This window comes from Giraffa tippelskirchi, chromosome 6, assembly GCF_054371585.1.
Source record: "Giraffa tippelskirchi isolate mGirTip1 chromosome 6, T2T-mGirTip1v1.2.pri, whole genome shotgun sequence".
Classification (NCBI taxonomy): Eukaryota; Metazoa; Chordata; class Mammalia; order Artiodactyla; family Giraffidae; genus Giraffa; species Giraffa tippelskirchi.
The window spans coordinates 29493652-29565740 of record NC_137280.1 but is presented as its reverse complement, the minus strand read 5'-3'; the positions used below and the strand labels follow the sequence as shown (position 1 = coordinate 29565740).

At 36.2% G+C, this 72089-nt stretch overlaps 1 long non-coding RNA gene across 1 annotated transcript; it reads left to right on the top strand.

Annotated features, from left to right (window-relative positions):
• The first annotated feature begins 20135 nt into the window (after positions 1-20135).
• Positions 20136-48784, top strand: LOC145511648 (uncharacterized). Its single transcript, XR_014058023.1, has 2 exons — positions 20136-20355; positions 47242-48784. It is a non-coding gene; the product is annotated as an uncharacterized LOC145511648 (long non-coding RNA).
• The last annotated feature ends 23305 nt before the right edge of the window (positions 48785-72089 follow it).

Sequence of the window (72089 nt, the reverse complement as noted above, 5' to 3'; positions counted from 1 at the left end):
CTGTTCAATAATTTTTTCCAATTTATTTTTTTCCTCTTTCCTCTCTTTCTCTGCTTATTTCTGGACTCCAGATACATGTATATTACCTCACTATTAGTGAAATGAAAGTCGCTCAGTCGTGTTCAACTCTTTGTGACACTGTGGACTATACAGTCCATGAATTCTCCAGGCCAGAAAACTGAAGTGGGTAGCCTTTGCCTTCTCCAGGGGATCTTCCCAACCCAGGGATCAAACTCAACTCTCCCGCATTGCAGGCGGACCCATTACCAGCTAAGTCACAAGGGAAACCCTATTACCTCACTACATACTGTTTATAAGTCACTGAGATCTTTTTTTTTTTTTTCAGTGCTTTTCTGTGTTTTACTTCAGTTAGGTTCTACCAATGTACTCACTGATCTTTTATCCTGCAATGATTAAACTCCTATAATCCCATCTGGTTAATTTAATTTTTAGAAATTATATATTTTTTAATCTATATTAGTTCTTTTAGGTCTCATTTATATTTCCATTTCTTTGCATATTATGTTCATGTTTTTATTTAAATAGAGGCATAATATTGCAAGACATTTTTAAATATCTCCAACTATTATTCTATTATTTCTGTGTTTCTTTCTATTGACTGGTTTTTCTCCTAGATATTCGTTACATTCTCTTGCTTCTTCAATTTGAATATTTTGAAGTCTATGTTTTTATGTGTCTGGATTTTGTTACTTTCCTTGAAAGTGAATTGGAGTTAGTTCTGACAGGCAGTTCAGTTACTTTGGGTCAGTTTTATCTTTTAGAGCGTGCTTTTTAAGCCATATGATGGTATGTGCAGAATAGCCTTTAGAATGAGGGCAGTTTAGCCTTCACGCTAAGGTTTTGCCTTTCTGGGATTTCTATTAAATGTCCTGAGTGATTACTGAGGACTGTCCGCTTTGGTTGATTGATACTTGACTGTTTGAGAACAGGACTGATTGTTCTCAGTCCTGCAATTACTTTGGGGATCACTTAGCTACTAGTACTCTGATCACTCTTGCTCAGACTTCCGGAATTTTATTCTACATATATGCTTCTTGGTATTCAGCAAAGCCTTAAGGGGGCTCCCTAGAGTTGCTGTTATTTCAAAATATTTATTTATATATTGATTTAGCTGCATCAGGTCTTAGTTGCAGAACACGGGATTTTTGTTTAGTTATACGGGATCTATGGTTGCAGTGCACAGGCTTTCTACTTGTGGCCCTCAAGTTTAGCTGTTCCACAGCATGTAGGATCTTAGTTCCCCTGCCAGGGATCAAACCCCTGTCCCTTGCATTGCAGGGCAGATTCCTAACCATTGGACCACCAGGGAAATCCTCCTAGAGTTGTTTTCCTGCATACTCTCTCCTGATACCCCACCACGCAACTTCCATCTGCCGCAGCCTACTTAATTCATGAAAACTACTATGCCTCATATGGTTTTTCCCTCCCTGCATACACAGAAATTGAATCCAGAAAGATAGGGAAATTGCATAATCAGTCTTACTTGTTTCTGATTACTTAGGGATCACAATCCTGCAAATCTCTTGTTCAATGTTTGAAAACTGTAGTTTTATATGTCTGCCTTGTTTCTAGTTTTTTTCTAACTAGAAGGAAACTATTCTGATACCATGTCATGTCCAGAAGCAACATTCTATTATCTATTTATCTATCACATATCTATCTGATATTTATTAATTTCATGCACAATTATTTCACTTACAAGCTCATTGGTATTCATTAAATATTTTCCCCTGTTCTGTTATGTAAATATAAAGATGTTTATGTAATCCTGGGACTTTTATCTTACCTGAGCTTATTTTTTTAGTTCACAACTTAATTTAAAATGTTTGTTTTCAGAAACTTTTTCAGCTCTGTTTTAGTGACTTTTTAAAAAACAGTTTCTCTCTGTTATGGTTCCCCTTTCATCTCCAGATTTAGCACTCTACATGTACACTTTTTGTTAATAAGGTATTTATGGTGTAATTTCTTTGCAAGTTTATAATAATAAAACTTTTCTGCAAGAGAGAATTGAAGACATAATTGAGTTTGTGATTCACATTAACAATCACTAAGTTAGTGTGGTCAAGCTTGAAAGACTTTGACATTTAACATTATTTTAATAAGAAATTCATTTTTCTGGTACTATGCAGATTAAATAAAAATTATATCTTCCTATAGTTTGTCTACCAATTCATGAGAGTTAAATTATATTAAGAAAAGATAAAAATAAATTAAGAAGGTTTTTCTTTCCCTTCAGTAAAACATTTGATTGCTTGGTTTGATGGATAAAATGAGAATAAATTGCTTTCTCTTGTACTCTTCAGAAATTGGTAATCATTGGATGATTAGCTGACAACTTTACATTTGGAATGTGCTGATTAGCTTGTTTTACCTTAATAACCCTATGATAGTGACCACCTTATCTTGCCCTTTAATTTCAAAATTAATGAAGTAATCATTTATCATAGTATTTTCCACTTCTGCCCAATTACTTTAGTGCTGAATGGTACTTTGCATTTTGGCTGGTTCATTAGTCCCATATCATGCTTTTTCTCAACTTCCATATTCAACTACAAGATAATTAAATGCTGTCTTTCAGCATCTTATAACCTTGACACATAAATTCTCTTTTCTCGGTGGTTCAAATTAATGGATAAATGACAGCTTACTGGAAATTGTCATGAAACATCACTATTTATAAAATGTTAATGCACATTAAATATTAAATAAGAATCAATAATATATAACCATGACACAATACAATTGAATGATATGGGGTAATAAGTAAATATTAAACTTTTAAATTCTCATATATATATTATATATATATATGTATAAGCTATACATGGTTAGATGACATCACCTATGTAGTGGACATGAACTTGGGCAAACTCCAAGAGATGGTGAGGGACAGGGAAGCCTGGCGTGCTGCAATACATGGGGTTGCAAAGAGCTGGACAAGGTGGACATGGCTGGGTGACTGAACAATAACAGCATAAGTTATACATATGAGATATATGTATGTATCAATATGACACTTAAGATAAATGCTTTAGAAACTAAAACTTTTTTACTTTACATTTGTTCCCAAAACCCTGTGCTTAAATGCATATGCGTGTATTGTCTATACACATATACATACACATCTTTCTCATACTATGTAGGACACATGGCAAGGGAAAGAATTGATGTTGAATAATTAATGTTATTGATGTTGGAAGAATGGGTCACGATAAGGGTTTCTGAAGAAATGACATATGAACTATGATTTGAATTATGAATAGATGTTAAGGAGAAAATATTCAAGGGAGGAAAGAAAAAAAAAGAAGAACATTTGTGCAGATCTAAAGTAGCTCTTATACAAGATGTTGAAGAAGCCTGCTAGGGGCATTTTATAAACCTAGAATGCCAAAAATAAAGAAAATGTGAAATGTTTATGTATTTAATTATTTATTTAGCAACTGTAGAATGGATATTATGCTCTGCATTTTGAAATTAAAATTAAATAGAGCATGACCCATTACTTCAAAGAAATCATAAGCCTAGTGAAAGAAAAGGCACAAATAGATACTAAAAGACAATGAATTCATAATGCAGTGAAATGTGTCATATGATACAGGGCATTATTCTCCAAACTATCTATTTGTATCCCTAGGAATATACAAAGATTCTTCAGGGATTTTATTCTGTATTCATTCTTTCTTACTGATAATAAATCATACAAAATTGCATATATTTAAACATCTTCAATCTAAAACAATGGCAATTATTCATGGTTCAATCTGATAGAGTTGATTACCTGAGATTATACCACCTATGATTGGTATATCATGTGATTCTTCTTACATATTTTATTAAAATCTAACATATTTTATTAAAATCACTTATTTCATCTTTTTCAAAGAAAGATATATCTATTACTCATCTAGAATCTTGTCATGGCACTTGCCCCAGGTGGGGGAAAAAAAATGAGAGAATCAAGTTTAATTCAAACTCATTTTGCACCAAACTTCCTGATAAGGCTTAATTATTTGCCCTGGTATGGGCACATAATAGTGTTAGGAACAAAATAGTTTAGCCCAAGATAAGATATTCTGAACCTATATATGCTTGTTATTGGGTGATTGACAATTTCATCATTACATACCCTTTGCCTCTAGTAAAAATTTTTGTCAGTCTATTTTGCCTGAAATTGACATCACCATCCTAGGTCTTCACATGTGGTGTGCCTTTTTCTTTACAATATTTATTTATTTATTATGCATTTTGGCTGCACTGGGTCTTAGCTGCAGCTTGTGGGATCTTCATTGTGGCATACAGGCTTCTTAGTTGTGGCATACAAACTCTTAGTTGTGGCATGCATGTGGGATCTAGTTCCCCAGCCAGGGATTAAACCCAGGACCCTGCACTGGGAGCTTGCAGTCTTAGCCACTTGATCACCAGGGAAGTCTCATGGTGTGCCTTTTTCTAACTTCTCACTTTAAATCTATTTATGTAGACCTTCCTTTTTTCCTTTTTTCTCCATTCTGCCAATCTCTGTCTTTTGATTAGTCTGCTTAGTACATTTATTTTTAATGTATTTACTGCTAAAAAAGGATTTAGGATTTATAATTTCTATTTTTCTATGTGTCTTATGTATTTTTGATCCTCTGTTCCTCCATTACTGTCTTTATTTGTGTTAAGTAAATATTTATACTTCTACAATGCTTTGTCTTATGGTTTCACTATATATTTTAAATGGAGACAACCCCTAAAAATGGGAATTTTCTAGGGAATTTTCAAACAAGTCAAATAATGACAATTCTCTGGAGATGGTGCTTTTGGACAACTCCAGATCCATCTTTTCCACACTCCCAAGGGTTACTAGTCTCCTGATTTTCATAACTTTTGTAGTTGTGACAATGTTGGCTGTCAAAGTTACTATGGAACTGAGTGGAGGGGGGGTGATATGATCAGGACAAGATGAAATAAAACAAGACTAGCTGTCTCAAATAATCCTTGGATTTTTGTCATGTTTTTAGCTAATTTTGAGATTTCAGAAAAACTTGAATTTGACAGTATATACAAGTGTTCTCATTATTTTTATGGAAGGACAGATTTTTCAGCAATCCTTAATCCATCACCCCAGAAGTTGCTTCCCTGAATATAATGTAATTCTCTGAATATATATTTAATTCAATTTAATTTGTGCTTGCATTGAAAATGGTACATATGTGTCTACCAATGTAGCTGATTATACATTAGATTGACTTCCTTGTTCACATCCATGCTACAAACCATACTGCAAGAGAAAATTCAGTTTTATTCACAAATGAGCTAAGGTTGCCAGAAAGTTGAGTTGTGATTTGCACAGAGCTTTGAAATTTGCCATAAAATGATGACTATCCTTAATATATCTAGAGAATATACCTAAAGAACTAATGTTGCATCTTTTTAACATTTTATGTAAAAAAATGGAATTATCTAAGTCTCACATTGTGTTTAATAATGCTTTGATTGTTATAGGACTACATTTAATCAATAATTTGAATATAAATGTCTTACTTTTTTTTAACCTGACAAAAAATATGTCTAATTTGGCCTGCTGGATTTCAACAAAAATGGTCTTTTTCAATTATTCACATAATCAGTATTTATAATTGATATCTTTAATTCAAAGTATTGATAGTGAATTTTGGTATACTTTGAAGAAACAGCATATGAATGATTAATAACTGGGAAATATTCTATAAAATCAGGTTGAGTTCCAATTCTTTTCTTTAAACAATGATTGAAGGAAGATCTAATCAACCTAATTCTTTTCCCTGTCACAATCTTCTAGAGTTCAAAGAATTAAATGACAATGACACAATACAACTCTTTATTCCTTGTTATTTTTCAAATAATTTTCCTTAGCCCTTGCATTTATAAAACGAAAAATAGTAATACAGTTGATAAATCTTATCTCCTTGAAGGGATAAATAATTCAAGAGTAAATGAATTAATTGGAAAAAATCCCATTGTTCTATGCTTAATGAGTAGCAATTGTAATAATACTAATATTATTTTTGATCAATTTAATAAATACTAATAGTTAAATATATAAAATTTGACACAAATTCTTTCTGGTAATAAAAAATTTAAACAAATTAATTTTATATTTATTTTCATTGCAAAGAAATATGAAAAGAACCAGTAAAGAACATTAATTATGAAATATTTATTCTGCATGGAATTGGAAACAAAAGATCAGATATTAAACCAATGTATAAATAAAGGTAACCTTATTAAGATTTATAGGGAAAAAGGTAAATGCAATATTGCTATGATATTTAGATCTCATTGAATATATTTATATATTTTATTGAATATATTTAAAATAAATTGATTTTTAAAATATTGATTTCTCAGATATCCTAGAAAATAAATTCTTTGAATTTATTAATATTTCAATTTTCAATAAGAATTTCTAGATGGTCATCTAAATATATGTCAAGTGGTATAAAGTTTCTTGAAATTGTTAGGATACTGAACATAAAATATTTGAAGATCAATAATTTAGAATAAAAGCAAGTCATAATTTCAATTAAAAATTAATTTTTAAGAATGGGCAAAAGAAACAATGCAAAGGATATTTTATAAATCATTATCAGTTGAAAATCTATAAATATAGTGAAATATTCAAGTAAAAAAAATATGAAAAGAAATATCTCCATCCTACATAAGATCCAAGTACTGTTGTAATACTGTAGTGCTTTCTTCAGTATTCTAATAAAAATGTAGATGTGTGTGTGTATTCCTGCTTCTAATTCTTTATTTACTTAACATTTTTTGGTAATATTCCAAACTGTTTAGATTTTTCTCAGTATTTGATTAAGGAAATTGGATTTATAATTAATTTTCAAGGATGGAGAGTAGTTTTTCAATTGGACTCAGTGGTAAAAGACAGAGAAGATAGAACCATCATGGGCACAACACTTTGTTGCTTGTACTTCATGGGAAAATATGGCACCATGGAAATTTAAAACTCCTGGGAATCTGAAGCCTAAAACCCTTATTTTATTAAAAATTGGTTCTCAGGAAGATTTAGCTATCTACCTAAGGTCATACAACATGTTGGCATCAAAATTGAGATTACAATCCAAGATTCTTGTCCAAAGTTGAGATCTTTGAGAAGCTGTAGCAAAATTTTGTTCCTTTTGCTAAATGTCATATAAACCAATGTGGATTTACTAATAAATCTAAAATGCAGATACTTTCATATTTTAACAAAAAACTAAGAGTGATTAATTATTTTGTCTCATGAATCTCTTGTGACCCTCCAATTATTCATTTACTCAGGACTGCTCCAGGACGGAGTTAGTCCTAAAGAGTGGAGTATAACACTGGTATTTAATCCCAGACCCTATGTACTTTGAACTGCATAGATCACATCTCTCTCAGGAAAAAGGAAGCCTAGAAGAACTCTTCCACTTGCTTTTCAGAAGATGAGCATTTATATATTGAATAGGGAGGTAGAGGTTAAATCAGCTATATGTGTTATTGTGATTGTTTAAAAAAAGATTGTTTTATGAGTCACAGCTCTCACCCTTGGCAAGTCTGCCTCCAGAATGCATGGGAGGGCAGAGGAACCAGAAACTTCACAAAGCACACAGTTCTTCTAGATAAACAAGTTCAAGGGAAATAGGTGCAAACAGGGGACTGACTCTCTAAAACAATAGAGGATGAAGATGACGGCATCCGGTCCCATCACTTCATGGCAAATAGATGAGGAAACAATGGAAACAGTGAGAGACTTTATTTTTGAGGGGCCCCAAAATCACTGCAGATGGTGACTGCAGCCATGAAATTAAGACACTTGCTCCTTGGAAGAAAAGCTATGTCCAACCTAAACAGCACATTAAAAAGCAGAAATGTTGCTCTGCCAACAAAGGTCCATCTAGTCACAGCTGTGGTTTTTAGTAGTCATGTATGGATGTGGGAGTTGGACTATAAAGAAAGCTGAGTGCCAAAGAATTGATGCTTTTGAACTGTGGTGTTGGAGAAGACTCTTGAGAGTCCCTTGGACTGCAAGGAGATCCAACCAGTCCATCCTAAAGGAAATCAGTCCTGAATATTCATTAGAAGGACTGATTTTGAAGCTGAAACTCCAATACTTTGGCCACCTGATGCAAAGAGCCTACTCATTGGAAAAGACCCTGATGCCGGGAAAGCGCGAAGGCAGGAGGAGAAGGGGACGACAGAAGATGAGATGGTTGGATGGCATCACTGACTCAATGGACATGAGTTTGAGCAAGCCCCAGGAGTTGGTGATGGACAAGGAAGCGTGGCACGCTTCAGTCCATGGGGTCACAAAGAGTCGGACATGACTGAGCGACTGAACTGAACTGATATTATCAGAAGGGAAATGAATGATAGGTTATCTGATTTTTCCTTAAAGTGACATGTTTATGAATAAAGGGGTAACTTACAAATTTGTGTACTACTTTCTTTTGACTATAACATTCTCCTCTTTTTCAACCACCATCACCACTACCACATTTCTTTTATAGAGGAAGGGAATTTCCCAGGATATCTTTGAAACTCACATTACACACTGGGATATTTGGGGCTCTCTCTCCTGCATCATCTACCTTCTCATCTAAATTCTAGGTCAAGATAGAATTGGTAAAGATTTTATTTTAACCTTGAATGAGAAGGAATCAAAGATAAAGTTGTTGCACATTTTGAGGGCACCTATACACTTACAGTGTACATGTCTCTTAGGCTTTTCTAAAAGGAAGAAATTATAGTAAAATTGACAAATGCAATTTTTCAGTTAAATTTCAAATCCATCATTTTTTTCAAAATAAAAAAAATCACATCCTTAAGTTTTAAAAGCAAGCATGTTGAAACTCAAATTTTGACTGGGAAAAATATGAAACAAAAGCTACTTATGAACACTGTCATAAAATTGCTTTTTCAAAAGCAATACAGCAAAGACAAAGTTTATAAATATTTAACCTTGGCCATATAAAAAAAAATTAATAGAGAAACCTCAGTTAGATAGAGGGATCAGAAGTAGGAGCTCCTATGCCCTGCATTGATAGCAGAGCCCAATAGGAAAAAGAAAGACTCCTCTTCTTTCCAGGAAAGGACTCACTCAATAAAAAGCCATGGACTTTTTGTTTACTAGAGCCTTCCCAACCTCCTTTTCCTCTCCTCCCCTTGTGTGGGGACTTGCACAAGGCTTACCAGTATGCAGACCCTGAACTGCAATTTTCTGCTAATGTTGAATACTCTCATTTTTGCTGGAAAAATGTTTGGCAGCCTATTTGTTTTAGGTGAACATTTTGGTAGCTCAGACAGGAGCCAGAGAAGATGCCCAATGGCTCTGGGCTGGTGAGTAAACAGGTGTGGGACTTACACCTGAGCCCATTGTTAGTCACTGCTTTTCTTGCCAGTCCTGAAGTTTAAAGGTATCTTTCTCCTGGATCTGAGTGCATATCCTCATTGCATTTTAAGCTTCCTAGATTTTATTCAGGATCTATTTTAAGATATTTGTCTTTTTGTATGCAAGAACTCTTTTGGCACTATGGTCTGATTTTGAGATCACACTGTTTCAACCAAAGCTGGCTGAGAAGTCATTGACCCATCCCTTCAAGAACAGGGGCTCCTTCACTGAAACTGTGCCCATTTAGCCATTAACCCATTTCTTTGGAATAGGGACTATTTTCTGAAAACTAGCTAAAAAAACCTTTGGCCTGGTTTCTATAGGATCAAGCTGTTTTCTTAGAAATGGCTGGTATTAGCTAGCACGCTGTTTGAATTGAGTCATTTGAGGTGTGAATTGTTTAAAAATTCTTTTATCATTGAGAAAAACCCAAGAGTGAAATCTCAGTTATCTAAATATTCTCAGAGCATTCCTCTGCCTTCTCTCAACACACACATACTAGGATTCTGGTTAATTTTAAGTTTAAAAACTGAGGTTCTTCCTTATGTGTTTTTCTAACTAAATGAACTGATCAAAGGCAATTAAGAATATCAATGGCCATCATTGGGAAACTTTTGAAATCCTCAGACTTAATTTTCTTAAAGTCAAATTGGACAGTAATAGCTCAAACATTTCCAAAACTGAGTGGAATGCTTATTTTGATTGACATTTTGAGGCTTCCCAATGTTATCAGGAGTCTAAGATTGCTTCTTTGCAAAATAGGATTTTAAGGTTAGTTCAGGCATTAAATGATTAAATAAAGATAAACTGACTTCTGAAGCCTTAGACTCTTCCTTGGCTTCTTCATTTCAAGCTCTGTTTCCAGTGCCATTTTGTCTCTCCCCCACAGTTCTTCGTGGCCAGACTCTGCCTCTGGCACCATTTCCCTCTTTTCCTCTTACACTACTTACGCCTACTTTATAACCTTGGTTCCCTCAATTCTTTCACTGATCTTCCCCTGTTTTCAGAAATTCTCTTTTTTTTCCTTTTCTCCAAACTTATCAGAACCTATTCTTTTAAAATTAAGACTTCCGAGTATCTGGAGGCTAAACTCTTAATTTCCTATATTCCTTAAAGCTGAAGTCGGTGCCTTAGTCAAAGATTTTCCAAAATTAATCATAGATCCTAATAGATTTTCTGAGGAATTTAATATAGTCATCCAAATGTATCAACCTGGTTTCTTTGACTCACATCAGCTAGTTCTTATACTTGTTGGTGAAGGCTAGACCCAACGTTGGATGAAAACCACTGACTGGGAAAATTCTGGAAAGTCTCTAGAAATACAACCTGGAGATCAGCCTGACAATTGATCATATGATCAGACTTGGGTAATTGCTGGGTGATTTTTCAAGCAATTTCTCGGGCTTCTCTAAAGGCTGTTAATGGACAAAACACAGCCATGAACACAAAAATCTGATGAATCTTTTCACAACTATTGTAATTGACTTCAAATTATTTCTAAAGAAAATTTGGATCTTTCTTTAGATGTTGATTTCTACTAGGAAAGGTTTTAACTCTCTATTTTTAAATGGGTTGAACTTAGACCTTTCCTTTCTAGTAAAAAGGATTTGGATGAAATGGGAAATTATGTCTGTTCCAGTTTTAGTTAATCTGGCAAATCACATCTCTCCCATTCTAGTTGAGTCACCTAAATGGATGATCACCAGAATTCTTAATCTTCAACTCTAGCAAATGAAGTCACCTAAATGAAAGCAAAACCCTCCTAGTTTCTGCTGATATTTCAAAAAAGAGACAGGACATTGGAAAAGATTGCTACAAATTTAAGTGCTTCAAGCACCTAATGAAGTATGAAATAAAATTCATATTTTATAGTAAGACAAGAAAAATTTAAACATAAGAATTCTTCTCTGACCATTGATTTCCTCTCTAGCCCCATTGGGCATTGTATATCTGCATTATGCATTGACCAACTCCTGTTGGCAGGAATACTGGCTCAATCCTAAAGATCAATATACTCCTAGCATTAGCACGACAACTCCTTACAAGATAACATTCCTTCTTGATCTTGGCCCACTATGATGGTGCTTAGGTCTAGATAATGTGAAATGTCAATGATACGTCATTTGATGTGCAGCTTTGTTTCAAAAAACTTAACATAAACTGTGTCTTGACTTCTGACAGGTGGAAGAGCTTTCAGAACTTTCTGAGATGTTCTTCCTAGATTATAATCCTTAGATTTGGCTCAAATACAATTTTCTAATTCTATCTTAGACTGACTTATTAATTTCTAATCAACACAGGCTTTCCAACGTCCTTCCAGTTCTCAGTGAGGGAGCTCTGAAGGACTACAGGGGATCTTCCCGATTCTTCCTCTAAGCTTGGAGAAACATTTCTCCAGATTGGGGGTGAATTTCTTCCAGTACTAGTTGACACTAAAGTGATACTCTTGGTACATAATTCCACTACTCTAAAACAGCACCCACCTTGAAGCAATCAGACAGTTCAAATAGTGAGGCTCTCTAATGAATCTTAAAGAGATTCCTATCTTTGAACTCATTCCCTTTTATTTAGGTCCTTAGAGAGGTGCACATACTTTTCTCCATAGTTCCTCTATCCCATCCATTTACTCGGCCTAGACATCTTAGAGAAGTATCATGCTGGAGATATATATATATATTTGCCTTCAAAATAAAGAGATATTTGTAGAATTTGACAGTAGTCATCAAAGTTACCAACTAGGTAAATTAAATGACCCTTTGACCTCTCTGTCATGTCTGATGGTACTAGAGCTGACTCTGAAAACACCAATGCTTTGTCCCTATTGAATCAGCTACCATCCTTCTTATGGGAAAAATCTACAGCTAATATTGGCAAAATTCACAGTGAACTTTCTGTCAAGATTCAAATAAATCTTTTAAAGCATCTCCAAAGAATTAATCATTATCCTTTAAGTAACAAAGCCCTTCGATGCAAAAGGCTCATAGACTACAAGTCTCAAGTCCTTATTATCTCTCATATTGATATCAGCCCTTGTAACACTCCTGTCTACCAAGGAGACAACCTAAGGGCCCGGGTGGAGGCTTGCTCAGAGTCTCTGAGCAATAAACAGCCTACTGTTCCTCACAACCTACATTCCTAGCCCTGTTATGTTTCTAACATCCATTCCCGCTGGAAGTAAATTCTTTACTGTAACTGATTTATGCACTGCAGTCTTTAGTATTCCAATTGATGGAGCTAACCCATACCTTTTTGCCTTCACTTGGGAAGAAAATCAATTCACCTGTACAGTAATGCCTCAGAGTTTACTGAGAGTCCTTGTTATTTCTCACAAATCCTGAAGGCTGATCTGGGTGATATAAATTTCACCCAGCGATACATCCACACTCCTGCTTTGTGGCAATATGTGGATGATTTGCTTCTTTGTTTCCTTCCCAAGCCTCTTCACAGAAAGTCAGTATCCATTTCCTAATCCTTTTAGCCTTAAAGGGGCATAAAATGGCCAAAAAAAAAACTGCAGTTGCCCAAACCTAGGTTTGATGTTTAGAGTGTCTAATATCAGAACAAGGTCTACATCTTAATCCAGCTGGGCTTCAAGGTGTTCTGTTTCCCCAAAGCCAAACCTAAGTATCAAATGTCAGGTTTTCTTGAGCTAGTTGCCAAAATTGGATTCTAAATTTCTCTCTTACAGCCAAATCTCTGTATGTTTTGCTAAACAGTGACAATCGAACCCAAATTTATCAGAAAAGCCAGACAACATAGCTTTCAAGGCCTTAGAGTTTGATGAACTCACCTGCTTTTGGGTATCCTGAATATGAGCTTACCTTTTTCCATTTTGTACAAGAATCTCTTGGAGAAGTAGCAGGCTCGGGACCAGGCCACTGCAATAAAGTGAATATCACAATAAAGTAAGTCACACAAATGTTTTGGTTTCCCAGTACATATAAAAGTTATGTACACATATACTTTAGTCTATCAAGTGTGAGATAGCATTAGGTCTAAAAAAGACAACATATATACCTGAATTTAAAAATACGTTATTGCTAAAACCACTCAGTTGCAACAGTAACACAAAAGATCACTGATTATAGATCACCATAACAAATTTAATGATAATAATAATAAATTCTAGAATATTGAGAGAATTACAAAAATGCTACACAGGGACAAATAGTGAGCAAATGCTATTGGAAAAATGGTACCAATAGATTTGCTTGACACAAGGTTGCCGCGAATCTTCAATTTGTAAAAGAAAAAAAAACAAAAACAAAAACATAGTATCTGTGAAGTGTAATAGAGTGAAGTGGAATATAATGAGGTGTGCTTTTATATGAAAAGGGAGGGAATACCTTCAGCATTCTCACCCAAAAACATGGGGACCACTATTGACCCATATAGTATTATAGCTAGCAACTGGACTCTATGATGTGTGTATAACCCTCTTGCCTTAGAGCCATAATGGTCACTGCCCTTTTGGTTAAGACCACTGAGAAAATCATTGTGGGATCACTTTTAACCATTGTTGTACCTCATGCAGTAGGAACCCTCCCAAATTCTTATCCCATGCAATGTTTCTTGGTCATTACCTCACCTCCTAGGAAGTCCTTTTGTAAACTACTTATCACACAACTGTTTTATTTTGTAATAACCTTAACACTGCTACTTTTTCCCCCTCCATCAATAATGAAGTTTCTCATGACTGCTTAACATTGATGGATCACCTCCTGATTCCTCATGATCATCTGCAGATTATTTGAGTAATGCTGACTTCTCCTGGTTCACTGACAGTTCTTATTTAAAAGGTGGTATTACAAATATTTTACTGACTATGCTACTGCAACTCCTTTTGATGTTGCTTAGGAAGCATTTTAGCTGAGGCTACTTCAGCCCAATAGGCTGAATTTTATACTCTTCCACAAGCTTGTACTTTGCCAAAGATAAAACTGCCAATATGTATACTGATAATAGATATGCTTTTGGAGTAGCTCATGATTTTGGAATATCATAGACTCAAATGGCTTCCTTATTGCCAGTGGAATAAAATGGTCTCTGTGATCAGAAATTTTCACATACAATAGTTTCACTTGCTACTTCAGCTATCCTTAAAATTCTGGGGCACTAAAACTTGGCCCTCTGGAAGCTAAAGCAAACTACTTTGCCTGTATCTCCACAAGGAATGAGGTTGCTGAAGAGACCAACAGTCGCCAAACCTCTGTCAATGGTCTACAGCAATATTTCCCAAAATGACAATTTTAAAGAACTGACTGCTGCTGCTGCTGCTGCTGCTGAGTCGCTTCATTCGTGTCTGACTCTGTGCGACCCCATAGACGGCAGCCCACCAGGCTCCCCCGTCCCTGGGATTCTCCAGGCAAGAACACTGGAGTGGGTTGCCATTTCCCTCTCCAGTGCATGAAAGTGAAAAGTGAAAGTGAAGTAGCTCAGTCGTATCTGACTCTGCGACCCCATGGACTGCAGCCTACCAGTCTCCTCGGTCCATGGGGTTTGCCAGGCAAGAGTACTAGAGAAACCCAAACAATTGGCCTCAGAACAGGAAAAACAAGATTGGAAATTCAGCAATTCTTGGCTTGATAAAAAGATAAAGGTATGGTTTGCACCAAATAACAACCCAGTCCTACCAGAGACTCTAAAATTCCTTCTTCTTACCACTGGACATGTATTAGGACATTGGTCAACTGACAAAATGATAGCCTTCATGAATCAATATTGGTGGAGAACCATTAACAAGGCCATAGAAATTGCCTACCTACTCATCCCTCTTGTTTGAAATACAGCCCAGAAAAACTTGTTTGTACTGCTCCCAGGCATTTTTAACTGCCTAATGAACAATTCAGGCTCTGTCAAATGGATTTGTACAACTTGCTATGTGTCACGGATATAAATATATTTAATCATGGTCTCTGTGTTTTCATACTGGTCTGAAATCTACCCTTGCAGACAGGTTACTGCTTCCTGCTTTTTCTGTGGCTAAAGTTTTTTTTTTTTTTTAGAAAAGAATATTTCTACATGGGAAACTCCTCTCAACTTTCATAGTGATTGAGGAAGCCATTTTACTGGCCTACTTAGACAAGTCTGTGTTGTTTTACTGGTTTTACAACATTTTCACTGTACTGCTGCTCCTGCTGCTGCTAAGTCACGTCAGTCGTGTCCGACTCTGTGCGATCCCATAGGCGGCAGCCCACCAGGTTCCTCCGTCCCTGGGATTCTCCAGGCAAGAACACTGGAGTGGGTTGCCATTTCCTCCTCCAGTGCATGAAAGTGAAAAGTCAAAGTCAGTCGTGTCCGACTCTTAGCGACCCCATGGGCTGCAGCCTACCAGGCTCCTCCGTCCGTGAGGTTTCCCAGGCAAGAGTACTGGAGTGGGGTGCCATTGCCTTCTCCGTTCCACTGCACTAGCAACCCTCAATCCTCTGGTTTAGCTGAATGCATGAATGGCATTAAGACGCTAATGGAAACATTTGTAGCGGTACTCTAAATACCTTGGTCAAAAGCATTGCCATTTTTCCTTCTAAATCTCAAATCCACCATTTTTTTGGAACTTATAAAATCTCACCCTTTGAGGTAGTCACAGGATATCCAAAGGACTTGAATCCTACTTTATTTTTTTTTTGACCTATGACTGATAGATATTTCCATCTCAATACAGCAAAGGTTTAACTTCTATGAAAGACAATTACGTTTTGGCAGAGCAATCTTCTCACAGTGCACTCTTGGGAGACAAAGACCTCATGTATCAGACCTTGCTGGAGATTTTGTCTATTGGAGTGGACACTTCCTGGAGAACTCTCTTCAATGTCACTGGAGAAGCCTCTATCAGATAATGCTAACAAATCACTGCAAAACTTCAAGCAATAAACACTTGGATTCAAATGACGCATCTAAAGCAAGTGCCAGACCCTGACTGAACATAAATATCATCAGGTGACCTAAAAGTAAAAAAAAAAAAAAAAAATCCCAGAATTAAAGCAGGTGACATCTGATGGGACAACTTTCCCAAGGTTTCCAAGCCAGGTTTATTGGAAGTTTGTCATAAAAACTTTGAGGATGACATAACTTTTCAAATGATAGCCAATATCTCTGATCTTGGTAACACAAGAACTTTATCTCCTGAGAGTTCAGCCTCCTATCCTTCCATGTTACTTGAATGTGACCTCCATAGGTTTTTCAGTCTGGATACTTTCCCTTTAATATGAGACACTATACCCAAAAAATGTTCTTCCTGGCTTTGAGGGGCAAAAATCCACTAACACTAGAAAAACATGACTTGATTACTGATCCTTTCAGAGAAAGTGCTTGATCGTAAGGGGGGAATATAAAAAAAACAATTAATAAAGAGAAATTTCAATTAAATAGAGTTAGGTGACCAGAAGGGGACTCTTACACCCTGGGATATTAGCAGAGCCCAAAAGGAAAAAGAGAGACAGTAAGTCCCCTACATATGAACCTTCAAGTTGGGAATTTTTAAAGATGTAAACATGCATTCCATGAACATCAGGAATGCATGAAATTGCAACTTGCCCTCCATCTCTGATTTCCAATGATCCTTCAGCTCTATCATCTGCCACCTCCTTTCCCTCCTCCAGTTAGTAACTCTTCTTGCCTGTTCACTCGATCCGAGCCCCTGCAAGCCAGCCATTGTACTGTACTACTGTGCTTTTCAAGGTATTACACTGTAAGATTAAAAATATTTTCTTTATTTTTTGTGTCAGTTTGATTTTTATGTATTATTTGAAAAGTATTATCAACCTATTACAGTACAGTACTAAATAACCGATTGTGTCAGCTTGGTACCTAGGCTGACTTTGTTAGACTTACAAACAAACTGATATATAGATATGCTCTCAGAATGGAACTTGTTCATATGGAGGGGACTTACTGGACTTCTTTCCTCCAAGGACTCAGTCATGAAAAGCCATGGACTTTTGGTTGACTGTAGCCCTCCCAACTTCCTTTTCCACTCTTTTAAGGCATCCTTCTTCCCTTCTCACATGGGGATTTGCACACTGCTCACCATAATTTCAAACCTCAAATTTCAATTCTCTGCTGATCCCACATAAACTCATCTTCACTGGAGAAATATCTGGCAGCCTATTTGTTTTAGATAAAGAACCACCTGATAGGAAAACATTTTATTGAAAGCATTTTATCCATATGAATTTCCTGATTATTAATCAGATGCATTTGAGTAAAATTGTTTTCTTATGCTTTCTTTAAAATTTTGTCAAACTTGGACAATAAATTTAGTAGCAAATGATATAACTAATAACAGGAAAATGCTTCAAAAGTAAAACCAGCCCCTGGAAAAGCATTACTTTTCAGACAGCATATAAGATTCTTTCTCTGACTTGTGTTTCTGGCTTTTGCTTTGAAATGACTTGATATTGTGTGCTTAATTCCTCCAGCCATCTGCTTTCCCACTACTGATTCTGACGTGTCTCTATATCAGAAATAAAGGATTGGTTAAAAATCTTCCCTTCAATGAACCAAATGAGAAATGAACATTTTGAGGAACTGTTTCACATAAGATATGTTTTTGCATGAAGAAAACACCATCTAGAGTTGAATGTAAGACATGTTGTGGGATTGAGAGAAAGTGCCAGACTCCATTTTCCAAGATATCCATTCTTCAAAAGAGAGGTAATGGAAATGATAAAATGAAAGGCTAAACAAAATTATGTTTACTGTTGTAACCAGCTACTAGTAAATAGCTGAATTGAAAGAGCATGTGTGAAGATGCTTTTAAAGCAGATTTTCTATTTGGTTATGGAAAGTTGGTCACATGGATAAGCTTTGAAATCTGACTGATTAAAATTTGTGTTCTGACTCAACCACCTACTTACTAGCTTTATGGCTTGACCAAATGAATAACATTTTACTGAAGTTACTTTGAAATTTCTCAAATAAAAAATTGGGGGAGAGAGTTACTAACATCAAAATTTTGTTCAAAAAACTTTGTATCTTAGCTTTGTCTTGCTTTATTTTTAGATATTCCTGCAAGAACATGATGTAAGAGGTGAGGAAGACATAAAGAGGAATTGTTTTTCCTGAAATGGGATGTAAGAAATTAATAGCAGGTGCCCTGGCATATGAACAAACAGCCCCTGGAGGCCCAGTACGAAGCAGCTTTTTTATAAAAAGACTAACTTGCCCATTATTGATTTCCTCCAAGGAAGTTAACACATTTTCACTCCACAGGTATTCCCTTGTTCATGTTGCTGTTATTTTCTTATCTATTTTTAATTTATTTTCCTATGATAAAATATAGAGGATCAAGCATCCCTTTGCTCGTAGAAACTCCCTTAGTGAAGTGAAAAGCTTTCTGCAGCTCTAAATATCACATGTTCTCCCACCATGATGTTGTTTATTACTAAATAAAAGTTTGTAGATTATCACCCTAGCACAATGCAAAGGACCACTATTTATCTTTATCCCACCCCATTTAGGCTTCCCTGGTGACTCAGACAGTAAAGAGTCTGCCTTCAACGCATGAGATACAGGCTTGACCCCTGGGTTGGGAAGATCCCCTGGAAGAGAAAATGGCAACCCACTCCAGTATTCTTGCCTGGAGAATTCCATGAATAGAGGAGCCTGGTGGGCTACAGTCCATGGGGTTGCAAAGAGTCGGACATGACTAAGTGACTTTCATGCTTTACATTCCGTTTTTATTCTATGACCATACAAAGTGTATCATTTTAAACAGAAATATTGAAGAATATATTAGCATCTGCCAAGTTTTTTGCAAGTAGTCAGCTTCATAACTCTATTTGTATCTTAAAAGCACATTTACCAGATGTTATTTATAAACATGGCCATCATTAAACTTCATGAGAAATGATTCCGTAGGATAAATAACATGTTGAAACACATTATTACCATTCCTGTGGAAAGCTTGGGGTCCATTTGAGGTTTCTCAATGGAGAAATTTAGTTATATTTCCTCCAGTGCTTTAACTGCTGCTGTTAGTGGCGTTGCCAGCATCCTGGAGGAAAAATAAATATAGCATTTCAATTATCATTAATGTTTTAATATTGGTAAAGGTCATGATGCATTTTTATATGCTATTAATTGAAATGTTGCTAATGTCTTGGCTTAGGGATTCTCTCTAGAGATAAATAGGAGCAAAATATAATTCAACAGTTTTTATAATTTAACATTTTACTGTAAACACAACTGCCAATCCCAATAGATGCAATATTAGAATTCTGACAAGAGCTCATATCTTATCAATCTTATTTGTCTAATCAGCCCAAGTAGTTATCCAATTGTTTGCTTTTAGGAAAGCAGGTGCTTTCATTAACTTTTTTTTTTTTTTTTAAAGAGTTTGGTTTACTGATTTTATTTCACTGATTAGAACATTTTATTTTATTAACAGCCATTTCAGTTTTTCCTCAGAGAAGGAAATGGCAACCCACTCCAGTGTTCTTGCCTGGAGAATCCCAGCGACGGGGGAGCCTGGTGGGCTGCCTTCTATGGGGTCGCACCGAGTCGGACACGACTGAAGCGACTTAGCAGCAGCAGCAGTTTTTCCTCATTTTCAGATTGACTCAATTTGAACAACATATATGAGTATAACATTTTCAAGAATTAAAGACAATTAAACTGAGGCAACTCTCTCAGGTATTCTTGCCTGGAAAATTCCATGGACAGAGAATCCCCACGTGACAGCTAGTCGCACGAACAGAAGCGACACAGCCACGCACGCATGCTCAGTCGCTCAGTCACGTCATGAACTCTAGGCCGTCAGGCTCCTCTGTCCACGGGTGTCTCCAGTCAAGAATACTGGAGTGGGTTGCCATGCCCTCCTCCAGGGGGTGTTCCCGACCCAGGGGTGGAACCCACATCTCTTACGTCTCCTGCACTGCAGGTGGATTTATCGCTGAGCCACCCGGGAAGCCAGAGAGACTGAGTATACGTGCACTCAAATTGAGGTATTGTTTTTAACACATTATTTTGATAAAACATGACAGGGCCTCATAAAGTGACTCATTCTGAATTATATGTCCACATGGCAGTAGAGACTTCAGAATGGAGAGTTAATGAGAGAATTAATAATGTTGTCACTGTCTTTAGATGGCTGATTTTATAATTCACCTCCATGTTTGATATTTTTACTTGTATTTTAAAATATGTTAAATATGATTCTGCTATTCTATGAAAAGGTGGTTTGAGAGCAGTTCTTTCCTGTGAACTTTTTTCTAGTCTATAGCAATATTAATATAAAAATTGAAATTAAATATAAGATGTTATTATAGAAATTAAAAGACCCTGATGCTTGGAAAGATCGAAGACTACAGAAGAAGGGGGTGGCAGAGGATGAGATGGTAGATAGCATCATTGACTCAATAGACGTTAGTTTGGGCAAACTCCGGGAGATAGTGTTAGACAGGGAAGCCTGGCATGCTGCAGAGCACGGGGTCACAAAGAGTTGGACATGACTTAGTGATTGAACAACGGCAACACAGAAATTTCACAGAATAATTTTTGTCTGTTGACTGTAAAATTATGGACTTGTATTTTTACCCTTTATATTATCATTTCTCTTGAGATTAATTTTGTTGTATTTTACAAAGATATTGTTCCATGATAGATTAATGATGATGGAAATAAACTTGGTCTTTTACCACCAATGGTTGAAGAAATACTGTCTAGAAGATACTTGAAATGTGAGCCAACATAGACTTAATTTCAATTTCCTTCTATCTGCTGGAAAAATGTCTTAATATGCCAATTTCCTCAGAAGGGTAACAGTCACATCTTCTCTGCCTTTAAGTAGATTATTACAGCCAAAAAGGAGATCAAGAAGCCTAGGGATTCCAGCAAGTCCCTGGGTCACCCTCAGGCAGCAACGCAAAGTGAATTTCCTTAGTGGTGATACTTGCTTAAAGAGATCCCTGCCCAGACTGTCGAGTTTATGTTCAAAGTGAAATTCAGAAATGATACATGGAGTGTCAACCCAAGGCAGCTGCAGAACAAAGACAGACCTCTCGAATTTAAGGTTTTCCTCATTTTTGTTTTTTTGGGTGCTGATGCTAATACAATATCCCTTGTATTTCTCTGGACTTTCTTTAGTACACAAACATTCGTTCAGTTAAATGACCTGGCAAAAAAAAAAAAAAAAAACAAGGAAAGTACTCTACCAGTTGGCTTTGGTGGAGCAGTCATTCTACTATTTACTGAAGAAAACTTGAAGGAGTCAAATATGACTCAGAATTCCAGATTTGGGACTGAGTTACCCTAGCCGCCTTAAACTGCAAAATATTATTGGTCAGCAGATAAATAAAGGAACGTCAAGAGTAAGGTGACGGGTATGTGAGAGACTGTATCTGGAAAACACAGAATAAAATTATTAAATATCTTCTTATTTAGTTTCAATCTCATTTCCTCTTCAATCTGTTTACCAAAACAGTACTGCTAGAGTTTCACTTCTACGAATCTAATCTGCTCACAAGAGTCTTTCTTTTAAGGACTATGGCTTTTCGAATTAAGCTTAAGTCTTTGATATGAGATATAAGTCCCTTAACTGGGTTCCTGCCAATCTCCCTCACCATCTCCTTCACTCCCCTCCATACAACCTGTCATCGCCTCTCCTTCCCCTTCTCACTATATACACATCTTTGCTTTGAACTTTATTAACTACTTGCACCTCCAGAATAATCCATGCCTTCTGATTGACTGGGGTTTAGTACCTTACCAGTTCTTATTTTTTGCTCATGTGCATGTCCCTTGTGAGTAGGCATGTCCTGCTTCATATCCTCTGTATTCTATAATCTAGGCATGAGAAATTACTTTTTTTCTAGCATATTTTGGGTCCCACAACAAGCAGGAAAAGACAAGGTGGAATTACACGGTGATTTATAAAACTTTGCCTGTCATTCTTATTCACATTTTATTGCAAAATTTAGCCACATAGCCAAGGTTATTGGGTTAAGAAGGGGTCTCAAGAAAGGGCCAGTATGGGAGGCAACAGCTATTTGTAAACAATACTACAATCTATCATATCATCCTTCAAGATTTAATGTTCTGCTTTAACACTGTCTGCTTGCCTCTGTCATATCCTCTGAGTCTGTAATGGACATATCAGTGTCTGTTTCTTTCCTATTAGCTTGGAGATGATTACAAATCTGACTGTATTTTGATAATTGGTATACATTCAACCCTCAAAATATCTGTAAGTGAAAATAGAGAAGTAAAGAAGGAAGGGAGGAGGAAAGATAGGTTAGGAATAGAAATAACTATAATATATTTGTAGCATGTAACCCATTTAAGGGAAAAGTCAAACTTCTACAAATCAACAGCTTATTTATTGATTATTTGGGGAACCAGAACATATAAATATCTGAAAATATATGTTGAATTTAAATATTAGACTTAGGATGTTTTTATCATGTAATTTTTAAAAGACTCAATTTCCTTTGAGGACCAGTGGAGTCTTTCTTTTCTCTCTCAATCTCTCCCTCTCTCTCTCTCCTGCTCTCTCTCCATGGGTAACATAATATATTTAAAAGTATTGTCTTTGGAATGAATTGGCCCTGATTTTATATATATATATATATATATATATATATACACACACACACATATATAGATATACATATATGTATATATACTTATCTACTATATTCACCTGTTATTCTCTTTAATATTAAGGCAATTAGCAAATAGTTCTTTATCCTGCTTTCTGAAATTCTGTGGCTATTTGACTAAATTTCCTCTTTTTTTTTTTTTCCCTTCTGCACCAGAAATTGCTTATTATGTCCAAGCTTCTTCTTTCATCCCCTCCGTTTCAAAAACGCATCTCTGCTTCAGAAAGCTAACTCCTCTATTAAGTCAACTGAAAAAAAAAAAAAATTCCTCTGCAACTTCCCACCATCAATTATTGTCTCTGTTTTCTGTCTTTAATTTTATGCTTTCTGCTCTGTCATCTATGAACAACATACACACTTTTCCATTTAAGTAACAAACAAATAGATCAAGCTCTCTCAGATTTTGCATCCAATGAAACTAAAGTTTATCTCACATATTATGAAAGCAAAATGTATGTGAATCCCCTCCATAGTCAAAATATCCACTTATTTATGTGCTCCTTCTCTCACTAACTAGGTTTTTTTCTACTTCTCTAAGATACTAACAAAATTAGCAAGCTTAATAACAATTAAATTTTTTTACTTCCATTTTTAACCTCCTTAAATTCTAGAGTGTAAGGCTAATTTCTTCTGTCCCCTCTATGAAAAACTTATGATGGAAAAAATTAACAGAATGTTTTTTTTTTTAATTTTGGAGAATCTTTAAAAAATATAGGAACTGGAAAACTGACTTGGTATCTCATTTATGTTCCAGTAGTGACCCTATGTTGATCATTTTTATTCTCAGATATGAACTGGTAATAGTAATACTCTTATCTCAATATTTGCTCAAATTGTATTCCTGTACTTCTATGGTACTTTGTGTAATGATAAAATTTTATAGTATGTGCTAAGTCACTTCAGTCGTGTCTGACTCTTTGTGACTCTATACTGTACCCTGCCAGGCTCCTCTGTCCATGGGCTTCTCCGGGCAAGAATGGGTTGCCATTTCCTTCTCCAGGGAAACTTCCCACCCAAGGATTGAACCCGGATCTCTTATGTCTCCTGCATTGGCAGTCATGTTCTTTACGTCTAGTGCCATCTGGGAAGCCCCAAATTTAATAGAGTTTATAATTTAAATGATGTCTTTCATTTTGGTACTCTGAGAATAACTTGCAATGGGATGGTCCTATTTTTATTTCTCATATATTAAGGAAAAATATAGTAAATATGAATAAACTCTAAGTATATTTAAGTAATGCTTATTTCAAATTTCATTCTTTTTTGTTAGAATTAGGATCTAGTACTAATATACTAATAAGTTGCATAACGTTGAGCCTTTAGTTTTGTTTGGCATCTTCTAAACTCTTTTTATTTTCTATGTATATACCACTTACACACAAAGTATGCTGCATATGTAGAAAGGTGGAGGAAGAGATAAATTGGTAGAGATTAATGATAGATGCATACAATTGGAAGGAATAATGAGTGAATAAATGGATAGATTTACAGTAATACAGTACAATGGCATTTGTTGATGCATCCGCATATCCCATTTCTTTTCTACACAAAACTAGTTAGATTTTCCTTTGGAGAGGCAAGTCACACTGTCTGCTTTAGCTATTGAGTTTTGATTCTATTTCAGGCTCCAAGGGAAGGCCGTCATTGGCTTAAACTAATCATAGTAATCCTATTGTTACTGTTGTTCTTAATGCTTGTCACTGTGATTATTCCAGGGTTGGCAATGATTTAAAACTAAGACAAGCTAACAGATGGCATTCCGTCAGCCCCAGTGTTTGGTTCAGGGGACCTAAGTTACTCCAACTGGAAGCAAGCCAAAATTTCTCTTAAATAATTGCAAACTTGATACAATGCCCTTCTCTTATACATATATACATATATATATAAAATAAATGCTTGTAGTCCAAATGGAGAGCCATCTGGCCAAGATGAGGAAAAATAAGCTAAGCATGAAACCAACATAGTGAGGAAAATAGAGCTGAAAGAATCACAAACAAGTGGATATGCACCCTTAAATATATCATTAACCTGTGGATCAAAGCATTTATTAGCTAGCTCTAGATTTTTCAGTTAGTGAGCCAATTAAGTCTCTTTATTACTTAAATGAGTTAGTTGAATTTTATGTTATTTTTCTCTAATTTGTATTCTAAATATTCTAAATAATATTGATAGATGAAGACAGATAAATAGATAAAGAAATAGATATATACATAGGTGATAGATTGATAGATAGGTAGAAGATAGATGGGGTACACATATCATGACAAAGGATAAAGAAATAGATGTATTTGCCCTTAGAATAAAATGGGATAGCTCACTGGAATGAAATTTATATGTGTGATCTATTAAAAATCTATATTACTTATTGGTAGCCAGAATACTTTAGTTTTAAAATGTTGAAAACAACTAAATTTTTATAAATGACCATTTTGATTATCAAACAGTTTATATAGGTAACAGTTGATGATCAACCTTTCAATGCAATACTTAAAAGAAAACAATGATCATATGTTAGTTGATCTACTTCAGTTGCATATAAATGGTTACATTTATTCTGAAATTTTACTTTTTATGAAGCAAAAAAAAGTTTTTAATTTTGTGACCTCTAAAGAGAGCAAAAGGAAATGTTTACTTTGTACAGGTTAAACTAAGAGTAGTCTCTAAGTTCATTGTTAAGCTGGCAAATTGTTAATTGAATTAGAATGCCTAAAGAATAAAATTAAATTCCTAAAATTTTCCAACCAAAATTTGAGTAAGATTTTTTGTTTTTTCACCAATATAATAATGGCATTATTCATGGTATAGTAAAACAATTTATACACATTCAAAAGAATAGGGTTGAGTTCTTACTCTACCATTTAACCACAGTCTTATGCAAGAGACACGGATTCAGTCCCTCAGTGGAGAACATCCCCTGGGCTAGGAAATGGCAACACAGTCCAGGATTCTTGCCTGGAAAATTCCATGGACAGAGGAGCCTGGAGGGCCACAGTTCATGGAGTCACACTGAGTCAGAAATGAATGAACGAGTAAGCATACACGCAATCTTAAGCAAGTGATTGATGCTGCTGCTGCTAAGTCAGCTTCAGTCCTGTCAGACTCTGTGCAAACCTATGGACTGCTACTGCACAATGGGACTCATCTCACACACTAGCAAAGTAATGCTCAGAATTCTCCAAGCTAGGCTTCAACAGTACCTTAACCGAGAATTCCCAGATGTTCAAGCTGGATTTAGAAAAGGCAGAGGAAACAGAGATCAAACTGCCAACATCCACTGGATCAAAGAAAAAGCAAGAGAATTCCAGAAAAAACATCTACTTCTGCTTTATTGACTATGCTAAAGCCTCTGACTGTGTGGATCACACAAACTGTGGAAAATTTTTCAAGAGATGGGAATACCAGACCACCTTACCTGCCTCCTGAGAAACCTGTATGCAGGTCAAGAAGCAACAGTTAGAACTGGACATGGAACAACATACTGTTTCCAGATTGGGAAAGGAGTACATCAAGGCTGTATATTGTCACCTTGCTTATTTAACTTATATGCAGGGTACATCATGCAAAATGCCATACTGGATGAAGCACAAGCTGGAATTAAGACTGCAAGGAGAAATATCAATAACCTCAGATATGCAGATGACACCACCCTTATGACAGAAAGCGAAGAAGAACTAAAGAGCCTCTTGATGAAAGTGAAAGAGGAGAGTGAAAAAGTTGGCTTAAAACTCAACATTCAAAAAATGAAGATCATGGCTTCTGGTTTCATCACTCATGGCAAATAGATGGGGAAACAATGGAAACAGTGAGAGACCTTATTTTCTTTGGCTCCAAAATCACTGCAGATGGTGACTGCAGCCATGAAATTAAAAGATGCTTACTCCGTGGAAGAAAAACTATGACAACCCTAGGCAGCATATTAAAAAACAAAGACATTACTTTACCGACAAAGTTCCGTGTAGTCAAAGCTATGGTTTTTCCAGTAGTCATGTATGGATGTGAGAGTTGGACCATAAAGAAAGCTGAGCGCCAAAGAATTGATGGCTTTGAACTGTGATGTTGGAGAAGACTCTTGAGAGTCCCTTGGACTGCAAGGAGATCAAACCAGTCAATCCTAAAGGAAATAAGTCCTGAATATTCATGAAAGAACTGATGTTGAAGCTGAAGCTCCTATACTTTGGCTACCTGATGCAAAAAACTGACTCATTGGAAACGACCCTGATGCTGGGAGAGACTGAAGGCAGAAGGAGAAGGGGACAACAGAGGATGAGATGGTTGGATGGCATCCCTGACTTGATGGACATGAGTTTGAGCATGCTCTGGGAATTGGTGATGGACAGGGAAGCCTGGCTTGTTGCAGTCCATGGGGTCGAAAAGAGTCAAATATGACTAAGTGACTGAACTGAACTGACTGATGGACTGCAGCACTCCAGGCTCCTCTGTCCATGGAATTCTCTAGGCAAGAGTACTAGAGTGGGTTGCCATGCCCTCCTCCAGGGGATCTTCCTGACCCAGGGATTGAACCTGTGTCTCCTGCATTGCAGGCAGATTCTTTACCACTGAGCCACCAGGGAAGCACAAGCAAGCTATTAAATGTCTGTAAATTCCATAGATATTATTGTTAATCAGCATTGAACAGTTGATTGTACAGTGTATATATGTGATTATACATATGCATATAAACTAATGTTAACCAACATTGAGTCCTGATATAAAGATATATATTGTGCATACATATTTATTAAATAAACATTATACATTATGTAAAATAATTTAATAGATAAGCCTTTCATTATTTAGATAAATTCCCTTTGATATAATAATTATCTTGCCAAATTGTTTATGTACCTTATATCTGGAGATTGTGGCTTTATTTCTACAAGTGACATGCCTAAAGTGAGCCAGTCACCTTGCAAATAAATTCACTGATGAAAAGTAAAACTTAACTTAAAAAAATTAAATATATATTTATTTATTTTGCTGCATCAGGTCTTAGTTGCAGCATGCAGGAGTTTTAGTTGCAGCATGTGAGCTCCAAGTTGTGGCATGTGGATTTAGTTCCCTGATCAGGGATTGAACCCAGGCTCCCTACGCTGGAAATATGAAGTCTTAGCCACTGGACCACCAGGGGAGTTGGAAAAGTAAAACTTTGTGATAGGGAATAGAAAAATCAGGATTTCTCTAGTGTTCCAGTGATTAAGACTCTGCACTCCCAATTCAGGGGGCCCAGGATTGATCTCTGGGATCAAGGAACTAAGATCCTGCATGCCACATGGTACAGACAAAAAAAAAAGAATAAAGGAATTTGAGTGAAATATTTGGTTTAGCTCCTTCTCAATTCACAAATGACTTTTGTTATCCTTTTCAAACTGTATAACCTTATGGAGTGTCATTTATCTTATCTATAAAATAGGTATGTGTTCAGTCGGTCAGTTCCATCTGACTCTTTGCGACCCTATGGACTGTAGCCTGCCTGTCCATGGGATTTTCTAAGCAAGAATACTGGAGTGGATCGCCATTTCCTTCTCCAGGAGATCTTTCCAGCTCAGGGATAGAACTCAGGTTTCCCACATTGCAGGCAGATTCTTTACTGTCCGAGCCACCAGGGAAGCCCATATAATAGGGATAGTAAGCCCATATAACTCGGAGATGTTCATAATAAATTATTTTACACATGTTTTAGAAGCACTTTTGAATTTCAAAGGCAGCACATAAAAGATTATTACCAGGAACTGTGTACATCTGTGATGGAAAAGATCCTAATTAGTGAAAAAGTAACTGGAGTATTCGATGTAGTATTGGTACACATTAGTTTAAATTTAGAGGGTTTTTCTTTTTTTTGTAAATATGCCTACAGTGTTCCTGTTGCATATAATATTTTCTCATAGTAAGAGGATGTACTCTAATACAAATAGAACTTGAGAAAGTCCAAAATAAGGGAAAATAAAGTTTTTCTTAATGCCTAAAAACAGATTGTTAAGAAACCATGTGCACATAAAACTTTTCATGTAAAAATTAAAGACTCTATTATGTAATTTCATTTGAGAAGCTACAGTATCGATATATTTAAAGAACATCCAGCAATCTGTTGCAATTCCAGTGTACCCCATCTTCAATATTTTCTCTAAGTATATGACTGAGGAACTTATTTCAAGAATTAAGTAAGCCATAAAAGGTTTTGTTGTTCAGTCACTAAATCGTGTCTCACTCTTTGCTACTATATCAACTGCAGCACACCAGACTTCCCTGTTCTTCACTGTCTCCTGGAGTGTGCTGAAACTCAGGTCCATTGAGTCGGTGATGCCATCCAACCATCTCATCCTCTGTCACTCCCTTCTCCTCCTGCCCTCAATCTTTCCCAGCATCAGGGTCATTTACACTGAGTTGGCTTTTCGTATCAGGTCGCCAAAGTATTGGAGCTTCAACATCAGTCCTTCTAGTGAATAGTCAGAGTTGATTTTCTTCAGGATTGACTGGTTTGGTCTCCTTGCTGTCCAAGGGACTCTCAAGAGCCTTCTGCAGCACCACAGTTCAAAAGCATCAATTCTTCAGCCCTCAGCCCTCTTTATGGTTCAACTCTCACATCTATACATCTATACTACTGGAAAAACCATAGCTTTGACTATACAGACCTTTGTCAGCAAAGTGATGTCTCTGCTTTTTGATATGCTATCTAGGCTAGGCTTGTCATAGATTATTTTCCAAGGAGCAAGTATCTTTTAATTTCATGGCTTCAGTCACAGGCCAACGTGATTGGAGCCCAAGAAAATAAAATGTGTCCCTGTTTCTGAAACCATTTACCTCTGATTGGGACTTAAAACCATGTGCTGGGACTCAAACCCCGCCAAAACCCACAGTCTTCTAACTGAGATCTCAGACCTGGTTTCAGGACCCAGTGAAACTCAGGTTTGTGATATCTCATTGCAGAAAGAATACAGTGAGTGACAAAGTGATAGGTAAGTAATGGATTTATTCAGAGAAACACATTCCACAGATACAGTGTGGGCCATCACATCGGGCGAGTACAATGGCTGTGAAATGTAGGCTGGTTAGTTTTTATGGGCTGGGTAATTTCATAACTAATAAATGGGAGGGTTATTTTAATTATTTTGGGAAGAGGTAGAGATTTCCATGAATTGGGTTAGGGTTTAGTCTTCCGACCATGGTGCCTTGGAACTATCATGATGCCTCTGGATGTTTCATTTAGCTTGCTGATTGAGGATCAAGGTCTAGTGGAAGTTGACTTGTCTGCAATCTTAGATCCATTTGATTCTAATCGATTTATGTTGTATTCTTGGGGTATGTCATTCTTTCCAAAGTTGTGCCCTCCTCTTCCCCTCCTGTTTCATTTCCACTTTTCCCCATCTATTCGCCATGAAGTGATGGGACCAGGTGCCATGATCGTACTATTTTGAATGTTAGGTTTTAAGCCAGCTTTTTCACTCTACTCCTTCACGCTCATCAAGAGGCTCTTTAGTTCCTCCTTGCTTTCTACCATCAGAGCGGTATCATCTGCATATCTGAGGTTGTTGATATTTCTCCCAGCAATTTTGATTCCAGCTTAGGATTCATCCAGCCTGGCATTTTGCATTTGCATATAAGTTAAATAAGCAAGGTGAAAATATACAGCCTTAATGATGGGAAATATGTGTATCACATTGAATCAAGAATGCAAGAACATAGACCAATAATATTTCCTACCCCAGTAAGATTCAGTTGGAAAAAAAAATGATGTAGGTAGGATGAAAATCAATTTTATGAACTCTATAATTTCCAAGTTTTTTTCTTAACTCCAAATTCAGGCTCATTTACCCAGCTCTCGAATAGACATCTTCCCATTGATATTTCAAAGCTACTGAAAATGAAACTTCCTAACTTAAATTCACCATGTTTCAGATCCATTCTTGCTCCATAGAACTGGCATTTCCTTGATCTCTCTCTCAGTAAATGTGTCAATTATGTAAGAAGCCTGAATATTAGTTTCTTCCTTCTTACTCTGGCTTCCAAGGTTTTGCTAGTGGTAAAGAACCTGCCTGCCAATGCAGAAGATGTAAGAGATACGGGTTCAATATGTGGGTCAGGAAGATACCCTGGGGAAGAGAATGGCAACCCACTCCATTATTCTTTTTTTTTTCTTTTTATTTATTTTTTAAAATTTATTTATTTTTTATTGAGGGATAATTGCTTTACAGAACTTTGCTGTTTTCTATCAAACCTCAACATGAATCAGCCATAGGTATACACATATCCGCTCCCTTTTGAAACTCCCTCCCATCGCCCTCCCCATCCCACCCCTCTAGGTTGATACAGAGTCCCTGTTTGAGCTTCCTGAGCCATACAGGGAATTCTCGTTGGCTATCTATTTTACATATGGTAATATAAGTTTCCATGTTACTCTTTCCATACATCTCACCCTCTCCTCCCCTCTCCCCATGTCCATAAGTCTATTCTCTATGTCTGTTTCTCCATTGCTGCCCTGTAAATTCTTCAGTACCATTTTTCTAGATCCCATATATATGCATTAGAATATGGCATTTATCTTTCTCTTTCTGATTCACTTCACTCCGTATAATAGGTTCTAGATTCATCCACCTCGTTAGAACTGACTCAAAGCTGTTCCTTTTGATGGCTGAGTAATATTACATTGTGTATATGTACCACAACTTCTTTATCTATTCATCTGTTGATGGACATCTAGGTTGCTTCATGTTCTAGCTATTGTAAATAGTGCTGCAATGAACAATGGGATACATGTGTCTCTTTCAGTTTTGGTTTCCTCAGGGTATATGCCTATGAGAGGGATTGCTGGGTCATATGGTGGTTTTATTCCTGGTTTTTTTAAGGAATCTCCATACTGTCTTCCATAGTGGCTGTATCAGTTTATATTCCCACCAACACTGCAAGAGCATTCCCTTTTCTCCACACCCTCTCCAGCATTTATTGTTTGTAAACTTTTTGATGAGGGCCATTCTGACCATTGTGAGGTGATATCTCATTGTAGTTTTGATTTGAATTTCTTTAATAATGAGTGATGTTGAGCATCTTTTCATGTGTTTATTAGCCATCTGTATGTATTCTTTGGAGAAATGTCTGTTTAAGTCTTTTTTCCACTTTTTGGTTGGGTTGTTTTTCTGGTATTGAGTTCTATGAGCTGCTTGTATATTTTGGAAATTAATCCTTTGTCAGTTGTTTCATTTGCTATTATTTTCTCCCATTCTGAGGGTTGTCTTTTCACCTTGCTTATAGTTTCCTTTGCTGTGCAAAAGCTTTTAATTTTAATCAGATCCCACTTGTCTACTTTTGTTTTTATTTCCATTACTTTAGGAGGTGGGTCATAGAGGATCTTGCTTTGATTTATGTCATCGAGTGTTCTGCCTGTGTTATCCTCTAAGAGTTTTATAGTTTTCTGGTCTTACATTTAGGCCTTTAATCCATTTTGAGTTTATCTTTGTGTATGGTGTTAGGAAGTGTTCTAATTTCATTCTTTTACATGTAGCTGTCCAGTTTTCCCAGCCCCATTTATTGAAGAGGCTGTCTTTGCCCTATTGTATATTCTTGCCTCCAGTGTTGCTGCCTGGAGAATCCCATGGACAGAGGAGCCTGGAGGATTACAGTCCGTGGGGTTGTAAATAGTCAGACATGACTGAACACACGCACACTCTTATTCCAACCTAATCAGCACCAAATTGCACTAATTCTGCCACCTTAATATTTCTCAAAATCTGATGTCCACTACTCTCAACCTTCACTGCCAAGTCCCTAAATCAGACCTCTTTCATTCCTTCCCTATTTTCCTTCAATAGTGTTTCTCTTCAGTTCTGTGGCCCTATATGCATTAAAATGGTCTTCTTAAAATGTAAATCTCATCCCATCCTTCTCCTTCCCATCATTAGTTCCTATTGTTTCTAAGAAAAGTGCAAACAAGGGACTTCCCTATGTGACAGTCAAATACTATCACATATTTTTCTCTTCAGTTATGTTGAGTTGAAACCCACATGGAATGAAATCCTTACAGCTGAACGTAAAGGTTGTGACTGAGTCTTAGTAAGGCTGATTCCCAGGATAGCCTTTCAACACCTACAGTTTTGGCTTCCAAAAAAGAGTTTTATCTTGCAGAAAATCTAAGAGAGTTCCTAAACTCTATACCATAGCAGAAGCAGAAATTCTGTTTGAAAAGCATATGTAAAAGAAATATTTCCTGAGAATTCTTCTGAGCTTCCAGTTCTAAACTATGGGCCTGTTTCATTTAACACTTCTGACTAAGCAGACTATTTAGTTACAGAGGAATGTCATAAAAAAAAGCATTAAATCTTTGTTTGCTGCATATCCATATAGTATAACCCAAGAACACTAACTGTTCAGGAAAAAATAATGGAGAAAGAATTGAAGCAACTAATTAGCATAAATTATTAAACTACTATCATCTAAAGTAGCAGTTATTACCAAAATTTTTATTTATTAATTGAATAAACATATTTCCCTGAAGATGCATAAACAGTCTAAATAATTATATTCTGCTCATATTTATAAAATTCAATGTTTTATGCTTTTCCTAAAATTGAAAGCATATTAACTACTTCTGTCACTTTATTTTTGGTATCTTTAGTAAAGATTGGTTGAAGAATAAGAGATACTGCAAGAAAAGTTTTAAGAAGTAAAGCATTTCAGAAAATATTAGTGACTAGCATGGACATACTCTCTGTTAAAGAAAATTTGCATTAAAAAATATTTTTTAAATCTTCAGACTTGGTAATGCACACCAAAGAAATTATGAAGTCTAAAGAATAAAAAATCAGAAACGTTAATTAGAGCTAATTTAAATCTATGAGAGAAAATTAGTTTGTCTTGAATAAATAAGAAGAAAAATGGCTCAAATTGACTTTTATATTACTGATTGGTTCTCTAAACTTTGAAATTCAATTTTGAAAGGATGGCCTGGCAATTCTTCTGCATACCAGATACTATACTACTGAGGGACTCTCCTCTTGCTTCATGCCCCTTAATAAACTGTCTGCTTATAGCATACACAAGAAAATTGTTTACCTTCTCTCTCCATTTCTTCTTTTTTTTCTCCAGAGAGTATGGTGGTAAAGTACTTACGGTATAGTGCCATATAGTAACAGGTGTCACAAAAAAGAAGGCTAGTATTTTAGCCTTTTTTTCTTTTTTTCTATAAGCTCTGGAAGACTAACTCTGCTAAAAATAATACCTATTCAATGAAGAGATCCTTACACACTGGCAACAGAAGGTAACTCTGTTTAAGACTCAAATTGAGTCTTAAAATACATGCATATTCCAAATGGTGCGAATTTTGAGTAACTGCAATTGTATGGCTTCAGGCAAAGTACTTACAGGCTTAAAGCCAGACTAACTGGCAGACCATGGTGAAAATTAAATTTGTATTAAATTAAATCTACTTTCTTTTAATTTCAGTTGATCGTAAGGCATACAACAAGAAGAAGTTGAAAAATAGCTGAAGGGTTTATGACTGCAAAAAAGAAAAACAACTTCACTGTTTCAAATTTACTAGCAATTAAGATGGCTGTGAATAATGAAATAGACAAGTCAATTTTCCACTACCACCATAGATTGAGGAAATTTGCGACCTGAGTTTATAAAAAAATCATGAAGTTGCACAAAATGTTTGGTATTTTTAATTTAAGAAAAATACCATTGTAATTTCTGGTTTATAGCTCTATTTGTTAATTACAGAGAAATTAAATAATGTGGCATTTTTAAAGAAGAAAATTAAAGTTGCCCAGTATCTAACAAACCCAGAAGTTACTATCTTTAAAGTTTGGATTTTTTTGTATACAAATTGACTCAAAATTGCATTCCAATTTGCTTCTATACTAATGGATTCAAATTAAAAGTGGGTTATGATATATGTACTGTTTTATTAACTCTTTAAGTTGCAAACACAAGCTTAGCATTTGTATGTTAAGAACATTAAGTCTCAAATTATGAATTTAAGGTATGTATAATATCCCATATTACGATTATTCATTATTGAAATGTTTGTTTTTAATGTTTTACTAAACAATACTCTATTTTGAACATGTTCATTTTTATAAATCTATGATGATTGCTTTTGAATATATTCCTAGAACATATACAACTCAGACTATATATATAAATATATGTATCTAAAATTATATAGATTCTTAAAACTCTGTATATACTTAAAACTAAAGTACCTAAAACTACATATCATATATACAGTGTTATACATGTATAAGGTTCTCTATATAACAAAATGTAACAGATTATATACAGTCGTCCGTCAATAAAGTGGCACATTTGCTCCAGGAGCCCCTGTGCATATCAAAATGTGTGGATGCCCAGTTCAGTTCAGTTCAGTTCAGTCGCTCAGTTGTGTCCGACTCTATGCGACCCCATGGACTGCAGCAAGCCAGGCCTCCCTGTCCATCATCAACTCCAGAGTTTAATCAAACTCAAGCCCATTGAGTCGGTGATGCCATGAAACCATCTCATCCTCTGTCGTCCCCTTCTCCTCTTGGCTTCAATCTTTCTCAGCATCAGGGTCTTTTCCAGTGAGTCAGCTCCTTGCATCAGGTGGCCAAAGTACTGGAGTTTCAGCTTCAACATCAGTCCTTCCAATGAATATTCACGACTGATTTCCTTTAGGATGAACTGGTTGGATCTCCTTGCAGTCCAAGGGACCCTCAAGAGTCTTCTCCAACACCACAGTTCAAAAGGATCAATTCTTTGGTGCTCAGCTTTCTTTATAGTCCAACTCTCATGTCCATACTTGACCACTGGAAAAACCATAGCCTTGACTAGATAGACCTTTGTTCACAAAGTAATATCTCTGCTTTTTAACATGCTGTCTAGGTTGGTCATAACTTTTCTTCCAAGGAGTTAAGCGTCTTTTAATTTCATGGCTGCAGTCACCATCTGCAGTGGTTTGGAGCCCAAAAAACTAAAGTCTGCCACTGTTTCCACTGTTTCTCCATCTATTTGCCATGAAGTGATGGGACCAGATGCCATGATCTTAGTTTTCTGAATGTTGAGTTTTAAGCCAACTTTTTCACTCTCCTCTTTCACTTTCATCAAGAGGCTCTTTAGTTCTTCTTCACCTTCTGCCATAAGGGTGGTGCCATCTGCATATCTGAGGTTATTGATATTTCTTCCAGCAATCTTGATTCCAGCTTGTGCTTCCTCCAGCCTAGCATTTCTCATGATGTACTCTGCATGTAAGTTAAATAAGTAGGGTGACAATGTACAGCCTTGACGTACTTCTTTTCTTCTTTGGAACCAGTCTGTTGTTCCATGTCCAGTTCAAACTGTTGCTTCCTGACCTGCAGCCAGATTTCTCAAGAGGTAGGTCAGGTGGTCTGGTATTCCCATCTCTTTCAGAATTTTCTGCAGCTTATTGTGATCCAAACAGTCAAAGGCTTTGGCATAGTCAGTAGAGCAGAAATAGATGTTTTTCTGGAACTCTCTTCCTTTTTTTGATGATCCAGCAGATGTTGGCAATTTGATCTCTGGTTTCTCTGCCTTTTCTAAAACCACCTTGAACATCTGGAAGTTTACAGTTCACATATTGCTGAAGCCTGACTTGGAGAATTTTGAGCATTACTTTGCTAGCATGTGAGATGAGTGCAATTATGCAGTAGTTTGAGCATTCTTTGGCATTGCCTTTCTTAGGGATTGGAATGAAAACTGACCTTTTCCAGTCCTGTGGCCACTGCTGAGTTTTCTAAATTTGCTGGCATATTGACTGTAGCACTTTCACAGCATCATCCTTTAGGATTTGAAATAGCTCAACTGGAATTCCATCACCTCCTCTAGCTTCATTCGTAGTGATGCTTTCTAAGGCCCACTTGACTTCACATTCCAGGATGTCTGGCTCTAGGTGAGTGATCACACCATCGTGATTATCTGGGCCATGAATATCTTTTCTGTACAGTTCTTCTGTGTATTCTTGCCATCTCTTCTTAACATCTTCTGCTTCTGTTAGGTCCATACCATTTCTGTCCTTTATCAAGTCCATCTTTGCATGAAATGTTCCTTTGGTATCTCTAATTTTATTTTTTCTAACTTTTTTTTAATTCTCTTATATAAAATGGTATAGATGACTTGGTCCAATGAATAAGTCTGCCCTCTATACATGCATATTTTGAACCCACGAATTCAATAAACTGCATGGACATTTCCAACTGCAATTGAATAAGTTTCTGAATGTGAAATTCAAGAATTTGGAGGACCCGCTGTATATTTATTAAAAAAAATGTATACATGGATTCATGTAATTCAAACCTGTGTTGTTCAAGAGCCAACTGTATAAATACACACACACATATAAATTATAAGGCACAACTCATTTTTGTTGAGCTTCACTTTGTTATGCTTCAAAGATACTGCATTTTTTACAAATTGAAAGTTTGTAGCTATCTGCTTCCAGCAAGTTTGTCAGCACCATTTTTCCAGCAGCATTTGCTTACTTCATGTTTCTGTGACACATTTTGGTAATCCTTGTAATATTTTAAACCTTTTCATTATTATTTTATGTGTTAAGGTGATCTGTGATCAGTGATCTTTGATGTTTCCATAGTAATTTCCTGGGTGCACTACAGAATGTGCCCATATAAGGTGCTGAACTTAACTGATAAATGTTGTGTATGTTCTGACAGCTCTACTGACCTGCAGAGCTCTCCTCCCCTTTGTCCTCGGTATGCTCTGAGACACAAAAATATAGAAATTAGGCAATTATAACCCTGAAGTGGCCCCTAAGTGTTCAAATGAAAAGAGGAGTCACGTATCTCTCACTTTAAATCAAAATCTAGAAATAATAAAGCTTAGTGAAGAATAAGTATCAAAAGCCAAGACAGGCTGGAAGCTAGGCCTTTTGCACCAAACAGTTAGTCAAGCTGTGAGTGAAAAGGGAATGTTCTTGAAGAAAATTAAAAATGCTACCCCAGGAAACACACGAATAAGAGGAAAGAAAGCAGTTTCATTGTAGATGTGGGGAAGGTATTAGTGTGTGGACAGAAGATCAGACTATCCACAGCATTCCTTTAGGAGCTACAACTGCCATAGACAGTGAACCGTCTGATGAATCAAAGCAAAATAAATGAAAACCTTCTAGAAAAAATTCACCATTCTAGATGACATTAAGAATGTGTGTGGTTCATTGAAGAGGTCAAAATATCAACATTAACAGGAGTTCAGAAGTTCATATGAACCTTCATGGATGACTTTGAGGAGTTTGAACTTCAGTGGAGGAAGTAAATGCAGATTTGGTAGATATAGCAAGAGAATTAGAAGTGGAGCCTGAAGATAGAACTGAATCACTTCAATCTTATAATAAAACTTTAGCAGAAGAGGAGTTGCTTCTTATGGATGAGTTAAGAAAGTGGTTTCTTGAGATGGAATTTCTAACAGTGCTATGAAGATTGTTGAAATAACAACAAAAGATTTAGAATACGATACCAGCTGATAAAGCACAAGTTTGAGAGAACTAACTCCAATTTTGAAAGAAGTTGTACTGTGGGCAAATTGCTATCAAACAGCAGTGTGTGCTACAGAGAAATAGATCATGAAAGGAAGAATCAATCATTGCAGCAAACTTCAATCAGACTTCCCAGGTGGCTCTGTGGTAAAGAATCCGACTGCTAATGCAGAAGATGCAAAAGATGCGGATTTGATCCCTGGGTTGGGTAGATCCTCTGAAGTAGGAAATGGCAACCCACTCCAGTATGCTTTCCTGGAAAATTCCATGGACAGAGGAGCCTGATGGGCTAAAGTCCATTGGGTCCTAAAGAGTTGGACACAACTGAGCAAGTGGGCACAGACTTCTTTATCTTATTTTAAAATAATTTCTACAGCCACCCCAACCTTTAGGGACTACCACACTAATCAGTCAGCAGCCATCAACAGCAAAGCAAGACCTACACTAGCAAAAGGATTAGGACTTGATCAGATAACGAATCGAATTTTTTAGTATTAAAGTATTATTTTAGGCATAATTCTATTCTAGGCGTAATTCTATCAATAGACACTAAATAGGCAGACTTAAACAGGCAATTAAGAATATTCAATAATATTATAAATTTTGGCTAAAGATTAATTGCAGTAAGTGAGAGAGACTTAACTCTGTTGAAACAAAAGATGGGAGATTGTTTAAGCACTGGGTGGACATGAATTTAAGCAAACTCCAGGAGATAGGGGAGGGCAGAGGAGTCCAGGCAGTAGCAAAGAGTTGAGCATAATTTAGTGACTGAACAACGAGCTAGTAGAAAAACCCTGTGGACATTAAAGGAAAAGTGTGCTACTGTGGTTCTGTATGCTCGTGCTTGGCCGCTCAGTCACTTCTGACTTTTGTGACCTGTGGAATGTAACCTGCCAGGCTCCTCTGTCCAAGGGATTCTCCAGGCAAGAATACTGGAGTGGGTTGCCATGCCCTTCTGCACGGGATCTTTCTGACCCAGGGATTGAACCAGGGTCTCCTCCATTGCAGGTGGATTCTTTACTGTCTGAGCCACCAGGAAAGCCTGCTGAAAGGCACTTATCAAAGATAGGCTCCTAACCTCCCACAGAGATTGGGAGGTCAGGTTATCTTTCTTGAAGATTACATTTCAAAGGGATGGCTTCCAGTTCCTTAGGAAAGACATTCCTGGGTTGCAACACTGGCAAGAGGCTATGAGAAGATTGCATCTCAAAGGGGCAGAGAAAAATTTATAATTGCAAGTTTACTAAAGCAAATGCTGTAAATAAAGAGAGGTCAGGGGCTTGTTCAGGAAGAAATCTCTCTAAAATGTATTCAAGCCAAGAACATTAAGGTCTTCTTGGAATGTAAATAAACAAATAAACAAACCAAGCTTGTGCTGATACAATTTATATTTTCATATAGTATGCCAGCATCATCACTAGCCTACATACTTTCTACTAACTTTGTGAATTTCAGGGTTATAATTTGGGAACTAATGTATATATGACATGTCTTCTCATGCAATACTTATTTATAATACATTACTTGGTCTGTCATCACATTTATTATAAAACTTCAGTCTCTCTAGCTTCAGATATACAACTTAAAATTTAAAGATTCCTGTGTAACTGGAACTAATTGGTTGATTTGTGTAAACTCTTTGATATAACATTTAATAAAAATAAAAATATTTCCATGGAAAGCAGAAATGTTAAAGACTCTTTGCAGAACTAAGTAACAAACACATGTTTTTAATAGATTGCATGACAAATAATAGTCCTTAGATTTCATCAATGTAGTACAATACAAATAAACAAATCTGCTTTCACGGGAGAAAGATTGACAACAAATACAAAATTAATAGAAAAGCATTTACATAATACTAGTATGACAGCTGATACTCATTTAATAGGGTAGTATCCAGAAATTATGGTTCTTTATACTATAGTTGGGTTTCTCAGGTGGCATTAGTGATAGAAAAAAAAAAACAACAAAAAACTGCCTGCCAATGCAGGATATGTGGGTTCAATCCCTGGGTCAGGAAGATCCCCTGGAGGAAGAAATGGAAACCCACTCCAGTATTCTCGCCTGGAAAATCCCATGGACAGAGGAGCCTGGTGGGCTACAGTCCATAGGGTCGCAAAGAGTCAGGACTGAAGCGAGTTAGTACACATGCGCATAATACAGTTATAGTTCTCATGGAGGAAAGTGAAATTGTCAGTACTTGGTGTAAATTCTTACAAATTCATGCTTCTGCATTTCTATCTCTGCCAGTGTCTCTACTGTTGTGGTGTTAAGTGACTTTAGATGAGCTAATTAATCTTTCCTCTTTGCCTTGGCCTTTCATCCATTACAAGTGCCTATAGGGAGATTTGTCAGACTAGCACATAAAATAGTTCCATCAAAGCATCAAACTTCAAGCCAGAGGAAGAATACAAAATAACAGTGATGCCCAACAGCTTAGCTTTCAGGAACACTTTTATTTTTAACACTTGCACTTTACATCAAATTGTAACATACAGTTGCCTTTGGGACTATCAGGGGAGTGCACGTGTTGATGTCAACTCTTCAGCCTTTTGGGATCATAATGTGGACAAAATTCATTGTGATTATTATTGTAACATCACTTTAAATAGTCATGCTCCAACAAATTGTCACTAGTGGGGTATGGAGTGGCATGGAATAATATGAGGAATATCACATAAAAGAGTGGAAACCCATAAATAAGGAAGAGCAACTCCCATTATTGTCTACTTAAAAGAGAAAGGAAGCAAGACATGGTAATGTGTAGAAAAAATAAATACTGGCATGCATAGAAATTGCTATTTTTTCTTATTCCCTCCTTTTAGTCTATGAGATGTGATTGCCAGATGTCAAATTACCTTATTGGGACAACTACATAGACAAGCACATGCTCCAGACCTTTGATAATAACAGCATAGCTGCTAACTTTATATGTCTACTTTGCACTTGAAATGTGGCTAATCTAGATTGAAAAGCAGTGTTATGAAATACACATGAAATTAGAAGACTTGAAGAGAATATAAATGATTTGTCTTGTTTGTTGGGTTGTTATAACAGAATACCATAGTCTGGGTTGCTTATGTGCTGTGCTGTGCTAAGTAACCCTTACTTTATTTGGTAAGAAAGGGTCTTTGCTGATGGAATTAATAATCTTGAGATGAGATCATCGTGGGTAGACCCTATAGCAAACAACAATGACCTTGTTAGAGGTACAAGAGAAGCAGCTAGAGATTAGAGGAGAAGGCCATGTAAAGACAGATAGAGTTTAAATTTATGCAGCCACTCACCAAAGAAGATGTGGAGTGACCAGAAGTTGGAAGAGCCAACATACATTCCAGAGCCTTCAGAAGAAGTGTGGCCCATCCAATACCTTGGCATTGGACTTCCGTCCTCCAGAATCATAAAGCAATAAGTTTCTGTTTTTTCAAACAACCAATGTTGTGGAAGTTTGTTATAGCAGCCATAGAAAACTGACCAAATCACCAAATTCTATTCATGCTGCTAATGAAGTAGTCTCTCCCTCAAAAAGTAATGCCTTCCATAGGATTTTTTACTCATTTCCTGTCATATCTATTATTTTCTTCTGTATAGAACATACTCACTAATCTTTTGTATTTACTTCCGAGAATATTTGTGCATTGAGGAAAGTGATAATATTCTGTTCCATAGTACCTATGAGAGTGCCTCATATATGATACAAAATGCTAATAAATATTTTGCAAATATTTTACAGACAAAATTGTAAAATCTGCTTTGAAACATTTTTTGATTCTTCTAAGTTCTTAGTGTTTCAACAAGAAGTACAGTGATTTTAATATAAAGAATACTTATGAAATGCAAGATTTAAACATGTATGTTTCATTTCTCTCTCTTATATATATACACATATATACATACATACATGTGTCCTCCAGATGAAGTGCATTGAAAAATTTATTTGATTATTTGTTTTTTTAAATGAAATACTTCAGTGGGAATTTTTAAAATCTTGGTTCTGTATAATAATGATCTCAAAGCTAGCAAGGGCTTGAAATTAAAGTATTATATCTTGAAGTATAATCATAATTTTTATGCACATTCTATCTGAAATATGAGCTGTTGAGACAACCTCTGTGTTAAGAAGGTAAACTGTATAATGTAGGTGAGGTAAATTTTTGTAAGACTATTTAAAGGAAAGGTGTAGGTTGTGTATTTTCCTTAAATAATACTGTATACTGCTATCTTTTTGCAAAGCTGCATAAGTACAGTAGAACATCTCTTATGAAATATATTTTTGAGTTGCCTAGTTGCTAACAGAATATTGGAGACAGCATAATTACATAATGTATCAGACAATATCTTAGTAAATGTTTATATAATGGATGATTGCTGAGATAAGAAAACACAAAGTGAAAACAGAACTCTCACCTCACTTTAAAAAATACATGTCAACTAGTTTAATGTAATTTCAAAAATTTCAGGTTATATAACTCAACATGGTATGTGTACGAAGTAGGAGGTACCATTTCTATCAATATACAGTTCTCCCCCAAAAAGTGTTTTGTTCTTTCCTCAAAGTAAATATATTTTGTCACTGAAGTTCCTACACAATCCCTCCACTTGAGGGAATTAAATGTTATTAAAAAAATACTGGCACTAGAGTAAAAAACAAAACAACAACAAAAAATTAAATTATCAACCATTTTATTTTTATTCAATTAACGTATTATATTGTGTATCTGGCATATAGTAGGGTCCTTCATAAATGTTTATTAAATAAATCAATCTTGCATATGATAGTTTCTTTTTTTACAGTTGATTTCTATTTTAGAAGACAAAGTTGTATGTTTCTTTTTTTGAAACAATTGTAAGGTGATTTTATAAAATAAATTTGCCAGCACATTACTCTTGTAATAATTACCTTTTATAACAGTATCTGAGTGACTACATGTTTTTCAATATGCTTCAATAGCACAAATATATTACTGTTATTTATTGATACTCTATCTTCTTACCTTCTGTCACAAAGGAAGTTTTGCTCTTATGTTTTCTGGTTCTCTCTCCTCCCATTTGAAAAGGATTGCCTGCTAAGTCGCTTCAGTCATATCCAGCTCTTTGTGACTCTATGGACTGTAGCCCGCCAGGCTCCTCTGCCCATGGGATTCTCCAGGCAAGAATACTGGAGTGGGTTGCCATGCCCTCCACCAGGAGATCTTCCCAACCTGGGAATGAACCCAGGTCTCTTATGTCTCCTGCATTGGCTGGCACGTTCTTTACCAGTAGCACCACCTGGAAAGCCCTGAAAAGGATTATCACTCCATTACTGAGTTGCTGTCAGCTCACCTGTATACTTAGCTGTTTCCTATTTATAACACAAATTCTATGTCTTTGTATAGATGGACATCTATTCCATATTCCTAAAGCTTCCTTAAAATTCTATTTTGGTTCCCATTCTTTGTTCAGTCTACTCCATTTTAGACTTATTTCTGTCTTTTCCGTGGTCTTTAGAGATAAGAGTCTCAGGGTTATGGAACAGTTTGATAGTAATTCTTCATCTTGAAGATTCGCATGCTATGTCAATTGTGTGAATTAGCCTCCCTCTGCTTTATGTGTCTGAGCCCTGTGGTTTCAGTTTCTCATTGGTGAATTATTTATTTTCAAGTCATTGTCTTGAAATGCAGTCAGGCTTCCTCTGTCTCACTCAGTCTTGTGGAAGAAATCTTACCAGCTCTCTTTCAATAGAGGCACAACCTCTCAAGACTTTGTTTCCTGCAAGAATATCAGACCCAGCTCCTTATACTATGTAACCTACTGCCTCAAATCTCTCACCATTACTCTCAAAACCTCAAACCTCCATGTTACAATCTGGGCTGGTTGCTCTGCCATTCTGTTTCAAATTGGGTATTTGGGGATTTTTATTCTCTACCCACTCCAGTACTCTTGCCTGGAAAATACCATGGATGGAGAATCCTGGTGGGCTACAGTCCATGTGGTCACAAAGAGTTGGACTCGACTGAGCGACTTCACTTTCACTTTTCATAGAGACACTTCTTCACTTATCTCTCATGGATCCTCTATTGCTTGGCTCCTTTTTCTTTTTGTTTTTTGGTTTACTCTTATTTTAGTGCCACACATTTTGCATTAGCTCCCTTAGGAAGAAAAGGTGAATAAAAGGTGAATTTTTGAGACCTTGGATATTTGGTAATATCCTTATCCAATAGGAATATTTGATGAAATAGTTGTCTTGGCATGGAATATTGGATATTTCCCTATAAATACTTAAGGCTTTCCTTAATTTCTACTTTACATATGGCTCTAGAAGATTCTTACATCATTCTTATTTGTGAACTTCTGAATCAAAAGGAAGTTAAGAAACTGAGAGATGAATATTTTAGCAGAATCATCTGGCCTGGACTGAACTAACCAGTGCTCAGTCACTAAGTTGTGGTCCTACTCTTTGTGAATCCATGGACTGTAGTCCTCCAGGCTTCTTTGTCCTTTGAATTTTCCAAGCAATAATATTGGAGCCAGTTTCTATTTCCTATGCCAGGGGATCTTCCCGAAACCAGGGGTTGAACCTGTGCCTCTTGTGTCTCCTGATTGGCAGGTAGATTCTTTACCCATTCTTTACCCTTGTATAAGGCTATACTCTACAATATTAAACTGAAAAATAAATCTTAGCTAGTAACAAACTCATAAACTACCACTATCCTCATACACTTCCCTACCCTATTTCCTCTTCACTGTCAATGAGCAGAAGAGCAAAATAAAATCTCCCCTGTGAATTAGTAAAGTTATCAAGAAGATTTGCAGACAAAACTCATAACACTGATATAGCTCAATTTTGTTTTGTCTAAGGTGGCCCTTTTTTTTTAATGTTATTTTAACACATTATAATTTTGTCATCAAGTGTGAATGGTGACCTGTGTAGAATCATGGTACATTCATGTTTTTAGAGTCATCAGAAGTTAGAAATTATCTCTTTATTCTACTGATAAGAAATTCAAAGTGCAGAAAAGGAAGCATAGTTATGGAATTTTGAACTGTTGGTAACCTTGTTGTGAATATTATTTGTTTAACGAAATATCTTGCTTGCTATGGAAAGTAGAATTTTGAAAGCATATTGTTCAATTTCTAACACAATTGCTTGCTAGCTTTGTGACCTTATTTATCTAAGTTAATTGACATCACTGAGCATTGGTTTCTTCCTGTGAAAAATGAGACTATCACTAGCTAGTGTGCAATTTTGTGCTAGGAGAAAATAACACATGTGAAAGCTTTATTAGAAGCTAATCCAACCAGTCCATCCTAAAGGAGCTCAGTCCTGGGTGTTCATTGGAAGGACTGATGTTGAAGCTGAAACTCCAATACTTTGGCCACCTTATGTGAAGAGTTGACTCATTGGAAAAGACCCTAATGCTGGGAAGGATTGGGGGCAGGAGGAGAAGGGGACGACAGAGGATGAGATGGTTGGATGGCATCACCGACTCGATGGACATGGGTTTGGGTAAACTCCGAGAGTTGGTGATGGACAGGGAAGCCTGGCGTGCTGCAATTCATGGGGTCACAAAGAGTCGGACACGACTGAGCGACTGATCTGAACTGAACTCAATAAATATATTACTATTAGTATTATTATTAATAATCAAAATTAAAGCAAAATATTTCAAGTTTTAAGCATTCATAAAGTGAGTTCCTTAAAACATTGGATCACTGTGTGAGTTGGGAAATGAATTTCAGCATTTTACTTTTTCAGAGGAAACATATAGCTATGAACTCCAGGAATTAATTTTCCAAAGTCAGCATAGACACAAATAAGAACACATGATATAATTAAAAAGGAAAGCACCATGCTGCTACATCAGAAGCAGAGTGCGAACAAAAAAGAAGTAGGGATGTCATTTCCTAATAGGAATCAGGAGGAAACAACTTTTTAAAAAATTAAGAAAAAATGAAGACACTGAAATAGCACTCAGCTTGCAGTGCTTGAGCACTTCAAAAATTTTACGTTACTGTTGAACCAGCAGAAGAGTCACCAAAGAGCACAGACTTTAAAGACAATATTTTCCACTCTTCACTTTTGAAAAACATACACTTTCTAATTTCCAGAATTTAAACTTACCTGTGCAATAATTGGGCTTCCCCAGTAGCTCAGTGGTAAAGAACCTGCCTGCCAATTCAGGAGACAAGAGATGTGGTTCAAATTCTAGGTTGGGAAGATCCCCTGGAGAGGGCACAGCAACCCACTCCAGTATTCTTGCCTGGAGAATCCCATGGACAGAGGAGCCCAGCAAGCTATGATCCATAGCATCACAAAGAGTTGGACACAACTGAAGTGACTTAGCATGCATGTACAGTAATTAATAGGAACAGAGATAATCAGCATACCTTTCATGATACTTAGCTTCATTTTTACCACTACCTTTGTCAGAGGGAGGATCAGTAGTAAATCTCCATTAAACAGTATTTATATCATTTTATGTGCAGTTGTTGATATATATGTAGATGTACTAGTTAGCTTTTGCTGGATAACAAATTCTTTCAAAATGGAATGGCCTGAAACAGCCATCTATTTTATCATACACTTTGGCGGCTGAGAAAGTCAGCCACATCTTGGCTGGGTTCTCTCATGGCTTAAAAGACTGCAATCAAGGTGACAGCCAAAGCTGTGATCTCAGTTAAAGGCTCAACAGACTTGGCAGGTTTGGAAGCAGGGAAGGATCAGCTTTCCAGCTCAGTCATTGTCATTGACACGATTCATTTCCTCTCTCCTTCAGTTCTTTGACACATAGGCCTCTCTAAAGGGCAGTTCACAGTGTGGAAGCTGGCTTCAGTCAAGCAAGTGAGAGAGCAAAAGAAGATGAGCAAGAAAGAAACCAATCTCGTTGTCTAATCTGTGAGTTTTTCGCTGCAGTCTGTCCATTAGAAGTAAATCCCTAGATCCGGCCCTCATGCTGGAGCATGGATCATGTACAGTCCTAGAATACTTAGAAGGTGAAGGTCATTGAGAGCTTTCATAGAAACTGACTGCCACAACAGACCGCAAATAGATACGTAAATATGTACATATATGCACATACGCAAAAACATACAAATAGAAACTTGTTCATGTTAAATACTTGGTAACCTATCCATTTTAAAGTAGCTTATTTCTTCTAATCAGTCCTTTTGGTTGCATGAAAAATGTTTAGATTTAGATAACTACAACTGTTATTGAAGTGTTCTTGAAAATTTATTTTTCCTAATTTCACTTTTATGAATGATGTCATTTCTAAAATTTGTAGAGAAAATAAAGAGTAATGTTTGCCTAAAGAATGGTGGCTAGACAAAGTGTAATCCAGTTTCAGTTGGCTATAGATTATGTCTTTGTTACATTTATTTTCAATTGCTTATATTTTTCTAAAAATATGATTTCAAATTTTCAAGTATTTGGATAAAGTATTTTAAAAACATTAGTTACTTCACATATTCTACAAACATTATTTCCAAGTTATGAGGTTCTAGTAACTTGCTTGTTGTTGTTGTTTAGTCGCTAAACCATGTCCAACTCTTTTGCAATCCCATGGACTATACCCTTCCAGGCTCCTCTGTCCTTAGAATTACCCAGGCACAACTAATTAATTTCTTAAAAAGTACGTGTAGAACTCCTTGTTTCATATGAATATGAAAATAAGAAAAAAGAGTAATAAGCTTAAATTATTATCAAAGGCAACAGAGGAAAAAAGTTTAAAAAAGTATATTGGCTATTTTACAAAAAAAGAAGTTTAAGGTCAACATTACTATGATTAATATATTTCAAAGAAAACATATAGCTGTGTTTTAACATTAAAAATATCTAACTGCCATTGAATGTTGAATAATAATCTCATATTCCTCTGAGGGAATTCTAATAGCAGAGGTGTCTTACATTTCTTCTACTAAAGGAATTCACATTTTCTGGCTCATGGCTAATGATACCCATAATAAGAGCAAGTTTCACATGAATATCAAGTTTGTTACATTTACAGAGGCACTTTGGAAGACTAAGCTCAGGAGGATAATATGAGTTCATTTTGAGAAATTCTCTTTGGAGTTCTGATAAGTCAATTATTAAATAAAGTGAGTATTCAAAAGCTGAGGTGAAATTCAGAACACCATATTTAATGAGCCCTGTCAATCATCAATGAGACTAAAGTTGACTCAGGTATAACTAAGCACATAAATTCCCTATCTTCATGAAACATATATTCTAATGGTGGTAGATAAGAAAATAAATCAAATAAGTAACACATCATTTCTTAGAAAATAATAAGTGCTATGTGGAGAAAATAAAGAAGAAAAGGTAAAGTATAAGAGAAATATCAATAACCTCAGATATGCAGATGACACCACCCTTATGACAGAAAGCAAAGAGGAATTAAAGAGCCTTTTGATGAAGTTGAAAGAGGAGAGTGAAAAACCTGGCCTAAAACTCAGCAGTCAAAAAACAAAGATCATGCTATCCGGTCCTATCACCTCATGGCATATAGATGGGGAAACAATGGAAACAGTGAAAGATTTTATATTCTTGGGCTCCAAAATCACTGCAGATGATGACTGCAGCCATGAAATTAAAAGACACTTGCTCTTTGGAAGAAAAACTGTGACCAACCTAGACAGCATATTAAAAAGCAGAGACATTACTTTGCTGACAAAGGTCCATATAGTCAAAGCTATGATTTTTCCAGTAGTCATGTATGGATGTGAGAGTTGGACAATAAGAAGGCTAAGCACTAAAGAATTGATGGCTTTTGAACTGTGGTGTTGGAGAAGACTCTTGAGAGTCCCTTGGACAGCAAGGAGATCAAACCAGTCAATTCTAAAGGAAATCAACCTTGAGTATTCATTGAAAGGACTGATGCTGAAGTTCCAATACTTTGACCACCCAATGTGAAGTGCCTGGAAAAGACCCTGATGCTGGGAAAGATAGAAGGCAGGAGGAGAAGGGGATGACAGAAGACAGGATGGTTGGGTGGCATCACCGACTCAAAGGACATGAGTTTGATCAAGCTCTGGGAGATGGTGAAGGACAGGGAAACCTGTTGGACTTGGAGTTGCAAAGAGTTGGACATGACTGAGCGACTGAACAACAACAAAGGTACGGTAGGGGATAATGATTATGGGTTAGGATTTCAATGTGAAGGATACTATCAGTAATCAGGTGACCTTTGAGAAACGACCTGAAGAAAATGAAAGCCACATCATGAAATTCCTGGGGTGGGGGAAACACTTTCCAGGCAAAAGGAAAAGAGCGAAGACTTTGAATATGGAGTGTACTCAGTAGACTCAAAGATCAGCAAGGAGCTTAGGGAGACTGACCTGGGAGAGGAGACTAAATAGAATAAGAAGCAAAAGAAGTAACAAGGCTCAGACCAAGCACGATCTTAGAAGCCATTGGAAGACATTGGTTTATATCATATTTGCTCACCCTTATTTGTTTCAGAGAAATGAAAGTTAAAACCAAAACAAATATCATTTCATATCACTAGGGTAGAAAAACTGGTTCATAATTACAACCATTGGTGAGTATTTGAATGAACACCAATTACGGCTGATAGAATTCTAGATTCTAGAGCAGTTTTGGAAAGAAATTCATTTACTCCTGACACAGCAACTGCATTTCTAACTTTATAGAGAAACACTTCTATATGTACTCCAGAAGAAATATACAAGAGGATGTTCCTGATGGTATTATTATATTTACTGTATCAAAAATTAGAAACAATACAAAGGACTTAAAAGTCACACAATGAACTGTTGTATAGCAGAGAAAATAAATGAACTAAAGCTGTGAGAAAGACAAACTTTAAATCTATAATATTAAATAATTGGGACCCCTTGGTGGGCCAGTGGCTGTGACTCTATGCCCCCAATTCAGGGGGCCACGGTTAGATCCCTGGTCAGGGAACTTAGATCGCACATGCTGTGACTTAATGTTTGTGTGCCACAACTAAACAGTTTGCATGCCACAATAAAGATGAGACATCCTGCATGCCACAGCTAAGGCCCGGTGCAGCCAAACAAATACTTTAAAATAGTAATAATAAGTTACTATATTCAGGGTAATATCATTTTTAAATGCTTACAACAAACGGATGGATAAACATTTATTTTGTTTATGGTAATAAAGGATAAGATATAAGATAAATAAATATGGAATAAAGGATAAGAAATAACAATTACAAATCTCTTAATAATAACCTGTTGGGAGATAGCTGGGGGATGAAATGGGGGAGAAGTAAATAAAAATATGTGGTTATCATTACTGTTCTTGTTCCAAAATTGAGTATATAGTTCATCAATATTGCAAAGGCTTGTTATGTATATAAAATATTGTTAAGTAGATCCCTTAAATATAAGTAATAACACAAGCATAATAAAATTTATGTAATGCCAGAAAACTCAATTAAATCATATTACTGTAGATTCAGATTTAACATTTTACTAAAGCATGCTATTAGTTCCCTGCGGTTTTTGTAACATATTACTATAACCTCTAATGCTGGGTAAGATTGGGGGCGGGAGGAGAAGGGGACGACAGAGGATGAGATGGTTGGATGGCATCACCGACTCGATGAACATGGGTTTGGGTAGATTCTGGGAGTTGGTGATGGACAGAGAGGCCTGGCGTGCTGCAATTCATGGGGTCGCAGAGAGTCGGACATGACTGAGCGACTGAACTGAACTGACTATAACCTCAGTTTCTTGAACCAACAGAAATTCTCATAACCATGTGAGCTGGAAGTCCTAAACCTGTCAGGCCCTCACTCTCACTGGGAGTAGAATCTATTCTTGGCTTCTCCCAGCTTCTGGCAGTGACAGACGCTGGGCTTTCTTTGGCATGTGGCTAAATCACTACAATCTCTGCCTTTGTCTGCATATTGTCTTCTCCCCTGTCTATGTGTTTTCTTCTCTTTTATCTATCCATAATTATCGATTTAATATCTTTACAGTGTAAACTATACTGGGGGCTTCCCAGGTAGCTCATTGGTAAAAGAACCCTCCTGCTAATGCAGGAGACACTAGTCATATCCCTGGGTTGGGAAGATTCCCTTGAAGAAGGAAATGGCACCCCACTCCAGTATTCTTGCCTGGGAAATCCCATGGACAGAGGAACCTGGCTGTCTGTCAGATACGATTGAGCAACTAAAACAACAAACAACAATCTATCTCCAGTCTCTTCTGCGTTTCTATTTTAAGGAAATTTGTGATTGGATTGAGAGAATAGAATTGAAATATATATATTACCGTATGTAAAATAGGTAGCCAGTGGGAGTTCAATGTATGATGCAAAGACCCCAAAGCCAGTGCTCTGTGACAACCTAAAGGAGTGGGAAGGGAGTTTAAGAGGGAGAGGACATGTGTATACCTAAGTCTGGTTCATGTTCATGTATGGTAAAAACCATCACACTATTGTAAAGAAATTGCTCACCCTAATAATCCAGTATTATGTCATTTAAAAATCATTAATTTAATCACATCTGCAAAGTCCCTTTTTTCAAATAACATTAACAATCACAAGTTCCAAGGATTTCCCCTTATATTTAGAATTTAAAAATAAATGATACAAATGAACTTATTTACAAAACAGAAAGAGTCTCATAGACTTCAAGAACAAACATGGTTGCCATGGGGCAAAGATGGGGAAAAGTATAGTTAGGGAGTTTGGGACCGCTATGTACACACTGCTATATTTTAAATGGGTAACCAACAAGGACCTACTGTATAGCACAGGAAACTGTGCTCAACATTATGTGGCAGCCTGGATGGGAGGGGAGTTTGGGGGAGAATGGATACATGTATATATATGTCTGAATCTCTTTGCTGTGTACCTTTAACTATCACAACATTGTTAATCAGCTATACTCCAATGCAAAATAAAAAGTTTAAAATATTTTAAAATAATTTTTTAAAAAACTAAATAAAAAGAATATTATGCATATTATACATGTAAAGTATTAATAATGATATTTATTTTTAAAAAATTTCAGGGACTTGATTTGCATGTCTTTTGCAGGGATATTTTTCATCTTACCACACATAATTATGATATTCAATGATTATTACTTGACTATTAAATCAATTTAACAAATGGAAATGAAGTCTTTCACAATCATTAAAATATATTCCTTAAATGCACTATATTGGTTAGACAAATTTTATAAATTTTATAACTGTGTAAAAATCTGCTAGATGGTATGTTCACTTATTCCTCTGAAATCCTGCACATCCATTTCATAAATCATAGAGCATAAAACTATCTCAGTTGCTGGAGGTCAGTTACTGTCTTTCCTTGCCTCTAGGCACAGCTACATGGGTGAGAGGTATCTATTCTGTTCTTAAAGGTCTCCAGCAAAAGAGATTATATAACCTCTCCCAGCAACACATTTTGGCATTTCAAGCACTGAATATTTAAAATCTAACTCTTACATTCCAGAGGCATGAGAAATAACAAAAGCTTTACAACTTGCAAATTTACTGAAAAGTTCCAACAGTTGCTATAGTGGACAGCATAGATGAGGCAAATAAGGAAAACCAGAATGATGAACAGATTTCTTTTTTATAATATCACTGATACTATGAAACTCAGATATAGTTTGGCAGAGGGATATGTTATGATCTTGCTTTTTCCTAGTCTTTTGAGAAACAAAAATGTTTCCCCTTAAAAAACAAAACAACTTTAGCCTAAGGTGATTGAAAAATATATGAAGACAGTCTTTCAAATTCATATCACTCTTGCAAATTTTTGTCTCTGATGCAGAGAAGAGGGAATGATGCTGGGTAAAGGAGGACCAAAAGCAAGTACAGAAATGAAACTCAAGCACAAAATAATCTAGTTGTTCTAACTCTTAAGCTATATAGAAATTTCGATGATTCCACTTTATAAGATATAAAATGAGGGTAGATATGTTAAAATCCTCTGGTATTTTATGAAATGGAAGAAATTTAATCTAGAATGGAATTATTTAATAGCAAAGCGACCCTTGCTCCACATATTTTATCTCCTTTATATTCTCAGGTACTAGTATGATTTCCACAGATACATGGCTCCATCAACATTCCACCATGTTCCAAAGGCAAAACTGTCACGTGATTCATTGTCTTTGGAAATCAGTGATTTTATAAATAACTGCTTTGTATGTTATTTCAGAGATTGTAAAGGGTGTGGTATGGCTATTCTACCTTCAGGATAAAAGCAGAAAAGGAATATTCTAGGTGGTTCTGGGCCACTACCTAAGTGTGATAAATGTGGAAATGTTTTCTATATTTCCATCTCCTTGAGATTCAATACAAAGTAATACAATCTACTTATCTGTAATGTGTGCCTGTGTGCACAGATGCTCAGTCATGTCCAACTCTTTGTGACCCTATGGACTGTAGCCTGCCAGTATCTTCTGTCCATGGAAGTTTTTAGGCAAGAATACTGGAGTGGGTTCCCATTTCCTTTTCCAGAGTATCTTCTAGACCCAGGGATTGAACCTGCATCTCCATGCCGCTCCTGCATTGGCAGGCAGATTCTTTACCACTGAGCCACCTGGGAAGTCACCTAAAACTCTTTTAAAGTTTTTCTGGGAATTTTTTTTTGAGAAAGAATTGAGTTGAATTCTGAGTGGTTCTTGATTATTAGTATAAATTATCTATCATTTCTTATATGTATCTTGCTTACAATCACTGTATTTAATGTGATTAATTCAACTCTCTTGATTTTTAAAAAGTGATCATAGTTTGGCAATGTGCCTAATCTTTGATGAAACTGTTTAACCTCTGTAGCAGAAAGAATTCAGTATAGGTAGCATGTCCCTCGGTTATCATGCAGCATGTGATCAATTTAAAAATTAGTTAAATCTAAAGAAAGCCAAAGTCACTCAGTCGTGTCCGACTCTTTGCGACCCCAAAATATTGGAGTTTCAGCTTCAGCATCAGTCCTTCCAATGAATATTCAGGACTGATTTCCTTTAGGTTGGACTGTCTTATAAATTAGTCTGGGTGTGGAGGGATGGGGAAAGGAGACTGAGGAGGGTAACAAACTGTGAACAATGGAATATCTTTTTTCATGATAATGCTCTTAGGAAAATTGTACATTTCTACATTCTTAGGTATAGATGAACATGTTTTGAATTGCAAATATGGAAGACATGCAGTCAATTCTTCAGCTGCGAAGTCTTTACTTTAAATGTTCTTCTGTAAGTTAGTTTAGGATAACAGAGTATTTTATGATGGCAAGTTTCCCAGCAAAATAGTAAAACTTCTTTTAAGAGCAGAGAAATTTTTATTACTTACTAAAGTCTCTGAATATAGAAAATAATCCAGGACAAATCTCAGTCCATTGTTCACTTTTTAATGTCTTTCTTTTTGAATTCTTCATCTTGAGGACCCAAAGGATTGGCCAGCTTGTTTCCCTTACACTTTCCTCATTATGTTTGACTAGGGATGTTTTCTTACATAGGTCGAGTAGATTGAACAGGAATAGTCAACCTAAGCAATGAGACAGAAATTTACACAGCAGGAGAGGCATTTGGGGAAATGATAATGAGAGACCATGAGGGTTTTCTAGTGCATCATCCCTTTCCTTCAAGCACCACCACTCTACACCCAAAAATACAACTTTGGATTATTTTTTAATGTTGTTTTGTAAACAGTGGTATTTGTAATAGCAGAAGAAAAGGGGAAAATAAAAAGAAAATCCTGTTTTGAATATAAGGAGTAAACCAAATGTGTATAAATCCTTGAATAATTGCTCACTCTACTGGGGAAGTCATGTCTCAGAGACATTGACATGCAAGGACTATTTGGTTGGAGCCATAAACTATACAAATACACCATAAGCAGTTCACAGTCTTGAATGCAAAATCATTGGTCCAAAATAAACTGCTTTGTATACAAAATATTCATAGAAAGAATGACAATAAATCATATAAACACACGATTTTTAAAATTTTACTACAGATTGTGATTTCTTTTCAAAATGAATGAAATCCTTGTTTTGAGTCATCGTGATAGGTTATCAGAGAAAATCATACTAAATGGCATATAAATGCAGGTAATATTGAATAAAATATTTGCTGTCTTGGGAGAATAGATGTGACTCACATGTCAGGGTGATGTAATCAGGACCCAGGAATGACTTATACAAAAAATTAATTCCTTAACAAATTGAGGGAAAATTGATACTACAGGAAGAATATCACCTATGGCAGCTTCACAAACTGATGAAAATGGCTTTACAAAGGGTAAAAGTATTAGAAGGGAATATTTAAGGCACCAAACCAACTCTTTTTTTATATGTCTTGGTTCTATGACTCAAATGTATAAATTACTGAACATACACTGATGTCATCTGAGCAACCAAATGTCTCAGTAAAGGTTCTGAAATTGTTATGTTTTGTAATCATGGAAGTTCACATGTTGAAATTATTTTTGCTTCAGTGTGTTATTTTATTAAGGGTTATCTTAGGAAATAAAATTCATCAAGGAAGGGAGGATGTGAAATGACAGATATGGCAATCAGTCTGATCCCTTAATTCCTAAGGAAGAGGTTAGGATTTGGCTAATTGCCTTCTTCTACAACCTATGAAATGGAGAGTATAAAATTTTTATAAAGTACAATAATTGAATGTTTAAGATTTCATTTTAGTGCTCCTTCTACTTGGTCATTTGCTGGAGAGCTGAGGATCTAGGAAAGAATCAAGAACTGCAGTGTTGTGTCAGCAGATTCTAACTAATCTAGAGAGGGTGGAGGGGAAATAGATTTATTCATATAGAACATAGTTTAAATATGCTTGCAATGCTTACAAAAAAAACATAGAAAATGAAGAAACTATTTTTGCGATGGATCTTTACTTACATCTTTTGATCATCAAAAATAAGGTATGGTCATGAAAAGCCAGGAGAAAGAGAGCCTACTTTTAATTTAAAGCTTTAAGCCAAAAGAATGTAAGGATCTCTTGTAGCTGATATGTGGAATAAATTAGTCCATAAATCTAGGGGTTTCTGCACTGGAGATGGGGCTGAAGACTTTCAAATAAATAATGTGATTTTTTTCAGCTTCACCTCTCTGCATTTTTCTTCTTAAATGACAGGTGTAGTAGATGCCTGAACAAGATCTTTTAATATTCTCAAAACTAAAGGATACACACAAAAAGTAAGGACTTTTTTTCACATGGCATATGTTGGAAATATCTCCAATAATCAGGTTGAAATACTGCTAAGTCATGAACTTCCCGACAGTTATCCTACTTAGGTACTGCATTTTCTAAATTCTGAGGCAAAGTTTACCTAACAGAGGAAAAGAATAACAAGGCAAAGTATCATACTGATCAAGGTCAGATGCACTAGTTAAAATCAGTTCAAAGTTTAAAAGTGAACAGCAGGAAAAATAGCAAAAATATTTGTCTTCAGAGAAAACAGTCAATTTGAAGGTAAGTAGACATTATCACTGAGGTGAGAAGGTTGGGAATTCTTTTAAAAGTATCTAAGTACTTTCCGTTAACTTTTTTTTTTTCAAAAAGGTTTAATGTGGTTTTTTTTTTTTCCTAGATTTAAAATTTAACTGTTTACCCTGAAGAAAATGTCTTGATACTTCTGGAAAACTGACAGACAGATATGATCAATGAGAAAAACGTGGCGACTCCATCACCACAGAGATTCACTTTGGAATCTCCTAGTCATGTCTAAAATTTTTTTTTTGCCAAAATTTTGCATTTAAAAAGTAAGTAAAACTAGGCAAACAGAACAATAATTCAGTGAATTCTAAGTTAGTTATAAAATTATATAGCATGGAATGCTAAAACCAGACCATTCAGATGAAAAAAAATAATCACATGGAACTTTGTTAGCAAGGGCTAAAGTGACCATGGAAGTTAGAGAAATAATAGCTCCTTGGACCAAGCAATCATCATGCAGAGGAAATATGCTAATAATAGGAGAACAGACTAGTGCACAAAACTGGAGAAAATGATATCTAACTTTATTATGACAGAGCCTAATAAAGAATTCCATGATTAAAGTAAAAAACATTCATTCTATAGTTGTATGTTGCAGAAGATACTTTATTGTGTGAAACATGGTAAGTTTTTGGCAATGCAAATATTTATAAAATTAAATTAAACATTTATTTTTCAAGTAAAAAAAAATGTCCTTAGAAAGCAATATTTCGTAAACTTGGTTGCACTTCAGTTTGATCATTAAAAAAAAAAAAAATTTGAGGTTCCACTACGGGTCTGATGACTGAAGCTTTCCTTTGGTGAAAGTCTGATTTTAAGTTTGTGATTTAAAACCAAACAATCAGCAAACAAACAACAAAAATTCTCTAAGGATCAATGTTCTTAAGCTCACTTCTTGTGTTGCTCATTTTTCCATATCTTTTAGGTTTTATATCTGTACATAGTCAATTTCTTGGAGTATCTTGCTGAGAATCTGATAAATCTGCTTTCACAGTACTAGAAACTTAATATTATATCCTCTCAGACACTACTACTATCCAAGTGGGAAAAAAGTACAAAAATGACTACAGAGAGTTTGTTGGTATGTTGGTACTTTTTCAGGGTATCATTCATTTGTGAAAAATAGTCAAGAGTCAAGTTAATAGAAGGTACTTTGGAAGATTTCAAGTCCTTCAGGAATGCATTATTTAATGAATTTTTTCTCTTCTACAAGATCTATGGAACTCCTGAACTATAGTAGGTGCGAGGGCATTTGTTGGGTATAGACTACATAATACTCTTTTCTCCCATGGAATTTTTATTATAGAGTTCAGGTACCCTTATAAGTCTTAAGACTGCCATTGGTGCTGTTTTTTGGTTTGTTTTTATTTTCTTAAACCTGAGGCTGATTGAAGAAAGTATGTAGCCTGCAGTAACTGTAACATAAATTAGTTATAAGGTCTGTGATTTGGCTGACAGCAGGAGCAGATCACATCAGTGTTTGCTGGTTTGTATCATGGTTGGCAGTATTCTGACTCCAGAGCAAGCAAACACTATCACAACTTCAGACTAGTGTTACCTAGCCAGCAGATATTTTCAGGCAGTTATAACATTACATAGCTTCCAATGTATGTACATATGCACTTCAATATATACATACAATAGTGGGTGTGTGTGTGTGTGTGTGTGTAAAAATCTCTTCTGCCTGTGCTTTGCTTGTTCTTTTCCATACATGAATGGGTTTTTTGTTTTACTTTTCTCATGATCATTTCAGTGAACAAAAACTTCCATATCAGATTGACGTGTCTGTCTATCAGGGGGGACTCTAGGCCATTTGAGAAATATAATCAAGGAGGTGATATGATCAGATTTGCATTTTTAGGATCACTTTGGCAGCAGTGTGAAGGATGGAGTAGAACTTATGCTTTTAGAGTTAAGGAAAACATTTAGTCTTTATTTGATTGTCCAGGTGAGAAATAAGGCAATTCTGTGGAGCTGAAGAAATGTTGTTCAAAATATTTTTATGAGACAGAACTAATTGTTGTCAAGGGAATAAAATTGTGGGGCGGGTGGAGTTTTACTGGGAGGGTTTGCTAATATAAAGGAGGGTTTTAAGAGTTTTCCTCTTGACTAAACAGGTCGATATAGAAGTCACTCCCTGGAAAAGGAATATGGGTGACAAGAAGGCAGAGTTGGTCTTGAGGAAAGAGTGGCAAAGACGATTTTGAGCTTGCTAAATTTGTGATTTTTATATGGCAGCAACTGATTAAATGGATAAATTTTCAGCAAGCACTTGATTAAATGATTCTGTCTCAAAAAGAGAAATGCGTTGGAAATACAGTTTGGGGAGTTACCAGAATACAAATAGAAATTGAAATTATAGGTGTGTCTGAAGTCAACAGGAAAAAGATATATGCTAAAAATAAAGACATCATCTGCCTATGCAGGAGACATGGGTCCAATCCCTGAATCCAGGAAGATCCCACATGCCGCAGAGCAGCTAAGCCCCTTTGCCACAGTTATTGAGCCTGTACTGTAGAGCTAAGAAGGAAAAGCTTCTGAAGCCTGCATGCACTAGAATACATAATCTACAACAATGAGAAGCACTCAAGAATGAGCCACTGCAATGAGAAGCCTGCACACTACAACGAAAGAGTAGCCCCTGCTCGCCACAGCTAGAGAAAAGCCCATGCAGCAATGAAGACCCAGCACAACCAAAAATAAATAAGTAAAGAAAATTATTTAAAAAATAAAGAACCCAAGGACGGGAATTTGGAGAACACGAACAAAGACCAACTTTGTGTTGGTTGAAGTTTATGAAAAAATATGCAGTTGAAACAGGTTTGAATTGCTAGAAAAGAGTTGAAAGAATACTTGAATGTAAGCTGAAAAAGTGAGAGATATTTTAATAGACTTTTCAGAAAAGTGTAAATATTTGCTACTTCATATCATACCAATAGTTATAGTAGAACCCCAAATCATATCAAGAAAGTGTTATATTAAAGTGTGCTTATCTTCCTTTCATCCTTATTGTATTATTTACATGAGTACATGTATATTGATTACCTGGATTACATGATTTTTTACATGAAATAATCATCATTGATCATTTGAAAAACAGTGGTTCACAGTAATACATATCTTCCAAATATGGTCATATTTTAATACAGAATGTAGAAAATTACTTTTGTTGAAACCACTACCAATTTGATCAGAAAATTCTTTAAGTATTGGCAAGCTGTTAGTGTCAGGGTGGCAGGTACAAGTTTTTCAAAACGAACTTTCTCTTAAAAGATCATGTTTTACAATTAGCAATGCTTCTCTGTTAAGGCCAGTTAACTTCTTGAAGTTACATGCTTAGTTCTTTTGTGGGAAGATAGTCTGCCAGATGCCCAAAGCTGAATAACCACTGTTTACCGGCTATTCTCTTAAGGGAGAATTAAAAGAAGCTGCTCCTTCACCTAGCAACTCAATTGTACATGTGTTTTTCCACCCAAAAACTCTCATATTTTTGTACCTAAAGACAATGCTCATATTTCCATACCTGGTGGAGGTGTACTTTACGTGTACTTTCTATTTCATTATAAAGAATTTTAAAAAGACACATATGTAGGAATTCAGATTTAGTATAATTTATAAATTTTACTGCATCATCAGGACCTTCCTAAGTAAACTTTATTGGTTTTTTTCAAGAGAATATGGTAAAGCGAAAAATAAAAATATATCTTACTACAGTTTGTTAACAGTCACAATTCATGTCCTTTTCCTTCACCAATTTCTTTTCCAACTTCAGTACATCCAGCACAAAAAAGCAATAACATCCTAGTGTTGTGATAAATTTTGACTTTATGGAAGCCTGAAAACATCTCAGAGATATGCAGGAATCCATTGACCACACTATGAAAACCACTGGAAAATAATCTAGAGAAGATGCAAATATTAAACACAGACATAAGGAACCAAACAAACATGTGAATGTTTTTTGCTCTTTATGTCCGAGAATAAAGTAAAGAGATTACATCTGGGTGAAATCTTATCTTAAGGCAAAGTAATAGAAAACATGATTTTACTAGGTGTCTTTCAGGACTAAGATTGTTGTTTAAAAGTAAAGATAAAAGCAAATAAAGTAAAATGGGCGATGGTGATATACTCCGTGTGCTCTTTATTCTATCATCTTGCTTTTATGACATGTAGTGATGCTAAACATTTCCAGGCTTCTCTGACTTTTCTGTTCTTTGGAATGTGCTGAGCAGTCCTTCATCTAGAACTGGTATTATGTACCATTCACTACTGCCAATGTTACACGGGAAAGGTATTTGGACATCTTAGGCACAGCTGCCTTATCATCTCTGAGAATTCATGTTCTCTTAAGTTTCTTAAAAAATGTCAATTGTTGATCCATTCTCAATTCCTTATATGGACCAAATTACTCAGCTGCATTGAAATGTGTTCAGAGAGCTCACAATGGCCAATAGCATTAAACAAATTCTAGATATAAAATAAGAGCCTTGGGTGTGTATATGTGCTAATCCTGCACACAAACTATATGTACTTGTGTACTGTGCTATATGTGCTAGTGTACTGAGACTAGTACAAAAGAATTTCTGTCCACGATATTTGTGTTTTCAGATAAATTGTATCTATAGTGTTTAGGTTACTTACAGACATAGGAAAAGAGAATATGTAATGATTTTTTTTTACAATCTGCTTTTTTATAGTAAACATATAAAAATATTTCACACTTTAAGTAATTATCTGTATTAGCCATGGCTTCCAGAGAAATGTAACCAAGAGTAGATTATATAAAAACTCACTCATATATACAGAGACAGGGAGAGAGGGAGATTTTAAAGAATGGGCTTGCACAATTGTGGGAGTCAGCGAGTCCAAAATTTGTAGGACAAACCAGTGGGACAGACTGGAAACTCAGTCAGTCTTTGATGCTGCAGTATTGAAACATAATTTCTTCTCTGGGAAACATGTTTTGCTCTTAAGACCTTCAACTGATTGGGTGAGGCCCACCTTACCAATCAAGGATAATCTCCTGTACTTAAAGTCAACCAAAGTTAAGCACATCTACAAAATACAACATCTTCATTAGTGTTTAATAAAACAACTGGGTACTATTGCACAGTCAAGTTGCTACCTGAGACTAATCATCACACCACCAATGGGATCTGTGATGGACAGGAGCAGTCTCTTCTGCAACATTTCTTGGTTGTTATATATACATTTCAATTTCACTTTTTAATCCAGGACAAGTTCTAAAACTAGACTTTGAGATAATTGTATCCCAAAGGGAATGAAGTAGGGCACCACTATGGGTCATGGATTCTTTGGCTTTATTTTGAGAAAGAGGATTTGAAGTGGCAAAATTCTTTCTCACATTAGGATATGGAGATTATTCTAAAGATTAAAACCTTAAATGTCTGTGCTTAGAGTACCTGTACTGGTAAGATATAATGAATCCCTTCAGTATCAGAATAATTTCATGAAATGAATGTTTTATTTTAATAGAGCTAGGACAGCCTAATAAGAGCTTGATGGAGAGAGAAAAGAGCCAAGCAAAATAGAACAGCAAGTCACTTTCTGTTGTTTGCTAATAATGATCCATTTATCCTTTCACCCTTGAAGGAGTTCTCTGCTTAGTTTCCTTTTATTCTTAATCCCAGAAAGTGTCCCATTTCCAACTGACATACTTTTGTTCCTCTGGGAAACAAAGTACCTCTTAAAGAATCTGCCTGGAAATCTCATGCTTATTTTCCTTGCGAGCCTTGGCTTTGAACTTTGTGCTTCCCCTGACCCTCACCACTGCAGCTCAAACCTCAGGAAGATTACAGTTGTTCAATTTGGAGCCACAGAGCATTTACGGTTTTGTTTTTATTATTAGAAAGTGAGTGATTTATGATTTGTAATATTAAAACATTATTTTTTGGTTACCAAGTAACAGAGAGAAACATTAATGACCTAAAAAAAAAATTCATATGAATTTGGACAAACCACTCCAGAAGTCACAAATCAGCACTCTGAATACAATATATTATAAAGAAGTGTCTGGATAAATCAATATAAATGATGTTATTTATTCTCATTGCATAAATTATTAAATCATGTATACTAAATTGATTGTACTTTGAAGATATTGAATTTTAATATAATAATAACTGCTAAGTTATGTTGTAAAAATAGTAATTGTGGTTCAAGACTTAAAGGTACCATAATTGAAATCAGTGGCAGTCCAGGCAGACAGTTTATGCAAAATAAAAAGTAAGAGCATGATAGTCATTCAAAATTTGCCATAACTTGCGGTTCTGAGTTTTCAGGTTGACAACAGTGTCAAGATTTCATCCTTTCAAAATTCCTAAGAAACGAAGTTTTCTCAACTCATACAGATAACTGTATGGGTTCTCTTACTTGGTATGACAATAGTCTTAACTGAAGAAGGATTAAATTGGCAGCACAGATGTATTTAAAGTCTTATCGGTAGAATGCACAAAAATCAGTGGTGGCATATGATATGAATTCAAATGATACCCTTCTACACAAGGCCAGCTGAATGAGATTCTTGCTTCAAACACTGAATTTATATTTTTACTCATTGTGACATGTTGAAAAACAATGTACCTAAATTTTACACCAATAATTATCTCTTCAGGTTCATAGTTATAATTTAACCTATACCATCAAATTATGGTTATTGTTTATTTGCTGTAAACTAAATGTTATAATCTTTATCACATTATCTAAAATATTTTTATTATATTCCGTATTAAAACAGCCTAAATATTTAACAAATCAATTTATATATAAATTATTTTATAAATTAAATAAGCATTGATAATTATTCTTAAAAATAGATTAATATAAATTATAGTTGTGAAAAAGAGCCTACGGTCCTTGTTCCCCATGTCCTTTGCCTGCCTTTTCTCTCTGGAAAATCTTACCCAAAGAATCTTCTCTTTAACCAGAGAAGTGAAAATATACAGAAAAAAAGGAAAACAGTCAAAGGAGACCAAATAACAACGATGTAGGCAGTAAGCAGTGTGAAAGATATTTTGTTCATTCTCAAGGGCTACAGATAATATTTTGAGCCATATCTTGTGAGCTGTCTTTTATATACTGAAACCTCCACCAGGTGAATTAAGTTAACAACGTGATGACCAACGGTATCTATGACTTGTGCTGTGCTGTGCTGTGCTTAGTCACTCAGTTGTGTCCAACTTTGTGAACCCATGAACTCTAGCCCACCAGGCTCCTCTGTCCATGGTATTCTCCAGGCAGGAATACTGGAGTGGATTGCCATTCCTTTCTCCAGGGGATCTTCCCAGCCTCCAGGGATCAAACCCAGATCTCCCACATTGCAAGAAGATTCTTTACTGACTGAACCACCAGAGAAGCCCAAGAATACTGGAGTGGCTAGCTTATCCCTTCTCCAGGGGATCTTCCCGACCCAGGAATTGAACCAGCATTGCAGGCGGATTTTTTACCAGCTGAGCTATCAGGGAAGCCCAAGCCATAACATAAGCTGCCACAATTCCTAGAATTGGCCTAAAAGAAATGGAAACAAATCCACCATGGATCTGAATATTAACTGTACTTAAAACAACCAATATGACACTGGTCAGACCACCGATGACCAATTTCAAGATGACTTTTAGAGCCCAATGGCTGTTTCTGCATGTAGCCCCCTCCCTCAGCCTATAGAAGCTCTTGTCCACTGACTGTCAGTGGAGGAGCTGGGAAAATCAGCCTTTGGATAGGTGTTCACCCTTCCTCCCCCACCATTGCTGACATCCAAAATAAATCAAATTTTCCTTTGCACCAACCTGGCACTTGAGTGGTGAGCAGACAGACCCCACTTTCGGTTTTAGATGATTATTTAAAGCAAAGTTAGAGAAAATAAAATTAAGTAAAGTGGGTAGTTTGTGACAGCTCTTTTTTTTTTCATTGCTTCTTGACTAAACTTCGCATATTTTTATTGGTATTCATAACCTTATTATATTGCACACAAGTTAGGATATCTACTGTTTCAGAATTTAGGAATTTATATTGAAGTGTTGCAAAAACTTTGTAATTTTTTCCACACAAGTTTTGAGAGTCATTAGTTGTGTACTCAGTGTTATTAAATTCAGAAACAGAGTTAGTTGTTTTAAAATTAAAAAAATACTTTTTGTCTATATTTGCTAACAGTTTTAAAATTAGTAACATTTTTTACCTTAAAGGAATTTTTTCCCTCCAAGGAATATGCTAAGTGTATTAAATAAAGCATGGAGCTTCCCAGGTGGTGCTAATGGTAAACAACCCTCCTGCCAATGCAGGAGACATAAGAGATATGGCTTCAATTGCTGAGTCAGGAAGATCCCCTGGAGGAGGGCATGGTAACCCACGCCAGGATTCTTGCCTGGAGCATCCCATGGACTGAGGAGCCTGGCAGGCTACAGTCCACAGCATTGCAAAGAGTTGAACACGACTGAAGCATCTACTTGGAGAAGGCAATGGCAACCCACTCCAGTACTCTTGCCTGGAAAACCCCATGGACAGAGGAGCCTGGTAGGCTGCAGTCCATGGGGTCGCGAAGAGTTGGACATGACTGAGCGACTTCACTTTCCCTTTCCACTTTCATGCATTGGAGAAGGAAATGGCAACCCACTCCAGTGTTCTTGCCTGGAGAATCCCAGGGACGGCAGAGCTTGGTGGGCTGCCATCTATGGAGTTGCTCAGAGTCGGACACGACTGAAGCGACTTAGCAGCAGTAGCAGAAGCATCTACTTAATTGTTAGATAACAGTTATAAGATCAAAACAACAATGCTCTATAAACTTATAGAAATTTTGCTTAGTAAAACAAGAGATTTTAGAGTTTCTAAATTCATTTCATTTTTGTCTTAGTTTGAGTTCCTCAGAAGCAGACCTAGGACAAGGATTTGTATGCATGTGATTTATTTAAAAAGTTTTCTCAGGGGCAAAGCTATGTGTGAACAGAGGAGTCAGGAAGAGGAAGGGGGAAGATCCCAGCAAGGACAAGCTATCAGCCTCTGACTAATCCTACAGGACAGCCCTGGAGTGAAAATTATCCTTCACCAGTCATCCAACTAATTGACATGGGAGACTGGCTTTCATTTTTTCCTGTAACCGTAAGTCATTAGCTGAGGGTTTGGCATCTTTCTTTTAGCCAAATACATTTGAAATTCATTCATGTTGCTGCATAAATAGATAATTACTTATTTTTATTCCTGACTACTATTCCATTGTATGGATGAACCACAGTCTGTTTCTTCATTCTCCTGTTTAAAAATACCTTGTTGTTTCCAGTTTTTTACAATTATGAATAAAGCAGTTATGACAGTGCACATACAGGCTTTTATGTGAAGATAAAATTTAAACTCATTTGAGTAAAAACAAGGAATAAGTAGACTAAGTAATAACTGGATGTTTTATTTTATAATAAACTGCCTTATCATTCCCAAAATAGCTTTACCATGTTTGCATTTCTGCCATAGGTGAATAATAATGTTTATTGCTCTGCGTCCTCCTTAGTATGATATATTGTCATTTAAAAATTTTAAAAATTATTTTAAGAGTGTAAAATGTTAAGTATTTATGGTCTTAATTAGGTTTTACTTTAATAACATTTACCTAATATTGAGCATCATTTCATGTGCTTATCATACCATATTTGCCATTTCTATTTTTTGATAAAGTGTCTTTAGAATTAGGTATTTTATTTTTAAAACGAATCATTTGTTTTCATGCTGTTGAGTTTTAGGTGTTATTTTTTAATTCTTGATAAAATTCTTTTACAGAATATATTAGTTGCAAACATTTTCTCCCAGTCTATACGTTGTCTTATTGTTTTCTTAACAGTATCCTTTGAATAACAAATATTGTAATTCAACAGGGTTTAACAAGCCTTACGTGGCTTGTGTTTCCAAAATTGGCTTGGTGTCTTCTGTTTGCACTGCTTCCTAGAGTGAATCCCTGTTCCAGTATTATTTTTACTCAGCACTCCTTAGATTGGTAGTGGGTTAGGAGGGTTTGGAAAAAGCAATGGCAACCCACTCCAGTACTCTTGCCTGGAAAATCCCATGGATGGCAGAGCCTGGTAGGCTGCAGTCCATGGGGTCACTAAGAGTTGGACACAATTGAGCGACTTCACTTTCACTTTTCACTTTCATGCATTGGAGAAGGAAATGATAACCCACTTCAGTGTTCTTGCCTGGAGAATCCCAGGGACGGGGAAGCCTGGTGGGCTGCCATCTCTGGGGTTGCACAGAGTTGGACACGTCTGAAGCGACTTAGCAGCAGCAGCAGCAGTAGGAGGCTTTATCTGATATCCTGATTAAGCTTCAATCTGAGGTAGGCATGAACCTGGTATTGACAGTGTGGTCTTCACAGGTGTTGCTGTCCACCCTTGCATAATTATGCTGGGTCTTTCCTTGGTGTTAAGCTTTTTTTTCTCTTGTTATCCTCACCCAGCTGCAGAGGGTTTCCACCAAGGCCATCAGGCTATGTATGGTTTTGTTGCCTTTTTCCCACCTTCCTTCTAGGAGATGGTCTTAGGGTATTTCTGCATCAGCTTAAGTTTCCTTCCCCCAGGCACAAACTTTCTCTAAGTTTACCTTATTTCTCTGTGAATACCTTATTTCTTCGTGACATTGTATAGGAGACAGGAATCAAGACCATCCCCAAGAAAAAGAAATACAAAAAAGCAAAATGGCTGTCTGAGGAGATCTTACAAATATGCCAACCTTTGACTGTGTGGATCACAATAAACTGGAAAATTCTGAAAGAGATGGGAATACCAGACCACCTGACCTGCCTCTTGAGAAACCTGTATGCAGGTCAGGAAGCAACAGTTAGAACTGGACATGGAACAACAGACTGGTTCCAAATAGGAAAGTGAGTACATCACGGGTGTATATTGTCACCCTGCTTATTTATCTTATATGCAGAGTACATCATGAGAAACGCTGGGCTGGAGGAAGCACAAGCTGGAATCAAGATTGCCGGGAGAAATATCAATAACCTCAGATATGCAGATGACACCACCATTTTGGCAGAAAGTGAAGAAGAACTAAAGAGCCTCTTGATGAAGGTGAAAGAGGAGAGTGAAAAAGTTGGCTTAAAGCTCACCATTCAGAAAACTAAGATCATGGCATCCGGTCCCATCACTTCATGGCAAATAGATGGGGAAACAGTGGAAACAGTGATGGACTTTATTTTTCTGGGCTCCAAAGTCACTGCAGGTGGTGACTGCAGCCATGAAATTAAAAGACACTTACTCCTTGGAAGGCAAGTTATGACCAACCTAGACAGCATATTAAAAAGCAGAGACATTACTTTGTCAACCAAGTTCCGTCTAATCGAGGCTATGGTTTTTCCAGTGGTCATGTATGGATGTGAGAGTTGGACTATAAGGAAAGCTGAGCGCAGAAGAATTGATGCTTTTGAACTGTGGTGTTGGAGAAGACCCTTGAGAGTTCCTTGGACTGCAAGGAGATCCAACCAGTTCATCCTAAAGATCAATCCTGAATACTCATTGGAAGAACTGATGCTGAAGCTGAAACTTCAATACTTTGGCCACCTGATGCAAAGAGCTGACCCATTTGAAAAGACCCTGATGCTGGAAAAGATTGAGGGCAGGAGGAGAAGGGGACGACAGAGGATGAGATGGTTGGATGGCATCAGCGACTCAATGGACGTGGGTTTGGGTGGGCTCCGGGAGTTGGTGATAGACAGGGAGGCCTGGCGTGCTGCAGCTCATGGGGTTGCAAAGAGTCAGACACTACTGAGCAACTGAACTGAACTGAATTGTGAATACTTGATTGGGTTCTCTAAGGAAAGGGCTGAAAAAAAATGTATCCCCATCTCCATGGGTGTCCCCAGGGTTTTCACACCCTTATTCTAACCCACACCCAGGCTTTAGCAATTTGATAAATAATTCTGGTCTAATATTATTGTAGCTGAGTAGGATCCTATGGGACCTTCCCAGAACAGATTCTATGCCCACCCAAGTCCTCCGCCTGCCTCTGGTCTGCAGAAAACCTGTAGCCTCTGAGGCCTTCCCTGAGTTCCAAAGAGTAAATATAATCAGAGAAGTGAGAAAAGATAGAAAGAATGGACAATAATCAAGCAAAATAAAATAATAATAGTTTAACCATTAAACAAAGTCAAGGCCCTTTAGCTCCTCTTCAAGGACTACAGATAACATTCTGAGCCATGTCCTTTGAGCTGTTTTGCAGATACCAAAACCCTACCAGGTGAGAGAAGTTAACTGCATGCTGCCTACAAGCACACACTGGACCCTGACTGGTTGGAACAAGATGGTTGATGACATTGACTCCCGACTGCCTCACCACCAACCAATCAGAAGAATGTTCACGAGCTAATCATGCATTCCACAATTGTGCTCCCTTATCCTAAGTTCGGATCTTTTAAGCACTAGCTGTCCTGGCACTCTGAAATAAATGCTGCACTTCTCTTCACCACAATGCTTTGTAAGTAAGTTGGCTTTACTGTGAGCCGAATTTGGTTCTGTACTATTATTACTAACTTACATAATACTGGCCTCAAGTCTGGCCCAAGTTAGCAAATGCTACAATTATAGTTCTGCAATTTCTTTTAGTCACCTCTCTTTATTGAGATTTTTGGATGAATCCTTTGCCCTATCACTGTGATTTTCAAATGGTTTTAAGAAAAATGATTAATTTGAAGTTTCTCCAGCTTCCTCCCTTCAAATCTAGTGGCCCTAGTAATGCTGTTTGCAGTTATCTATATCTCCAATGTCAAATCAGAAATTGCTATATTGTTTATAATAAATTCCAACTTTATTATTGCTATTGCAATAAATTCATAGATTGGGTTAAAACAATATTCTAAAATTATGTAATTTTTACAATATATTTTATCTTTTGAATTACAGTTCAACTGGAGAATAGAATTAGTAGGATGGATATATATTAAAATGTTTATTGCATGATGTTGGCTTATATGACAATGGGAACTGGAAAGTCCAAAATGCATAGGGATAGATCATTAGAAAGGGGAGGCTGGAATTCTTAGCATGAGCTGACATTTCTATCAACAGGTAGAATTTCCTCTTCATCAAGAAAGACTCAGTATAAAATTAAGGACTTGAAAGTGACTGAATTAGGCTCATCTGTTTATCTATATGGGCTTCCCTGGTGGCTCAGATGGTAAAGAATCCACCTGCAATGCAGGAGACCTGGGATCAATTCCTAGGTTGGGAGGATTCCCCTGGAGGAGGGCATGGCAACCCACTCCAGTATTTTTGCCTGGAGAATTCCAAGGGCAGAGGAGCCTGATGGGCAACAGTCCATGGGGTTGCAAAGAGTCAGACATAACTGAGCAAGTAAGCACAGCACAGCATTTACCTAGATAACCTTCCTTACTTGAAGTCAAATGACGATGGACATTAATCACATCTACAAAATACCTTCTCAGTAATACCTGAAGTAGTCTTTGAATCACTAGGTGGAAACCATCACCTAGCTAAGTTTTACTTTCATTTTTCTTTATATTGATCCCTAAGATAATAAAGTTTCTTATTATCTGATTGATATATATTCAGTTGCATTTGTTACCAAATAATTTAACCTTCAAATTAGTCTTTATATTTTTGGACTACGGTAGTTATACACAGGAAACATTTATTTTCTAATTGCAAATGTTTTATAAAATGTTATGCTTTTTCACTTTATAAGCAGTGGCCTTTATGTCCCATATGCATGTCAAATGAGTTTTTAAAAAAAAGCAGAGAACTGAATGCTTAGTTTATTCTAATATCTCTGTTCATAGATTGCTTATTTTATTTCATTATTGTCAATTAACTATTTATTTCTTAACTTAGCCAGACTGTGTAGCTTTTAAAGTGTTTTGTTGTTATTTTTCTTTCAGGTAATTTTAAAGTCTATTGATATTTTAGACAAATTTCATTCATATAGAAGAGTTAGAATCACCACACATAATTATATCATGCCTAAGATAAGTTATTTTACTTTGGCAATTCATAGACTAATCAATTCAACATAGCAGGCATGAAATTTATATATATTCCATTAGGACAGGGTAAATACCACTATGTTTTTATCTGAATGCAATGGCATATGGTTATAGTTTTGATAAAATGGCTATTGTAATAATTCATAATAGTGACTTTGTTGTGATTAGTTCAGTAAAAGTCGAGTGGTATAGAAGTGTGACCCAAAGTTTATGACATTTTAATATTTTTTAACCTAAAAGTAAACATTAATGACTGCTGGGTAGATAATTAGAACAGGTACCTCTCATTTCAGAGTGTAAACCAATGAAAATTACAAAGAACATACATTTTAACTCAGCATTTCACTATCTTCTATTATTTTTTCCTTCATTTTATCCCATTATTCTATACTGGGTTCTCAATGTATACATGATAATTTCAGCACTTGTACTTCCTATCTTTTTTCCTTCTTGATCACATTCCTTAAGCTCTTTATGCCACTTAAAATTAGCCTGTTGTTGTTTAGTTGCTAAGTCTTGCCTGACTCTCTTGCGACCCCGTGGACTGTAGCCCACCAGACTACTGTTTGGTATTTCCCAGGCAAAAATACTGGAGTGGGTTGCCATTTCCTTTTCGAGGGGCTCTACTGGGGGATCAAACCTACATCTAAGTGGGCTCTTTATCACTGAGTCATAAGGAAGCCTCCCCCAAATTAGCCTGTACTTTGTCAATTCCTTTATGGCCTTTATGTGTGTGAGGCAAGTTGATCTGATAAATTAATTAGTGCTAAGGTGTCAGTTGCTCATATTGTCTCTTCTGAATTTATGACACATCAAAGGTCACATAATTAATATGCATATCTTGGTAATTGTTCTTCCCTTGAAAAAGTCTTCTCACCTGCCCAAAGAATCCTCTTTTTTAGTATTCTCATTTTTCTTATTTAACTGCTTTATATGATCAAATATGTTTATTTGAGTAACATTATCGACCTAGGTGACACTTCCTAAGAGGCTGGATAGTATGACGAATCAAATAGTATAAGTTAATATCATATCAGTGACAAATTTGGAAAAACATGAAAACATAATAGATATATATATTTATATTTATGTTTAAGAGTAAAACTGTTTTGTTGCTGTGATAATATAGATTAGGTAAAAGCCTGAGAGAACCATTGAATATATG